The 69,452-nt window shown below is 60.0% G+C and overlaps 1 protein-coding gene across 1 annotated transcript; it reads left to right on the top strand.

Annotated features, from left to right (window-relative positions):
* Positions 1–9,729: 9,729 nt before the first annotated feature.
* On the top strand, positions 9,730–36,542 carry TRIM29 (tripartite motif containing 29). Its single transcript, XM_079788010.1, has 10 exons — positions 9,730–9,864; positions 10,345–11,250; positions 19,220–19,315; positions 19,972–20,205; positions 21,731–21,929; positions 24,652–24,753; positions 27,562–27,654; positions 29,591–29,692; positions 32,865–32,941; positions 35,512–36,542. The coding sequence occupies exons 2-10, from the start codon at positions 10,450–10,452 to the stop codon at positions 35,572–35,574; spliced, it is 1,767 nt and encodes a 588-aa protein (XP_079644136.1). The 5' UTR covers positions 9,730–9,864; positions 10,345–10,449; the 3' UTR covers positions 35,575–36,542.
* The last annotated feature ends 32,910 nt before the right edge of the window (positions 36,543–69,452 follow it).

Genomic DNA, 69,452 nt, shown 5'->3' with positions numbered 1-69,452 from the left:
TTGGCGGGCAGCATCCGGCCCCTCGGCCATTCAGGGTGTTCTGGGTCTGGCTCTGGGTCTGAGTCTGGGTCTGAGTCTGGGTCTGGCTCTGGGTCTGGGTCTGGGTCTGGGTCTGGGTCTGGCTCTGGGTCTGGGTCTGGGTCTGGCTCTGGCTCTGGGTCTGGGTCTGGGTCTGGGTCTGGGTCTGGGTCTGGCTCTGGCTCTGGGTCTGGGTCTGGCTCGGGGTCTGGCTCTGGGTCTGGCTCTGGGTCTGGGTCTGGGTCTGGGTCTGGCTCTGGCTCTGGCTCTGGGTCTGGGTCTGGCTCTGGGTCTGGCTCTGGGTCTGGGTCTGGGTCTGGGTCTGGCTCTGGCTCTGGCTCTGGGTCTGGGTCTGGGTCTGGGTCTGGGTCTGAGTCTGGGTCTGGCTCTGGCTCTGGGTCTGTGTCTGGGTCTGGGTCTGGCTCTGGGTCTGGGTCTGGGTCTGGCTCTGGCTCTGGGTCTGGCTCTGGGTCTGGCTCTGGCTCTGGCTCTGGGTCTGGGTCTGGGTCTGGGTCTGGCTCTGGGTCTGGCTCTGGCTCTGGGTCTGGGTCTGGGTCTGGCTCTGGGTCTGGGTCTGGGTCTGGGTCTGGGTCTGGGTCTGGGTCTGGCTCTGGCTCTGGGTCTGGGTCTGGCTCTGGCTCTGGTTCTGGTTCTGGTTCGGGGTCTGGCTCTGCCTGTGGCTCTGAGTGTGTCTCTGATCCAGGTTTTGGGCTCAGCTGTGCTCCCAGGTGAGACCACACACCTGGGAAGCCGGGGTGGGGGCGGGGGGGTGGCCTTCGCAGCCTCCTCCGGGAGGGCCTCGCCGTCCGCGCTGGGATGGGGTGAGGCAGTCATGGGGGGAGGGGGGATAGGCTGGGATGAAATTCCCAGGATCGAGACGGGAACACATGGAAGCATTTGTAGAGGTCACAAAGGTCACTGTCAGACTATGAAGTCAGCATGCTTGACTCCGAGTTTAAGAAACTAGGAGACTTCGTTTTCCAATTTTTATTTATTTATGTTAAAAATATTTTTTATTGATTTCAGAGATGAAGGGAGAGGGAGACAGAGATAGAAACATCTATGATGAGAGAGAATCATTGACTGGCTGCCTCCTGCACGCCCCCCACGGGGAATGGAGCCTGCAACCCGGGCCTGTGCCCTGACCAGGAATCAAACCATGACCTCCTGCTTCGTAGGTCGACACTCAGCCCCTGAGCCACATCGGCTGGGCTTCTTTAAAAAAAAAACCAACGTATTTATTGAATGATTTTAGAGAGAGTGAGGGGCTGGAGAGAGGAGCCTCGATTTGCTGTTGCACTTTTTTATGCATCCGTTGGTTGCTTCTTGCATGCACCCTGACCAGGGTCGAACCCGCAACCTTGGCGTACTGGGACAACGCTCTCACCGCCGGAATTACCTCCAGGGCTGGAAGGAGACTTCCTGAGTCTGGTTATGTCGCATTCAAAACCCCAGGCGCTGCTTACTAATCATGTGACCTCGGGCCCGCCACGCAGCCTCTGTGCCTCGGGTTCTCCTCGGAAACGCGGGAGCGGAGCACTTGCCTCCTAGGACCTGGAAGGGCGGAGGGGGTCGCCGCGGGCCTGGCAGTGCGGACCGAAGGCACCCTCTGTCCTGTCCCTGCGTTGCGGGCCGAGTGGCTCTTGCCTGCGCCCCTGTGGGGCTTCACAGGGACCTCTTCCTTCCCGGGGGAGCGCTGTGGGAGGAGGAGGCACCCTCTGTCGCTCTCGCTCTCATTTTGGGGACGTGTTGAGACTTGGGAGCGGGTATAGCTGCCTCACTGGCTAGTAGTTGAGTGACTGGGCGTGGTGCCCAATGTAGTCTTCATTTCCTCATCAGTGAGAGGAAAGTGGTGCTACCTCGTGGGTTAGTGGTGCGGCTTGCCCGGCACAGATGGAGCCCCAGGTCTGCTGTGTGGCCTGGGACAGTGGCTTCCCTCTCTGGGCCTCTTGTCCTGTTTGCCCCGCTGTGCATGTTCCGGGAAGAGCTGTGGATTTAGGGGTCAGCTATGTGTGGTGTGGGGCGGAGGCTCTACCCTCAGTGCCAAACAGTGGTTGCTATCCGATAAGGACGGTGATGATGAGGACGGTGATGATGAGGACGGTGTGATGAGGACGGTGTGATGAGGACGGTGTGATGAGGATGGTGTGATGAGGAAGGTGTGATGAGGATGGTGATGATGAGGACGGTGATGGTGAGGACAGTGATGGTGAGGACGGTGATGGTGAGGACGGTGATGGTGAGGACGGTGTGATGAGGACAGTGATGATGAGGACGGTGATGATGAGGACGGTGTGATGAGGACGGTGATGATGAGGACGGTGATGGTGAGGACAGTGATGGTGAGGACGGTGATGGTGAGGACAGTGTGATGAGGACGGTGATGATGAGGACGGTGATGGTGAGGACGGTGTGGTGAGGACGGTGATGGTGAGGACGGTGATGGTGAGGACGGTGTGGTGAGGACAGTGATGGTGAGGATGGTGTGGTGAGGACGGTGATGGTGAGGACGGTGTGATGAGGACGGTGTGGTGAGGACGGTGATGGTGAGGACGGTGATGGTGAGGACGGTGTGATGAGGACGGTGTGGTGAGGACGGTGATGGTGAGGATGGTGATGATGAGGACGGTGTGATGAGGACGGTGATGATGAGGACAGTGATGGTGAGGACAGTGTGATGAGGACGGTGATGGTGAGGACAGTGATGGTGAGGACGGTGATGGTGAGGACGGTGTGGTGAGGACGGTGATGGTGAGGACGGTGTAGTGAGGACAGTGATGGTGAGGACAGTGATGATGAGGACGGTGTGGTGAGGATGGTGATGGTGAGGACGGTGTGGTGAGGACGGTGTGATGAGGACGGTGTGGTGAGGACGGTGATGGTGAGGACGGTGATGGTGAGGACGGTGTGGTGAGGACAGTGATGGTGAGGATGGTGTGATGAGGACGGTGATGGTGAGGATGGTGATGGTGAGGACAGTGATGGTGAGGACGGTGTGGTGAGGACAGTGATGGTGAGAACAGTGATGGTGAGGATGGTGTGGTGAGGACGGTGATGGCGAGGACGGTGATGGTGAGGACGGTGTGGTGAGGACGGTGTGATGAGGACAGTGTGATGAGGACAGTGATGGTGAGGAAGGTGTGATGAGGACGGTGTGGTGAGGACGGTGATGGTGAGGATGGTGATGGTGAGGACGGTGTGATGAGGACAGTGATGGTGAGGACGGTGATGGTGAGGACGGTGTGGTGAGGACGGTGATGGTGAGGACGGTGATGGTGAGGACGGTGTGGTGAGGACAGTGATGGTGAGGATGGTGTGGTGAGGACGGTGATGGTGAGGACGGTGATGGTGAGGACGGTGTGATGAGGACGGTGTGGTGAGGACGGTGATGGTGAGGACAGTGATGGTGACGATGGTGTGGTGAGGACAGTGATGGTGAGGACGGTGATGGTGAGGACGGTGATGGTGAGGACGGTGTGATGAGGACAGTGTGATGAGGACAGTGATGGTGAGGACGGTGATGGTGAGGGTGGTGATGATGAGGACGGTGTGATGAGGACGGTGATGGTGAGGACGGTGTGGTGAGGACAGTGATGGTGAGGACGGTGATGGTGAGGACGGTGATGGTGAGGATGGTGATGATGAGGACGGTGTAATGAGGACGGTGATGGTGAGGACGGTGATCGTGAGGACGGTGTGATGAGGACAGTGTGATGAGGACGGTGTGATGAGGACGGTGTGGTGAGGACAGTGATGGTGAGGATGGTGTGGTGAGGACGGTGATGGTGAGGACGGTGTGGTGAGGACAGTGATGGTGAGGATGGTGTGGTGAGGACGGTGATGGTGAGGACGGTGATGGTGAGGACGGTGTGATGAGGACGGTGTGGTTAGGACGGTGATGGTGAGGACAGTGATGGTGACGATGGTGTGGTGAGGACAGTGATGGTGAGGACGGTGATGGTGAGGACGGTGATGGTGAGGACGGTGTGATGAGGACAGTGTGATGAGGACAGTGATGGTGAGGACGGTGATGGTGAGGGTGGTGATGATGAGGACGGTGTGATGAGGACGGTGATGGTGAGGACAGTGTGGTGAGGACAGTGATGGTGAGGACGGTGATGGTGAGGACGGTGATGGTGAGGATGGTGATGATGAGGACGGTGTGATGAGGACAGTGATGGTGAGGACGGTGATCGTGAGGACGGTGTGATGAGGACAGTGTGATGAGGACGGTGTGATGAGGACGGTGATGGTGAGGACAGTGATGGTGAGGATGGTGTGATGAGGACGGTGATGGTGAGGACGGTGATGGTGAGGACGGTGTGGTGAGGACGGTGTGGTGAGGACGGTGATGGTGAGGACGGTGATGGTGAGGACGGTGTAGTGAGGACAGTGATGGTGAGGACAGTGATGATGAGGACGGTGTGGTGAGGATGGTGATGGTGAGGACGGTGTGGTGAGGACGGTGTGATGAGGACGGTGTGGTGAGGACGGTGATGGTGAGGACGGTGATGGTGAGGACGGTGTGGTGAGGACAGTGATGGTGAGGATGGTGTGATGAGGACGGTGATGGTGAGGATGGTGATGGTGAGGACAGTGATGGTGAGGACGGTGTGGTGAGGACAGTGATGGTGAGAACAGTGATGGTGAGGATGGTGTGGTGAGGACGGTGATGGCGAGGACGGTGATGGTGAGGACGGTGTGGTGAGGACGGTGTGATGAGGACAGTGTGATGAGGACAGTGTGATGAGGACAGTGATGGTGAGGATGGTGTGATGAGGACGGTGTGGTGAGGACGGTGATGGTGAGGATGGTGATGGTGAGGACGGTGTGATGAGGACAGTGATGGTGAGGACGGTGATGGTGAGGACGGTGTGGTGAGGACGGTGATGGTGAGAACAGTGATGGTGAGGATGGTGTGGTGAGGACGGTGATGGCGAGGACGGTGATGGTGAGGACGGTGTGGTGAGGACGGTGTGATGAGGACAGTGTGATGAGGACAGTGTGATGAGGACAGTGATGGTGAGGATGGTGTGATGAGGACGGTGTGGTGAGGACGGTGATGGTGAGGATGGTGATGGTGAGGACGGTGTGATGAGGACAGTGATGGTGAGGACGGTGATGGTGAGGACGGTGTGGTGAGGACGGTGATGGTGAGGACGGTGATGGTGAGGACGGTGTGGTGAGGACAGTGATGGTGAGGATGGTGTGGTGAGGACGGTGATGGTGAGGACGGTGTGATGAGGACGGTGTGGTGAGGACGGTGATGGTGAGGACAGTGATGGTGACGATGGTGTGGTGAGGACAGTGATGGTGAGGACGGTGATGGTGAGGACGGTGATGGTGAGGACGGTGTGATGAGGACAGTGTGATGAGGACAGTGATGGTGAGGACGGTGATGGTGAGGGTGGTGATGATGAGGACGGTGTGATGAGGACGGTGATGGTGAGGACGGTGTGGTGAGGACAGTGATGGTGAGGACGGTGATGGTGAGGACGGTGATGGTGAGGATGGTGATGATGAGGACGGTGTGATGAGGACGGTGATGGTGAGGACGGTGATCGTGAGGACGGTGTGATGAGGACAGTGTGATGAGGACGGTGTGATGAGGACGGTGTGGTGAGGACAGTGATGGTGAGGATGGTGTGGTGAGGACGGTGATGGTGAGGACGGTGTGGTGAGGACAGTGATGGTGAGGATGGTGTGGTGAGGACGGTGATGGTGAGGACGGTGATGGTGAGGACGGTGTGATGAGGACGGTGTGGTTAGGACGGTGATGGTGAGGACAGTGATGGTGACGATGGTGTGGTGAGGACAGTGATGGTGAGGACGGTGATGGTGAGGACGGTGATGGTGAGGACGGTGTGATGAGGACAGTGTGATGAGGACAGTGATGGTGAGGACGGTGATGGTGAGGGTGGTGATGATGAGGACGGTGTGATGAGGATGGTGATGGTGAGGACAGTGTGGTGAGGACAGTGATGGTGAGGACGGTGATGGTGAGGACGGTGATGGTGAGGATGGTGATGATGAGGACGGTGTGATGAGGACGGTGATGGTGAGGACGGTGATCGTGAGGACGGTGTGATGAGGACAGTGTGATGAGGACGGTGTGATGAGGACGGTGATGGTGAGGACAGTGATGGTGAGGATGGTGTGATGAGGACGGTGATGGTGAGGACGGTGATGGTGAGGACGGTGTGGTGAGGACAGTGATGGTGAGGACGGTGATGGTGAGGATGGTGATGATGAGGACGGTGTGATGAGGACGGTGATGGTGAGGACGGTGATCGTGAGGACGGTGATGGTGAGGATGGTGATGATGAGGACGGTGTGATGAGGACGGTGATGGTGAGGACAGTGATGGTGAGGATGGTGATGGTGAGGACAGTGATGGTGAGGACGGTGTGGTGAGGACAGTGATGGTGAGGACGGTGTGGTGAGGACGGTGATGGTGAGGACGGTGATGGTGAGGACGGTATGGTGAGGACAGTGATGGTGAGGACAGTGATGGTGAGAATGGTGATGATGAGGACGGTGTGATGAGGACGGTGATGGTGAGGACGGTGATCGTGAGGACGGTGATGGTGAGGACGGTGATCGTGAGGACGGTGATGGTGAGGACGGTGTGGTGAGGACAGTGATGGTGAGGACGGTGATGGTGAGGATGGTGATGATGAGGATGGTGTGATGAGGACAGTGATGGTGAGGACGGTGATCGTGAGGACGGTGATGGTTAGGATGGTGATGATGAGGACGGTGATGGTGAGGACAGTGATGGTGAGGACGGTGTGATGAGGACGGTGATGGTGAGGACAGTGATGGTGAGGATGGTGTAGTAAGGACGGTGTGGTTAGGACGGTGATGGTGAGGATGGTGATGGTGAGGATGGTGATGATGAGGACGGTGTGATGAGGACAGGAAGCCGGTCAGGAGTCCGAGAGAGATGGGCCCTCTGCCTGTTCCTGGGAGAGAGCTTCCCGCCGCCGCCTCCGGACGTGACGCCATCTTCTTTGTCCTAGCGTCTCCCTGAGCGGCTAGCACTGCCGGATGTGGCCGAGTTCCTGGCCTGTCTGGGTGGGGGGGTGCCTGCCGAGGCTTTAGGAGCAAGGGCTGCTCTCCACAGTGCACCCCCCACCTGCTCCCCGTGGCTCGAGCTGTTTTCGTCGTTGCCAATCCCAAAAATGCCATTGTTCATTAAGTCCAAACAATGGTGGTCGAATTCTAACAACTGATCAACAATGTGAACTTTGATAAGCAGTTCTCGATAATCAGTTCTCAACAATTATTTGTTATTATTAAAGTTTAACATTATAAAACTCATATCCTGGCTAAATAGCCACATGGCCGCCGAAAACCGTATATTCCCTTCCCGTTCTCCCGCCGTTCCCTAGCTTGTCGTGCATTCTTTCCAAAAATCGGGACTTTTTAAAAACGCCGCGGGACGTGGGACAAATTGTTAAAAATTGGGACTGTCCCGCCAAAAGTGGGACATCTGGTCACCTTATTCTTAAAGGACACAGACAAACCCTCCCGGGCAGGTCCTGGGCCACGGCTGTCTGTCTCGGTGAATCTAGGGGTTCCCGTGGGCGCCCCCCCCTCCACGGTGCTGTGGGCTGAGGCTCAGCTCCTCTTGGGCGAGGAAGCTGGGCCCAGCGATGGAGAACTTGCCCCAATTCACACCCAGCAAGTGCCCGCGGCGCCCAAACTCCCCTCGCTGCTCTCACCCGCCCCCAGCGGCCCCGCCTGCCCGGGAGCCCAGAGCCGTGCGGGGCTGTTGGCCCTCCCGGGGTGGGCGGCGGCCCGGGGAGCAGTCAGGGTGCGGAGCAGCGGCCCAGAGGCGGCTGTCACGTCCAGGGTCCACCCCGGAAGCGCTCCTTGGGGGGGCTGGCGCTGGAACTGGGGGGCCGGCTGGGTGGGGGTTCAGGCAGGAGGGGCTGGCACAGTTTGGGGCAGACTTTCCTTTCTCCGGGACAACTCCGTGTTACTCTCCGGGCCTCTCCACGGACCGAAGGCCCAGCCGCCGGGAGGAGGCGCCTCCTTCACTCACCGCCACACCTTCCCCTGGCACCTGCCCGGCCGCCGGTGTGCGTCCATGCTGAGGGGTGAGTGTGTGCATCCATGCTGAGGGGCGGGTGTGTGCGTCCATGCTGAGGGGCGGGTGTGTGCGTCCATGCTGAGGGGCGGGTGTGTGCGTCCATGCTGAGGGGCGGGTGTGTGCGTCCATGCTGAGGGGCAGGTGTGTGCGTCCATGCTGAGGAGCGGGCAGCACCCTGAGCTGACACGGCACCCTCCTCATGGGGCCCGGCCCCGGGTCAGAGCCCTCTGTCAGGGTCAGGGAAGTGCCAACAGGGGACAGGGCTGGGCTGGCTGTGGGTGCCTCTGGGGGAGGCTGTGCTGCCCCCTGGGTGGCTGCCACGCTTGCCAGGCGTGGGACCCTTAGCAAAAGGCGCAGCCCCCAGGCTCAGCCCATTAATGGCGGGTCCATAACCAGAACCCCTTGTGTTTTCTCTTCTTCTTGGCTCCCCTGCTCTTTTCTCCCTGTGGCCTATTCTCACAGGGCTGGGGAGACACTGTCAGAAGATGGGGCTCTCCCTCCACACCTCCGGCGAAAGCCCAGTGGAATGGGGACTGAGTTTTTGAGGAAGGGTTCCCCACCCTCGAAGACCCCGTGAGCTCTTAGCCAACTTCCTAGTAAGTTCAAACAAGAGGTGGCTCCCGTGGGGCCTGAGAACAGAGGGAATTCCCTTTATGGAGCCAGCTCTACACCTCAACACCACCCCACACCTCCCCCCATCCCCCTCCTCCCCCTCCTCCCCTGAGAACAGAGGGAATTCCCTTTATGGAGCCAGCTCTACACCTCAACACCACCCCACACCTCCCCCCATCCTCCTCCTCCCCCTCCTCCCCTGAGAACAGAGGGAATTCCCTTTATGGAGCCAGCTCTGCACCTCAACACCACCCCACACCTCTTAAAACTCCAGCTGGCTTGTGAACCAAGCTCGTCTCGGCTCTTATTCCCAGGGATATTATTGCAAAGGATTAGCTGCTCAGCCTGGTGAGCCAACGGGGCAGGACTCCTGAGCTTGACCTGGATTCAAGGGGGAGGGAGGGAAACCCACTCCCCTGCATACACACCGCCCAGAACATGCCACCCAGCCGCACCCACCCTCTGTTCTGTCCCTCCAGCCCCGCCAGGGAGAGGCACAGTTATGCACTCGCTCGGAGGCTCCCCGGGTCCATGGCAGCGGGTCACAGCCCAGGTGGGGACCAGGTGGCGTATCCGGCGGGTGTTCCTGCGGTGATGGGAGAGGGCCTCTGCCGGGTGGGCTTCCTCACGTTGGCCCAGAGCTCTGTGCGGGGGAGAGTCCCACGGGAACAGCTCCTTCGGAAAGATCCTGGGGTCCACCCTTCACGGCTTCTCCTAGGCGGCCGGGCTCAGAGGGGGGGCAGATGCTTTCTGAGTCACTCAGCACACCTGCTGTGGAGACAGCTGAGAGCTCAGTGTTGGGCCCCAGGACCCAGCCACCTGGCCTGGCAGTGCTTGAATTCTCCTCATTGCTGTGTCTCTGTCTCTTAGAGCCAAGCAAGTCCTGGCCTGCTCTGACAGGAGTGGCCGCCGTCGGTATGCGCCTTGTCAGGGCTGCCGGGCACGGCGTTCCGAGGCCGCCTGACAGGGATGCTCAGGGTCGCTGGGCACTGAGCTGAGGACAGAGCCGAGCATCTCTAGGCCTTGGGTTCAAATGCCAGTTCTCCCAGGTGACGTAGGCCAGTGCCTTCTCGTCCTAGAGCTTCCGTTTTCTCGTCTGTTAAGCGGCATCACTGAGCAGGTTGTTGGATTGTAAGGTACGGAGGACAGTGCCTGGGCCTTGGCAAGGGGAGTTAAATAATTGGTAGCCATTTCATTCCAAACCTAAAATCCCTAGCACCCATCCTTTCCCGTAAGACGAGGAGCAACACCCCCACCCCCACCCCCGCCGCGGGCAGGGAGCCTCCCCTCTGAAACCCAGGCCCGCACATCACTCGGTGCTCGGCTTTGTGACCCAGTTCCCAGCCCTCTGCCCCCGGGGCCGCTCGGCTCAGCAAAGCTGGCCCCCAGTCAGAGAGGCTCCCCTTTAAAAGGTGCGTCGGAACGAAGCAGCCCGACTGGCGCTGAGCTGTAGCAAACAATTACACAGGGGGGGGGGGGGGGGAGAACCCTCCTTTCCGAGATCGGGCGGGTCTGAATGTGCAGGGTGTGGCCTGGGAGATGAGCTGCCCTGCCTGGAGGCAGCCCTGCGTGGGCTCGCCCAGCCCGCCCTCCCCGCCTCCCCCCTCTCCCTCCAGGTGTGTCTCCGGGCTCCGCCGCTGCCGGTCCCACTGCCCAGCAGACGCCGCCGAGAAGCCACCGCCGCAGCCCCTGACCTGAGACAGACCCGCCAAGCGCCTGCCATGGACGCCGACGCCGCCCGGAGCAACGGGGCCAGCCCGGAGGCCAGGGAAGCCCGCAGCCTGCCAGGCCCCGCGGGCAGCCCTGAGACCGGGGCCAAGGTGGACGGTAAAGACGCCAAGACCACCAACGGGCACAGCGGGGAGGCGGCTGAGGGCAGGAGCCCGGGCGGCACCCCAAAGCCAGGGGAGGGGAAGAGCTCGCTGTTCCTGGGGAGCGAGTGGCGGCGGCCCATCATCCAGTTCGTGGAGTCGGCGGACGACAAGGGCCCCAACTACTTCAGCATGGACTCCGGGGACGGCCGGAGGTCCCCCTACGCGGGGCTGCAGCTGGGGGCCGCCAAGAAGCCCCCGGTCACCTTCGCCGAGAAGGGGGAGCTGCGCAAGTCCATCTTCTCGGAGCCCCGCAAGCCCGCCCTGCCCGCCGGGGAGCCCGGGGGCGCCCGGAGGCACAGCTCCCCCCGGGCGGGCCTGGGCAGCCTGCCGCGCGCCAAGCCGGGCGCCGAGGAGGTCCTGTGCGACTCCTGCATCGGCAACAAGCAGAAGGCCGTCAAGTCCTGCCTGGTGTGCCAGGCCTCCTTCTGCGAGCTGCACCTCAAGCCGCACCTGGAGGGCGCCGCCTTCCGCGACCACCCGCTGCTGGAGCCCATCGGCGACTTCGAGGCCCGCAAGTGCCCGCTGCACGGCAAGACCATGGAGCTCTTCTGCCAGACGGACCAGACCTGCATCTGCTACCTGTGCATGTTCCAGGAGCACAAGAGCCACAACACCGTGACCGTGGAGGAGGCCAAGGCCGAGAAGGAGGTAACCGCCCCTGGCCCGGCGCCCTCCCTCACGCAGGCTCTGCCGCCTGCTCTCCTCCACGGGGCCCTAAGCTTTGGGGCTGCCGCCTCCTCGGTCCCCGACTCTCTCCTGCCCCGGCACACCCCCGGCTGAGGGTCGGAAGCAGCCCCGGGCCTTAGGAGACAGGCCTTCCCCTGGAGGAGCAGGCAGAGGCTCAGGGAAGATGGGGGCCTGGCCAAGAGCTCAGGGCCAACCCGCCAGACCCGAGAGTCGGCTCTCAGGCCTGCTCTGAGCCGGGCTGGCCGGTCCTCCTTTTTATTTAAGGGAGAGTCTCCATTCGCTCTGAGCAGGGCCGGCCCCGGGAAAGGGTCAGGGGTGAAGAGGGAATTTGACTTTCAAACGTCCTTCATCTCTGGCTTTAGAGTTTGCATTTAGAGGACAGCGACTCCCGCTCTATCTGACCACCCCCACCAGCCTGACCCCTCTGGCCGCCTTTACCTCTCGGCCGGCCCCGTGTGCTTTGCGTGTGGGTGCGTGCAGAACCTGCCTAGGCCCGTGGGCGGACACTATTAGTAAGGTTGGCATTTGTGTGTGGGTGGGGTATATACATATGTGTGTGTGTTTCTAGGCATGCGGGTGTTTATGTGCACACATGGATGTCTGCATGTGTTTGTATGGTTGGCAGGTACGTGTGTTGCATGAATTCCGTGTATGTGGCCCTGCCTGTGCTGCTGTGGGGAGGAGCAGGGGCGTGTAGACTGGGAACCCTGGAGAAGGTCCTGCTTTAAGGGCTCAGCTTCGGCCGAGGCTCCTTCCACATGGGTGCTGGGCCGGTGCTCCCACGGTGACTTGGCCTCGCCCGGCAGCCCCGGGACCCTGAGGACGGCCATGCCCAGCCCTCCTGACCAGGAGCTGTGGTGGCTCTCTCCCTGGGCAGGGGGGCATGTGGAGATGGGAAAATACCTGGATGCCTCCAGAAGCCTCATTCGGCCCAGGAAGGAGGTGCTCCCAGTTCCCCCCACTTTCCCACTCCAGCCTGGCTCCCACCTTCCTACTGGGCGGCCGAGATGTGGGGGGCACAGAGCCCCTCCCCCAGGAGCTGACTTGGGAAATCACCCAGAATGAGGGGCAATCGTCAGCAGCCACAGCAGCCAGGCCACGGCAGCGCCTCTGCCTGGGCTCCAGGGCCCGCCCGGTCTGTTCCTGGGTGTGACTCTAACCTTTGTGCACCGGGTCTTGGTTTCCCGGTGAAACCGAGGGCTGGACGGATTGGTTCCCACGTTGCCCTCCTGGAACCCGAGGGGCTTTGAAAATGTCGTCAAAGCCTCAGGGACGAGGAGGGAGGACAATGGAGCCAAGAGCCGCCTGGGGCTCCCGCTCTGTGACCGGCAGCAGCCCTCAGTCCGGCTCATAAGGGCTGGGCCAACTTCCTCTGAAACAAGGGTGTGCCCACCTAGGAAAGCGCAGGCGCCCTGAGGTCAGAGGGGCCTGGGCAGCTCTCCCCGAAGGCACAGCTGGTCCGGGGCTGGGCCCGAGGCGCAGGCGCAGGCAGGAGGCAGAGCGCACAGCAGCTCCTCGGGGGGCTCCGCCCGACACCAACCGCAGGTGAACAAGTCACCATGACGGAAGGCCCACGCACGGGGATTGCAGGCTCCTCCCGCCTCACTGCGGCGGGGACAGGCCGGGAGGAGGGCCCGTCCAGCTGCAGGGTCTGAGGGACCGTCTCCCGAGTTCTTGTCCAGCTTTGGGAGCAGCTCAGAACAGCCTTGAAGGGGCAGGACTCAGCGGTGCGCTCTCCGGGCCTCCGGGGAGAGGGTCTGACCCACAGACGTGACTTTGATGGTGGGAGCTTCATGCAGCGTGCGTGCGCCTGTGTGTGTGTGTGTGTGTGTGTGTGTGTGTGTGTGTGCATGCATGTGTGAGCGTGCATCTGTGTATGTGTGTGCGGTGCCAGCAGCGTAGACCAGCCCGGGGAGGAGGGAGAGCAGACAGCCTGCCTGGGCCGGGCTCTGCGGGAGCATCAGCCGTGGCACCAAGCAGAGTGCGTGGGTTAATGGGTCAGAATGAACACGCACATCAATCCGGCACCTTTCTGACGCACCCCCTCAGACCCAGCACCGGCCCACACTCTGCCAGGGAGCTCTGCCCAGACCTGTCGGACAGGCTGGTGGTGAGAGCCGGGTGAGGTCATCGCAGACACGTTGCTTCGCTGCAGGTGCCATGAGCTGAGGGTGTCCGTCTCCCTCCCTCCTCCCCTCCCTCCCTCCTCCCCTCCCTCCCTCCTAGGATCCGAGCAGAGGCAGCGCGGGGGCAGGGCACTCGGTGGCAACATGACGGCCCTTCTGGGGCGGCCGGGGTCAGAACCTTGTCCCTTTCGCTGCGAATGCCACAGGGGTCCCCCAGGTGTCTACCACCTCGGCCTCGGGTGCTCCCCTGGCTGGATCGGCTGACGAGGTAACAAGGAACACACGCACCCCTGTGCCTCACGCCACCCACCCTGCCCCCCTCCTCCGTCTGCCCAGGCCTTCCTGTTGCTGAGCGAGGGCTGCTCCTCCCAGCAAAGGGCCGCTTGCTCCCAGGAGGCGTTCCGCCCCGGGTGCTCCTCTGACTTCAGAGCCCTGCCTCTCCCCTCGGTGCCCGGCTCCCCACGGAGGCCGAGCTGCCGGCTGCGGGGCCGGGCAGTCATGACCCCTCAGCCCTGAACGCTGGGCTGGTGCGCGCAAGAGCTCTGTGGAGAGAGAGCAGGGATGGGCTTAGGAAGAGAAGCCAGCTCAAGGCCTGGCCGTGATCGAGGGGCGGGACCACTTCCCGGAGGTCTGCGGGGAGACCTGCTCTGGGAGCGGGCGGAAAGGAGGTGGGGGGACCTCTGTGGGTGCTGAGGGGGAAGCTGGAGACAGGACGGCAGGAGAGTGACAGGTAAACGGGCAAGAGGCACACCAGGCTTCAGGGGACACACCCCGGCGTTCTGTGGTTACTCCTACAACAGTCTCACCCAGTGGGGCTACTGCACTGACTTGATAGATGAAGAAATAGGCTCGCCATGGCCAGTGTGCTCAGTGGGTAGAGCGGCAGCCTGCACACCAAAAGGTGGCGGGTTTGATTCCAGGCCCAGTTGGGGCGCGTGCAGGAGGCAACCAATCGATGTGTCTCTCACATCTTTCTCCCTCCCTCCTTCCCTTCCTCTCTCCCTTTCACTCTCTCTAAAAATCAATGGGAAAAATATTCTTGGGTGAGGAAGAAAGAGAAAGAAAGAAAGAAAGAAAGAAAGAAAGAAAGAAAGGAAGGAAGGAAGGAAGGAAGGAAGGAAGGAAGGAAGGAAGGAAGGAAGGTTCAAAGATGTCAGAGACCTACCTGAAGTTCATCACGGCCTGGGGAGAGGCAGTACTGGCTCAGCCCTTAGTGGGGCCGCAGCCCAGGCTGTCCTATCTCCCCAGTTGCAGGCTCTCCTTGGACTCCCTGAGTCCAGTGGCTTCCAACAGTCGACCTCTGACCCGATGGCCTGATGAATTGTTAGGACACAGATGCCCGGGGTGTGCCCCCGAGGTCCTGGGTCGAGGGCTCAGAGCCTGGGATCTTTGCTAATGTGCTGCCGGGTTGGGAATCCCAGATCTAGTTCAATGTTACCAGGAGGAAACCGAGGCCCGGAAAGTGGGGTGACTTCCCCAAGGGCCACAGCCGTGGCGCTGGCCTGGTGATGCTCTCCCACCCGTCTTAGCCCCCCCCCCCCCCGCCTGACCCCTGAGGAAGCAGGAGGGGGAGCCGCTGTGGGCACCGAGAGGAAACGGGGAGCTTGAGCGTCTCAGATTGTCATCCAGATAATCACCGCTTGTCGGAGAGTACAAATTTGGCAATTAACTGGTTCGTTTGGGGAATGCGCCAGCCAGTGGCCCGTGTGGTTGATGCGGCCAGAGGGAGATCATGGCCTGATCTCAGTCGCCCCTCCCCGAGGGCAGTGGGAGTGTCCAGGTGCGTGTCCAGGTGTGTCTGCAGCTGGAGGCCTCCCCCAGGTGGGCACATGCTGAGCCGCTCTCTGCTCTCAAGGAGACCTCTGCTCCCCCGGGGCCTCAGAGCAAGAGGCAGCCAGACAAGTGTGGAAGCGGAACAAAGGAGGCGTTTAGGGACAGGCCTGGGCAGGTGAAGAGGATGAACTGGGGAGTAGGAGGAAGTCAGGAGGGAGGGGAACCCCCGTTCCTGAGGCCCCATCAGACATGACTTTCATCACCTTCCAAGGGAGAGGAGGAGAGAGAGCTGGGGCCCAAGGGCAATAAGGAGGGCATGGGGGGCACCAAGAGGAAGGGGTGGGATCACCAAACTGCCCCCTGCGAGGTGGGAAGCCTGTGGGCTGAAGCAGCGCGGGAGCGGGGGTGGCCGGGCAGGTACAGGGACAGCCCAGAGGCCAGGCGGCCGCACGGCAGAACCGAGGGTTGCTGCCTCCTGGTCTCACCACTTTCTAGCTGTGAGGGCTCAGGCGAGCTTGGCCAGATTTCCAGGCCTTGGTTTCTGCATCTTTGTTTATTTTTTTTAAGTTAGAAAACTCATAAACATACATTTATTCAGGAAATACAATTACTCAAGTCCTTGATATTTCAATGACCATTCCACCTTATAAGATAGTCACAACATGTACTCTTTTAAGTCTACACCAAGTCATGCTGCCATTCTTCTCAGGTAAACCAGAGCCATTTCTTCCGTTAAATGCTAAAATATCCATTTAAATTTTAAAACTACTTGAGCCAAACTACATTAAGTACTTGGACAAAATAACTTCCAAACATTTAAAAGACAATAATTAAAAAAAAACAACAACAACACGCTTAGATCTCAAGAACTAAGGCTCCGTAGCCTGGCAGATTGCTATAGGTCGGTGTCCGCGTTAAGACAGCTCGGCGTCCTCAGTGATGTATTTCTCACCTGCCATTTTAAACGTGGTGGTTTCTGATCTTTACAACCCGCACTCCGCAGGGGTACCGGTGAGAGGCGCAATGGCGGGCACACAGTAGGTGCTCAGTGATGCAATCAGTGCCCCTTCTCCCCTCGTGCTGCGCGGTGTCCCGGTGTTCGGTCTGTCCCGCCTTTCCCAGCAGGGGTGTTGACAAGGGGCACCCAGAGGCTGAGTACACCGCTAGGGTCTCCCCCAAACCCTTCACCCAGAGCTGAGAAGGGGCCGTGGTAGCAGCACAGCCTGTGGTCCCGGTTCCCTCCCCAGGCCGCTGAGCTCTGCGGGGCTGGCCTGCGGCTGTGCTGCCGGAGCCGCGCACAGGGGACAGCAGGCGTGTCAGACTCAGGCCGACACGGGCCACTCAACAAGGGGTGAGTGGATGTGGCCGCAAACAAACAAAAGCTTCCATTTTCATAGAAACGGAGGTTTATTTCGGGAGAGACGTGCTGACTACAAAGGGCTGAAATAAATGTCATCATTAACATAAAATAATAGAACATTTTAATAAACATTAATATTTTTTCTTGAACATTAACTTACCAGACACTGAATAACTGCACAAATTAATAAGCGTAACGCAAATAAACCTATTTTTCTTGTTCTCCGAAAGCGAAATATTTCCTGTTGCGCACACCAAACAAGTCAGTCCAAGACTAAGGACGTGGCCATCGGCTGCTAAAATATTCGCTGCTGGTGTTAGCGGAGAGAAATGGCGTGCCTGCGCGGAAGGCGCGGAAGGGAAATGAATGCAGCACGATTGTAGTCGTCAGCCATTAGCGAACGCTGTGGTTCGTTGTTAATAATTATGTACCGTGCTCGCTTCGGCAGCACATCTGCTAAAACTGGAACGATACAGAGAGGGCTGGCATGGCCCCTGTGCAAGGATGACACGCAAATTCGTGAAGCGTTCCATATTTTTAAAAAGAAAAATAATAATAATTATGTATAACAGGATATTGTAAAATGTAAGTTATGAAATTGTTATTCATACCATTATATTGGCTGGGCCGCAAAAACATTCATTGTGGGCCGTGTGTGGCCCGTGGGCCGCGAGTTTGACACACTTGGTGTGCAGCTTCCTCGTGTCCCAGAGAGATGAGACTGGCCTCGCCCAGCTGACCTCCCACCCACGGCTGCGGGCAGCGCATCTCCACTCGGGTCCCTCCCCTCCCGCGGTGCACGGCCAGCCACCCGTTCCTCCTGGGGCTGGCTCCCTTGCCCTTGGCCCAGGCTTTTTTATTATTTTTAAAATAGTTTTTTATTGATTTCAGAGCAGAAGGGAGAGGGAGAGAGAGAAACATCAGTGAGGAGAGACAATCACGGATCGGCTGCCTCCCGCACGCCCCATGCTGGGGTCGAGCCCGCAGCCCAGGCCTGTGCCCTGCCGGGGAATCAAACCCTGACCTCCTGGTTCGTAGGTCGAGGCTCCACCCCTGAGCCACGCGGGCCGGGTGGCCTGGCTGTTGAAACATTTTCTAACCTCATCGGACCCTCTTCCTCTGTGGTCAGAGCCTCTTCCTGCTCTTGGCCAGTGAGTCCACGCTGTCCTTGTCGCGCCCGCAGCCTCGACATGGCCTCGTCCGCTCCCCGCCCCCGAGCCCCGCACCACTGCTCCCTCCAGACACGGGGCTCCTCTGGCCTCCGCCTGCTCTGGTCAAATCGTCCCCCAGTCCCCCCTTTTCCCACCTCCATTCTGGGTGCCCCGTGTCCTCCAAACCTCCGGATCTATTTTGCATCTTTAATCTAAAGCAGCGGTCGCCAACCGGTGGTCCCTGGGCCACGGAGGTCCGCGAGGTCCGAAAGGTTGGCGACCGCTGCTCCAAAGCGCCCTCCCCGGCCTCTCTGCGCACACGTCCCTCTGTGCCCGAGTGTCCGCCTCACAGCGCTCGTGTGCACCACCCAGGCCGTGCTCCCGGCTTCGCCTGCCCGTCTGCCCTCGCTCGCGGTGCCCTGCTGGCCTGCCTGGCACACTGCCGGGGAAGGTGCCCTGTGCCAGGCACCTGCTGAGAGCGTCCCTTTCCTGTCCCAGGGAACCCACAGCTCCTTGGAGGCAGCCCCCTTCCCACCTCCATGAAAGGTGAGGCGTGTGCACAGGGGAGCTGCGAAGGCCCCTGCCCGGAGGGGACAGTACCGGAGTTAAGCCTTCGGATGCCCAGTCCTGTGCTCTGGGCGGGTCCCTCCTGGATGCCCCGGGCCTGAGGTGGGAGCGCACCCTGCACGCACTTTTATTCTCTGCTCTCCCGTCTGCCAGACCTTGTGTGTGTGTGTGTGTGTGGGGGGGGGGGGGGGGGGCGGGGAGAAACTCAAGGCCAGCTCCTCCATTCCTGAGCCAGTGACGGCGCCCAGCCTCCGCCTGCCCCTTCAGCCTGGGACAGGCCCACTGTCCAACCTCATGTCCCTTCCTCCCAGCGCCATCTGCCTACCAGGCCCAGACTCCACGGGCCTCCAGGCCTGGGCTTGGCCGGCTCCACCCCTGCGAGCATGCGGGCTGAGCGGCGTCCACGGCCCGGCCTCTGCGCGCTGCGGGCCAACGTGAGGTCACTCCTGCGCGCTGTCTTCCTGCCCATGTCTGTGGCAGTGGCTTCTCCCCAGCCTTCCTCCAGAGCCCAGGCCAAACCCTGCCCTCACCTCTCCCGAGAGGAACTAGTCTCAGCGGGGAAGCCCGGGGCATGCTTTCCAGACCCCCCCCCCCGCCCCCCGCCCCCCACCATGGGAGCTCTCTTCACCTCGCGCCCCACCCCCACCCCCCGGTCTGCAGTGGTTCCCGCAGCACTGCCCGGCGAGGGGAGCCTCCAGGCCTGGCCTGTGGAGGTCCGTGGCGGCTGCTCAGACTCTAGCGATGGAGACACATTCCCGGCAGTTGTGGATACTTCATGTTCCTCAGGGAGACGCTGCGGAAGGGGGGGCTCTGCATGTAACGCCCAGGGGGCAAGGGGGGGACCTGGTGCACCCCAGGCTCCCAGGTGCCTGTGCCTTCTCCTGTCGGGTGGGGACCACTCCCCACTCCTCCCGCCCCCTGACGCCTCCTCCCCCCCCCGGCCCTCCCCGCAGACAGAGCTGTCCCTGCAGAAGGAGCAGCTGCAGCTCAAGATCATCGAGCTGGAGGACGAAGCCGACAAGTGGCAGAAGGAGAAGGACCGCATCAAGGTGCACAGCCGCCCCTCCCGCAGAGGCTCAGGCCACGTTGACCCCACGCTGGTTTTCTCCCGGTTCTCCCACTCGCGTTGGCGTTCTGGCCAATTCCTCGTCTCCTTCGGGGCCAGGGGTACAAGTGGGATCCTACCCATCCCCGACACTCACGTGACATCATTCCAGGGCAGACAGACTCTAGAACCACCACCTTCCGATGCCCCCATTGTCTGCGCAGGCCACCAGCTGCCAAAGGCTTGCCATTGCTCGCTCCCTGTGCCAGGAGGTTAGGTGTGCGTGTGCCATGGTCTGAGTAATTCAAACCACATCTGACTCGTGGCCCGGCCACATACGCATGCATCGGTTCACTTCCTGGTGGTGTTGGGTCCTGGTTGAGGTTCCAGGGAGCACAGCCGGACTCCCGGGCCCTCTTGGGCCCACAGCGTTGCCCACCGGGGCGGGGAGGTGTGGTGGTGGATAAGGAAGGGCGGGCTGTACACCCCTGGCCACTCCATCAGAGCTGGCTTCTCCGTGATGCCTCGAGTGAGCTTCTTGGCCCACCAGGCTCTGTGGGTGGGAAAGACCCGACGGTGCTGGGAATGTAAAGGCTCGCTGCGGCCGGGAACGCCCAGTGACCGACCCCGCCTCCCTCGGTGCCCTCGCTCCGCACCCAGAGCTTCACCACCAGTGAGAAGGCCGTCTTGGAGCAGAGCTTCCGGGAGCTGGTGCGGGACCTGGAGAAGCAGAAGGAGGAGGTGAGGGCGGCGCTGGAGCAGCGGGAGCAGGACGCCGTGGGCCAGGTGAAGGTGATCGTGGACGCCCTGGACCAGCGGGCCCAGGTGCTGCAGGAGGACAAGCAGACGCGGGAGCAGCTGCACAGCATCAGCGACTCGGTGCTCTTCCTGCAGGTGAGGGCAGCCCCCCCCCCGCCACCCCGCCTTCCAGGCACCACCGTCGCCCACCTTCCATGCACCCATCACTCACCACCCACGCCCCAGCCCACCTCTCCCCTTAATTCTTCTACCCGAGCCATTTCCCTGCCTGATGGAGGATGGCGCCCAGGGCCACTTGGCCCTCAGGCAGTGCTGTCGCCGCGCAGGAGGGAGTCTGTGACGGTCAGTGACGCCTGCTCGGGTGTGGGATTGTGGCCGAGAAGCGTTGCATATATGTTGTCCTGGATCTTTTTTTAAAATTTTTATTATGATATATTTTTTATTGATTTCAGAGAGGAAGGGAGAGAGAGAAACATCAATGATGAGAGAGAATCATGGATCGGCTGCCTCCTGCACACTCCCTACTGGGGATCGTGCCCACAACTCGGGCCTGTGCCCTTGACCGGAATCAAACCCAGGACCCTTTAGTCCACAGACCGACGCTCTATCCACTGAGCCACACCAGCTAGGGCTGTTGTCCTTGATCTTGGCTGTTGGCCTGGTCATCCATCTGTCCTCCTGTCTGCTGGAGGGCTTTGGATACTCCTGCCTGCCTGGTCCTCTCACTAGGGGTCATGGTTTGGTCCCCAAGGAGCTGCATCCAGACAATCGGAGAGCAACGTATATGCATGTGGAAGTCACTGCTCGACCAGGTGGTTCAGGAGGGGGGTCCCGGAGGCCCTGGGAGGGGCGCGCAGGCGGAGGGAGCTGGGGCGGCGTGCGGAGGAGGTGGGACTGAGCCGGGTCTTGCAGGCCCCTTAGGATTTGGAAAGTAAAGGGGTTCTCCGGTGAGAGGGGAGGGAGAGGAGTTCAAAGGTGAGGCGGCGGGACCGAGCGCCTGGACGGAGGTGCTGCCCTGACTGGCAGACGCTCTAAAATTCCGCCTTTTTTAGGGCTCTCACCCCCATCCTGCCAGGGAGCCGCCACCTCACCCCACGGACAGGCGTGGCGCACCGTGTGGCGGTGGGAGCCACGGAGGCCCATGGCTGGCCGCCGTGCTGTCAGGGCATTGGCATCCGTGGGCTTTAGTCAAACTCTTTCCCATTTCATTTCATTTCATTTCATTTCATTTCATTTCATTTCATTTCATTTCATTTCATTAAAAATGTTTTCATCCTCACCCGAGGATATTTTTCCATTGATTTTTAGAGAGAGTGGAAGGGAGAGGGAGAGGCAGAGAAACATCGATGTGAGAGACACAAATCCATGTTGCCTCCCTCATGTGCCCCAACCGGAACTCACAACCCGGGCACATGCCCTTGACGGGAATTGAATCCAGGACTCTTCCATCCACAGGCCGATGCTCTACCCACTGACCCAAACAGGCCAGGGCCAAACGCTTCCATTTTATGGAGAGAAATGGGCTCGTTAACAGCAGAGCTGGGTCTAACCCCGGCTCTTCCGGCTCCAGTGTGGAGACTGCCAACTGCCCGTGACAGCCCCTGCGGACGGTTCCAAGACCACCCCGCCCCAGACTAAGGGCCGCTTTCCCTCCTTGCAGGAATTTGGCGCGCTGATGAGCAATTACTCCCTGCCCCCACCCCTGCCCAGCTACCGAGTGCTGCTGGAGGGGGAGGGCCTGGGGCAGGCGCTGGGCAACTGCCGGGACGACCTGCTGAACGTGTGCATGCGCCACGTGGAGAAGGTGTGCAAGGCTGACCTGAGCCGCAGCTTCATCGAGAGGAGCCCCGCGGAGAACGGTGGGTCCTCGCCGGCGGCCGTGGCCGCGGCACGTTCCTCCCGGTCAGTCCTGGCTGCCCCCACGGCGGGCCCATTGGCCCCGCCACCATCGCACCTGTGGTAGTGGTACTAGGGCTGCTGGGGTGCAGCCCCATTGGACTTGCTGCCAAAGGCAGGCAGCCCTGCAGGGGCCTCGGGCAGGGGCCGCCGGCGCCCACATGTCTCTCTTCTGTGGTCGCCCGTCAGGCTCAGGGGCTGCGTCTGATGCCAGGCCCAGTCCAGCCGCTGGGTGGACGCTGCCACTTCTTTTTAAAAAATATTTTATTGATCAATGATGAGAGGGAATCATGGATCGGCCGCCTCCTGCATATCCCTCACTGGGGATCAAACCCACAACCCGGGCATGAGCCCTGCCTGGAATCGAACCGTGACCTCCTGGTTCATAGGTCCATGCTCACCCCTGAGCCCCGCCGGCCGGGCTGTGTTGCCACGTGTAAGGGCTTTGCAGACCTCGGGAGGTGGGCCTAGGACTGCACCTGGGCTGGAGAGAGAGCTTGCCCGTCACCTGTGCTGAGTCCTCTGAGCTCAGAGCCGGGCCGGCCTGGGGGTCGGGGCGGGGCCGGTGGGACACCTCTGAGCTCAGAGGCCGGCCTGGGGAGCCAGGCCTGTCCTGGTGACTCCCCAGCTCCCCTGAAGGCAGCGTCTCTTCTGAATCCTGCTCCTGCTCCACCCACAGAGGCCACTGAAGAGCCTCACGGAAAGCCTCCGACCCTGGGACCTACCCTGCCCCCGTCCCAGCCCCTTCCGTCCCCAGAGCCCCGCCTGGTCCTGGGCCGGCCCCGGCCGGGGACACCGCCTGACTAACGGCTTCTGGCCCCAGACACCCGAGGAGGCGGGCAGGCGCAGCGTGTGCCGTTTTGGGGTGCAGCAGTGCCAGGCCCCGCGGGGCCCCTGCATGTCTGGGTGGTGGTGGCATCACACGGTGTCTCTGAGGACGGGTCAGCCACGGCAGTGAGACGAGATTTGGCTTCAGCGGCACTTGGCTCCCGAAACCCTCCTGCTAATGACGGTGCGATGACAAAGGGGTGAGGCTGGCAGGCGGAGGCCCCGCCCGCTCTCCGCGCCAGCATCTGAGCTCTCGGCAGCTGTAGCCCGTCTCCCGGGCCAGGGCCGGGGCTCCGAGGAGCAGCTTTTCAGGCACCCGCCCAGCAGGCACCGGCAGCTCTCACGCTCTGCGACCCTCGCCCATCTCATCCCGTCCAAGGGGCGGCTGGCGCCACGCGGAGGGCGGGAGCGTGTGGTGGCCACAGCCCCGGGCGCCCACCTGGGGGAGGTGAGGGCTGGCCAGACCCGTGAGGATGGCCCGACGGGCCCAGGTGGCCTGCCCCACCCCTGGCCATTTCTGGGTCACGGTTGTCGGCCACGGCCTCCGTCAGGTGTGAGGGCGGCGGCCCCGGGAGCAGGGGTGCCTCTGACGTCAGCAGCCCGCACCTGCGCCCGGGGCCCGGCCTCCGTGTTGGTTCTTGTTGCGGCCACAGTGTTGCTGGGAACGTGTTTGGCTGTGGGAACGGGGAGACCCTTGTGACCGTCCTGCCCCCTGAGGCCGGCCGCCCACAGGCCAGGGCCTCATTCTGCCGGCAGAGACCTGCACCAGCCGCCTTCCTCCGGGCGGGGCCAGGAAGGGCTGAGCCACAGCCAGGGCTGTCAGGGATGCCTCCTGCGTGCCAGGGCTGCTGGGCACAGGGACAGGTGCAGCATGAGGGACGAGCCACTCTTCCCTCCCGGGAGGGGCGGGCAGGGCAGGGGAGCAGAGGAGAGGGAAGGAGTGAGGAGAGGGAGTGAGGAGGAGGGCTGGGGGCAGCAGGGAGCCACACTGGGTTTTGAGGAGTGAGGGGCGGGCGGGGGAGGAGTCGTGCCCATTCTGAGAGCTCACTCCTCTGCACACCTCTCAAGCCCAGTCTGGGGGCCAGCCTGGGCATCAGCCCGCCCGAGGGATGCAGCAGTGGGGGGCTGGGCTCACCCCGGGTCCTCGCTGGCCCAGCCACATCGGGCCAGTGGCTTCCTGAGCCCAGGCTCCTCGCCCATGCCCTGGGCTGCGTCTTGGGGGCGCAGGGGCTGCGTGCCTGTCAGATGGGGAGGGGAGTCAGCAGCGCCTGGCAGATGCAGGTCCCCGGTCTGTGCACACGGCTCCCCGGTCTGTGCACACGGCTCCCGGTCTGTGCACACGGCTCCCCTGTCTGTGCACACGGCTCCCGGTCTGTGCACACGGCTCCCGGTCTGTGCACACGGCTCCCGGTCTGTGCACACCGCTCCCCGGTCTGTGCACACAGCTCCCCGGTCTGTGCACACGGCTCCCCTGTCTGTGCACACGGCTCCCGGTCTGTGCACACAGCTCCCCGGTCTGTGCACACGGCTCCCCGGTCTGTGCACACGGCTCCCGGTCTGTGCACACAGCTCCCCGGTCTGTGCACACAGCTCCCCGGTCTGTGCACACGGCTCCCCTGTCTGTGCACACCGCTCCCCAGTCTGTGCACACAGCTCCCGGTCTGTGCAGGGCGGGCAGAGCCCCCTGCGCCCCGGGGCCCCAAGCAGAGGGGGTGCGGCCGGTGTTGCCTTCTCTGAGGCTGGGAGCCGTGCCTCTCCGGAAACAGCGGGTGGGGCACTGCCTCAGCGAAGCCGGGGTGCCCCGGGGCAGCTGCTCCCCTCAGCCCCTCCGCTGACCGCCTGGCTCCTTCCTCCCAGGGGGTGACCATCGCTACATGAGCAACTACACTAGCAGCTACGCCAGCGACTGGGGTGCGCCCGACACCATGAAGAGATATTCCATGTACCTCACGCCCAAGGGTAAGGGCCCTGCTTCGCGGAAAGACTCGCCAGGCGCCCTGGGTGGGCGAGGGCGCTGTCCTGTTCGCCTGGGACCATCTCAGCATGTGCCTGTTCGGATGACCTATGACCTGGCACCCTGCTCCTCAGGGGCTTCCCTCCTCACGACCCAGGGGTCCCCACCTTCCCTCGCCTCCAGCCCCACCCTTCCTTCCCACTCCTCCCGCCCGGCCCCGCTGGGTCTGGCTGCCGCCTCGGTGTTCGCATCGGGCGGCTCTCCCTCCGCTGTGGGCCGCCTTCCCCGCCCGAGAGGGTGCCGCGGGGTGGGGTGCAGGCCAGCGCCTGCCTGTCCTGCCTGTGGGAGCCTGTCCCATTCTTTGGCACCACAACAATGCCCCTTACGTAAGGCGGGTGTGGCCCGCCAGCCGCAGGGGGAGGGGTGCAGGCATGTGTGGGGAGGGTGCAGGCATGTGGGGGGAGGGGTGCAGGCATTGTGGGGAGGGTGCAGGCATGTGGGGGGAGGGGTGCAGGCATTGTGGGGAGGGGTGCAGGCATTGTGGGGAGGGTGCAAGCATGTGTGGGGAGGGTGCAGGCATGTGGGGGGAGGGGTGCAGGCATTGTGGGGAGGGTGCAGGCATTGTGGGGAGGGTGCAGGCATGTGTGGGGAGGGTGCAGGCATGTGTGGGGAGGGGTGCAGGCATTGTGGGGAGGGGTGCAAGCATGTGTGGGGAGGGGTGCAGGCATGTGTGGGGGAGGGGTGCAGGCATGTGTGGGGAGAGGGGTGCAGGCATGTGTGGGGGAGTGTGTGCAGGCATGTGGGGGGAGGTGTGCAGGCATGTGTGGGGGAGGGGTGCAGGCATGTGTGGGGGAGGGGTGCAGGCACGTTTGGGGGGAGAATACGTGCGGGGAGAGGCGAGGGAAGGTGGGGACCCCTGGGTCGCGTGGAGGAGGCCTCAGTCCTGCACTGACTCACCCGGGACACACAGTGGGTGGGGTGCAGGGGTGGGAGGGATGAGCTCAGTTCGGAGGAGCTGCCCCACCCAATGAGAAAACAGCACCTGGACTTCAGGTGGAGGCCTGGCGAGGCGGCAGCACCTGCCCCCGCCCCACAGTCCCGGTGTGGACGGCGAGTCCTGCCCTTCGGACGCAGTTCTGGGAGATCCCAGCTCCCCACCAGGCCCTCTCTCCTCGCTCCCCAGGCCTCTGGGCCAGACCCTGCTGGGCATCAAGCCCCGAGTTGCCCCTGCTCTGCCCCCCATTCTGAGGACAGTGGTGGGGAGGGCAGCTCCCCTGCAGGCTGTGAGGTGGAGGGCAGGGGTGGGGAGGGCAGAGCACCCCACCGTGGCCCCTGAGAGCCGGCCTGTCACGGCCCCTCTGTCCCTGTCTGAGAAGAGGATGCCCTGTACGTGAGGCTGGGCATCTGCAGGGGAGACGCAGGGCCCCCCGACCCCGTGCCCCGGCCCCGCCTGCCCTGGAGCAGGAGGAGATGTGCCCTCTGGGGGCTCCTGGGCTGGAGGCAGAGACCAGCGAAGGCTAAGGAGGTCAGAGACTCAGGAAGCGAGGCCCCTGGAGGGCCGGCCGCTGGGGTCTGGGGCTCCGGGCAGCGGGCTGGTCAGCCAGGCTCCCAGGAGGGCCCGGCAAGAGACAGCGACTCAATGCAGAGGGCCCTGGGGAGGGTGCGAGCACTGCGGGGGAGGGGCGGGGGGAGGGCGGAGGGAGGGCGGAGGGCCCTGGGGAGGGTGCGAGCACTGCGGGGGAGGGGCGGGGGGAGGGGCGGAGGGCCCTGGGGAGGGTGCGAGCACTGCGGGGGGAGGGGCGGGGGGAGGGCGGAGGGCCCTGGGGAGGGTGCGAGCACTGCGGGGGGAGGGGCGGGGGGAGGGGCGGAGGGCCCTGGGGAGGGTGCGAGCACTGCGGGGGGAGGGGCGGGGGGAGGGGCGGAGGGCCCTGGGGAGGGTGCGAGCACTGCGGGGGGGTGGGGCGGGGGGAGGGGCGGAGGGAGGACCAGCAGGTGCCGGGCAGGGGCTGGGGCGGACGGGGCTGGCTCTGCGGAGGGAGGGGCCCACAGAAGGACCTGAGTGTGCTTTCTTTTTTAAAAATATGTTCTATTGATCTCCGAGAGGAAGGGGGAGAGAGAAACATTAGTGATGAGAGAGAATCACTGATCGGCTGCCTCCTGCACGCCCCACACTGGGGATGGAGCCCACAGCCCAGGCGTGTGCCCTGACCGGGAATCGAACCCTGACCTCCTGGTTCCTAGGCCGACAGTCAACCCCCAAGCCACGCCGTCTAGTGCAGGAGTGTGTTTTCTCGTCTATAAAGGGGGGTGTATCCCAGTCCGTCGCCATCTCAAGACTGATGTCAGAGGCCACACTGGGATGGTGGGCGGGGCGGGGGGGGGCGAGGACCCTCTCCCGGGGAAGCACCTGCCAAGTCCATGGGCTCCTCAGCCCTTCAGGGCCCAGGGCCTCCATCCAGCACCTCACGGTCCCCGTGGCCACCCGCCCTCACAGGAGCCCGTGTCCCGGCCGCGGGGGTGCAGCCACAGGGCTCTGGCCGCTCCAGCCTCTGGTGACCCACAGTGTCGAGCAGGGGACCAGACGCCTCCGTGCCCAGGCTGTCCAAGCCACACCTGGTGCTCTTGGCTGGAACAGAATGTGTCCCGATGGGGACTTGGGGGTAAATGAAACGGTCGCCTTACTCCAGACCCCAGTGAGCTGTCGTAGTGGCCTCTGGGCCTTGGGACAGGCACTGGGCCTTCAGGTCCCGGGCGCCGGCCCCGAGCAAGCCAGCCACCTTCTGTGATGACAGCCCTCCCCCTTTGCTTCCCAGTGGGGGCCAGGACGTCGTACCAGCCCGTGTCCCCCAGCCGCCTCCCCAAGGACATCAACCAGAAGAACTTCAACAATCTCTATGGCACCAAAGGTAGGGGGGGCTCAGGGCGAGGGGGGCGGGGCTCAGGGGGAGCGGGGAGGGCCGTGGGCGGGGCTTCCAATCCTAGGTGAAGGGGGCTTTGGAGGGGTTGTGAGCTCAGAAGTGGACGGAAGGGCCCTGCTGAGTGTAAAGGGCGAGTGTGCCTGTGTGTGCGGGTGTGAGCCACTGCCTCAGGCCGCGGGAGCAGGGCCTCCTGGGAGCCTGAGTCTGGGGACCTTCTGCTTGGGGACAAGCAGGGGAACTGGGGCCTGGGTGGATTTGGGGGCGCCCCTCAGCATGTGTCGGGGCAGGAGGGACCTTGCAGATTTGCGTGCTTACACCTTGCAAAGCCGACAGCGGTGAAGCCAGACTCCTGTTGCCGTAAGGGGCAGGGTGGCATGGTGAGGATGGGCCCGCCCTGGGCGTCAGGGGGGTGCCCTGCCATGAGAGGGGAGGGTGACATGCCCTTGGGCCCAGGAGAGATGAGATGGGAACAGAGCCCTGGCCTCCCGGGGACGGCCAGGTGCCCAGCCTCTGCCAGGTGCCGCGGTGGACCTCACGCCGAGGGCAGGCGGTGGGCTTGGGGAGCCCAGCTGGGGGCCTGGCCCCTCCCGGGGCCCCTGGTGCTGCCCAGCCCCGTGCAGAGGGAGGCGGGGAGACTGAGCCAGCTCCCAGCCCCCCTGGCACAGAGCCAGTCTGCAGAGGCCAGTCTGGGCCTCTTCAGAGGAAACGAAGTCCTGGAGATCTGGAGGCAGGACCCCCTGGACGGGGCAGCGCCCGGCCTCATGTCCAGGACTGGACTGTGCACCATCACGGGCACGGCAGACTGTGAGGGCCAAGCTGGGTCTGTCCTCACATCCGCCACCTCGGGCTCGAAGGGACTCAGGAGACACTTGTTAAAGGGAGAGAGAGAGAGAGAGAGAGAGAGAGAGAGAGAGAAAGAACAGACGAATGAGGGAATGACAGGGCCAGGCCCATGGCCCATGGACGTGCTGGCTGAGGTCCCGGCTGCAGAGACTTCCTGGGGACCCTGTGGGCGGGCTCACCTGCAGCAGGTGGACAACCAGCCCTCTGACTGCTGAGCCCAGACCGCCCTCCAGGCAGCGGTGGGAGGTCTCAGGACTGGGACCCTGCGGCTGGACGGACAGGAGGCGTCAGAGGAGGGGCCCTGAGGACCCCCACTGTCCTGTATGCCCCCCCCCCCGCCAGCTGCCTCCTTCCCTGCAGGCCACAGGGACATGCTTGCAAATGGACACGTGTCAGCTGCCCCGCCCGGTGAGCACAGTGCCAGGAGGTGTCGCAGCTGCCCTGTCGAACGTTTAGCCCATGTTTGCGTTTATTTGTTCATTTGCTCACTCGTCCATCTGTCAGCCATCCGAGGACCCCCTTCTGGGCCGGGCTCTGTGCCGGGCACGGGTGCCTGCTGCCCTCGGAGCCCAGCAGGGAGACAGACAGCTGAACACGCACCTGCACCGCGGGGGCAGGCGTGTGGTGAGGGGGGTGGTGAGCTCACACAGATTTGGGGAGGTGACGTGGATGCTGACACTGAAGACCAACACATGGATTTGCTGAGAGTGGGGGTGCACAGGGAGTACCCCAGGCCTGGTCTGTGCAAAAAGCCTGGGCAGGAGGGAGCCTGCGGTGTGCGAGGAACCCCAAGTGCAGTGATGGAGAGGGCACGAGGGGGAGCCGGGGGGGGGGGAGGCTGTGGGGAGAGGCGGGCCGTGCGGTGTGGGCTTTGAGCCTTCATGGACGGCCGTGGGCCTGCGGGGCGGGCAGGGCGCAGCACTTCCTAGTTCGGAAGGACAGCTTTGATTGGCAGGAGGTGAGTGGGCCCAGCGTCCTCCTGGCTTGAGACCCGGTGAGGACCGGACAGTCCCAGGAATGGCCTCGTCCTGGCTCTGGCCTCTGGCCGGCGCTGTGGCCTGACCCTCTCCTCCGCCCGCAGGTAACTACACGTCGCGCGTCTGGGAGTACTCCTCCACCGTGCAGGGCCCCGAGGACCTGGCCCCGCCCGGGGTCCCAGGCAGCTCCTCCTTCTCCCTGAAAGGTGAGCTCTGAGCCCGCTCCCACCGCCCTGCACCTGGCCCTGCACCTGGCCTGCTCCTCACTCGCCAGGCCCTGGCCTCCCAGGGCCTGAGCCCTGGGCTGGGAGCCGGGAGCCACGCTCCCTCCCCAGGGCGGCAGCGGCGGGCAGCAGCGTTCTTGGGACTGTTGAATCGCACTGTCCCCTGTGGGCGCCGGGGCACGGCCACACCCTCTACACCCCCTCCTCCCCACATCCCCAGGTGTTGGGGGCTGAGCCCCGAGTCTCCCCACTGCAGAGAGCTCCCTTCCCTGTGCTCACCCCGTCGCCCTGCTGGGTGAGCTGAACCCTGTGGCCAGGTGGCACCTGTCAGCGGCCCGCAGAGCCAAAGCCCTCCAGCTGCTTTGGGGAAAGGGGCGCCAGGACCTCCAGGGCCTCCACGTCTGATCCACTCCCAGGCTCTACGTGGCTGAATAGTCAGCCCTCGGGCCCTGGAGGGGGGTCGCTTTGAGGGGAGGCTCGCGCCAAACCCCTCACAGGGGGTCCCAGGCCCTCACGTCTCTTTGGAGATGTCCAGGCTTGGTGAGCCATGGGGCAGGGAGCCCGCCCGTGTTCCGGCACCGAAGATGCCTGGCCTGGAAGACAGGATGGCGGATGGGGGAGGGGGAGGCTCCGGGGGAGGGCAGGGCTCGCAGGGCGGGCTTTCCAGAGCGGCCCCGTCATCAGAGGTGCCGCCTGTCAGAGCTTCGGCCGCCTGTCTGCACGGGCACAGGCTCAGTGGAGAGGAGACCCAGAGCTCCGTGTGCTGATCTCAGCCTACGCTGTTGGCATTTTTTAGCCAGTACATTCTGGTAGCAACCTGCCTGCGGCCTCTGAAGGTGGCTTCATCCTCAGCCCCCTCTTCCCGGCTGGGACCCAGCCTGTGCCCAGGGCAGAGGTTTGGAACGATCAGCCAGGTGAAGAGGGTGCCCTCGGGCAGGAGCTAGGGAACGGGGTCCCCGTGGCCTGTCTGGCTTCTAACGGATCCCTCAACGGATCCCTCCCTGCTCTGCGGTCAGGCCCAGGCAAAGGCCGCCCGGCAGGGGTGAGGCGGGGGTGCCTGCTCCCTGTGTCCTCACCTGGCCTTAGGCGGGCCCCCTCCACGCACCACGTCCTCCAGGAATAGCTGGGACACCTGTGGCCACCCCCACAGACCAGCTCACCAGCCCCGGGGAAGGCCCTGGAGGGAGGCAGGGCCGGTGCAGCCAGGAGACGCCCCAGGACCAGCCCCGCCCCGTGCCCGCCCGCAGCTCAGGAGGCGGAGAGCACGCTCCCAGCACGGGGGGCAGGGGGGCGGGGCTGAGCCTGGCTGCGGGACGGCAGCCCCCGAACTCCCTCCGCTAACGCCTTTCTCTCCCAGCAGGCCCTGGGAGGCCCCCCGACCACTTCCCCCCCTGGGGACAGGCCACCACAGAGTTTTCCAGGCCCTTGGACACCCATGAGCTGTTTAAAATTAGCCCTGGTACCTGTCTGTCCCCGCCCCTTTCTCTCCCACACGGGACGGTGGCAGCTTGTGGGCTCTCGCCACTTCTACGTCCTGGTCCCTCCTCCGGGAGAGGGTGGGTCCCACTGTCACCCTGGCTGCCCTACCCCTCCTGCGGCCCCACCCCCTCTCCGGCTGGTGTGGGGTTTTCTTCCTGGACACGGAGAAGTGGGACTCTCGGCTCCCGTCGGGGGCAGTGGGCCTCTTTCCAAGGCCCCCGGTGCAGGCAGAGCCGGGCTCTCTGCGTGTCTCCGCCCCGCCCAGCGCCCGGGGAGGCCGGCGGCGGCACCCTGCCGGCCGGTGCTGCTGGCTTCTGGGTCTGAGCAGCCTTGGTCCCCAAGGGCTCTCGCTGGCCCTCGCCAGGGACAAACCTGTTGATTTTTTTAAAATTTTTAATGTTTTGTGTTTTTTATTGATTTCAGAGAGGAAGGGAGAGGGAGAGAGAGAGACATCAATGATGAGAATATTGATCAGCTGCCTCCTGCACGCCCCACACTGGGGATCAAGCCGGCAACCGGGCGTGTGCCCTGAGGGGGAATCAAACCCTGACCTCCTGGTTCATAGGTCGACGCTCAACCACTGAGCCACACCGGCCGGGCTTTCTTTCTTTTTTAATTGTTTGACCTCATGAATCCCACACTATAAACATCATGCAAAGATATGTTTATTGATTTTTAGAGAGAAGGGGAGAGAGAGCAAGAAGAGAAACGTCGATGTGAGAGAAACATTGGTCAGCTGCCTGCCACACATGCCCTGACCAGGGGTGGAACCTGCAGCCTAGGCGTGCGCCCCAACGAGGAACCGAACCCGCAACCCTGTGGTGCACGGGACGAGGCTCCAACCTGCTGAGCACCGGCCAGGGCAGGGCCTGCTGACTTCCCGAGTCCCTCTGCTTCCGGGCCTTTCCCGGGCTCCGCTCCTGCCCAGAGGGTCTAGCCTGGCTGGCACTGAGGGCCTCTCCCAGTCCTGTGGCCACAGCTCTCCCAGACTCCCAGGGGACCCCCAGGACCCCTGCTGCAGGCCCCGGCCTGGGCTCAACCCTGGACCACAGCACAGGGCGATAGCTGCCCCTCCAGGGCCGTCCTCCTGCTTCGACGCAGGAGGGGCTGCAGAGCCCGAGGGCGGGGCTGGTGTCCAGCAAACCTGGGTTTGCATCGGCCCGGCTCGTTCGCTGCGGTGCTGGGCGGCCGCGGGGCTCGCAGAGATGGGGCGGGGCTCCGGGAGACACGCAGAGTCCCAGCGGGAGCCCCCGAGTGGGCCGGCAGGGAGGGCACAGCGTGCAGCAGGGCGCGGGGCCTCCTGGCGGAGCGGCAGGCTGTGCTGTGAAGAGGCTTTCCTGGGCTCTGGGAGGGGTGAGGCTTCAGGAGGGGGTGGGGCGGTTGTGGGGGACAGGGAGGAAATTTCCAGAGTGGAGTGACCCTGACCTGGATTGGGGGACACGCCCCTGCTGCTGGCCCAGCCCGTCTGGCCCGTTCCTCCTCTCTGTCTGCCTCGGCTTCTCCCTCTGGCTAGCCTCCCAGGTTTCCCCCGTGGGACCCTGGGGGCTGCACACGTCCTCGGGGGCTCTCCTTGGGAACGGGCTGGATGGAGCTTGGCGGTCACTTTGGAGATGGGTCCGCGCCCTGGGGGCTCCCTGCGCCCAGGCCTCCTCTGACCACAGCTCTGTCTCCCCAGGCTACCCCTCCCTCATGCGGAGCCAGAGCCCCAAGGTCCAGCCCCAGACTTGGAAATCTGGCAAGCAGACTTTGCTGGTGAGTGCGGAGCCGTGCGAGAGTCTGCCCAGGCCAGGCGTGGCCAGACGGGCGCTAAATGGGGCTCCCCAGTGACAGCCGTCACTTGCCCGGGGCCTGTGGGGGACGGTGACATCTGTGGGCCATGCACACAGCTAAGGGCAGTAGGAACCCAGGGCTCACAGGCAGGGGGCGTAAGTCAGCAGGGACTTTCTGAGCCTCAGTGTTCTCATCTGTAAGCGGGCGGCCTGGGCTGTGATTGGCCGGTGGCTGCTGGGCACCTGTGCTTGCTGAATGACGGCTCTGCTGCAGCTGGGCGGGCGACACGCTCAGCCGGGGGCCGGCACCCGGGGCAGCATGGGGGAGGCGGTGGGAGTAGTGAGGCCGCGGCTGCCAACAGGAGCAGACGTGTTTAGGTTTCAGTAGCTGACATGCGGGCCCTGCACAGACCTCAGCCCTCAGGGCTCCCTCAGATGCTGTACCACAGTCTCCGCAGGCTCTCCCACGGAGGCCAGGCCCGGCCCTGCAGGGGTCAGCCCGCTGCCCAGGGAGGGGGCTCATGGCCACCTCGAGGTGCTGGCCGGGCATGGTGCCTGCCGCCGCGCCCAGAGCCTGGAGAAGAGGCGGGTGATTCTATGCCAGGGGGCTGGGCGGCCTGGGGGCTGCGCCCCAGGCCTCTCACCAACTTGCCATGTGACCTCATGGGAGCCATTCTTCCTCGGTGCCTTAGTTTCCCCATGTATAACATGAGTCCGACGGCTGGGATGATTTCATAGCTCTTCCAACCCTCACAGCGGTGACTGTGACCCACAGAGGGCCGGGGGGGCGGGGGGGCCTGCTCAGGTGCCCTGGGCTCTGTGTCTCTGCCCGCCCACCGCTCGGGGCCTAAAAGGCAGCACGGCTCACTTGTTGCAGAAGACGGGAGAAAACCAAGCCACGCTTTAGAGAAAAGGAGTGACACAGTTTATTACGCCGGCGGACTCAGCAGATCACTTCCCAAGTCTGAGCAAAGTAACATGCAGGGGCCTCTCTTTTATATCTTTCCGGTGTCTTTGTCCCGCAAATATGGATTATGCTTCGGGTCCTTTCCCGGGCTTTGCAAAAAGGGCCCAGGTGTTGGGGGTCTTGAGACCATATCTGATGGTCTGGCCTGGTACCAGCGCTAATAACCCCCCCTCCCTCCCCGCCAGGCTGTTCATCGTTTTTGCCTCTGTATTTAGGTAACAGGTCTTGCAAGGCCAGTTTCTGGGAAAGAGGCAGTGAGTTAATTATAGGTTATCAAGAGTGCACACTGGGCTTGCTGGCACAGATTCAGATTGCTAGCCCCCCAAATACCAGGGTTACATTGGAATTAGCCTTTCAGCCTTCTCACACCGACCTGCGGCCCATCTCACTGACCCGCCTCCCTGAAAGCAAGGTGCAGCCACGGCCAGGCCGTCCCCTTTGCTGTATTGAAGGCTTGGGGTCCAGCGGGCACGTGGGGTCCGGAGACCTGGTCCAGACGCTGCGGCTAAGTGGCTGTGTGCCTCGCCTGTCATTCTCTCCCTGGCCTCCATCTCTTCCCTTGCTTATAGGTGGGGTCCCTGAGGCATGAGCTGAGGCCTCAGCCCCACATTCCCCAGGCCCCAGGCCTGCTGGGGACTGGGCTCAGCAAGGAGTCCTAGGAAATATAGGGTCTAAGCTGGCAAGGCCAAGGGCAGGGCTGGAGGCGCCTGGTGTCTCCTGGGTCAGGGTCAGGAGGTCAGGGGGTCAGGGGGTGCTGCTGGGCTCCGCCTCTGACCAGCTCAGGGACGAGGCCACAGTGCTCGCCAGGGGCCTAGGAAGCGAGGGGAGCGCGGAGTCTGGACGTCGCTGCTCAATGTCACACAGACCCGAGGGGCGGCGGCGCTGGCTCTGTCCTGAGAGGCTTCCTGAGTCCCGAGGAGGAGCCAGGATGGAAGAGGAGACTGAGACGGGCCGTGGTCCCTGCTGGGCCGGGGCGGGCGCAGGCCTCTCCGCCGCCTCTGTCAGGAGGTTCAGGCAAAGGGAGCAGCGAGCACCAAAGCCCTCGAGACCCAGAAGTGGTTTGGAGAATGGGTGGGGATGGTGGATGGACGTGGACCCGGCTGCTGGGCCTGGCGTTCGGCTCCTCTACTTACCAGCTGAGTGGCCGGGGGGCAGATTGCTGAGCCTCTCGCGCCTCGGCTTGCTCCTCTGTAAAGGGGTCTGCGAGCAGGAGCCGGGAACTGGGTGGCTGCGGCAACCCCACCGTGAGCAGTGCCCTGGGGCTCTGCCGAGCAGAGAGCCCTGCAGAGCGAGAGCGGCAGTGCTGGGCGGCCCGGGCCGTGGCGGGAACTGGATGAGGGCCTGAGGGTCAAGCTCACCAACCAATGGCGGGAAATGGACTCTAATTAGGATTTGAACCTGGAAACTCTGTAGCATGGGGGCCCAGTCCTGATCACAGGATAGATCGAGCTTGCAGGTTAGTTAGGCCACAGCTCGTAGAATTGTTGGGGTTCAGACCACTGCTGCTTCCCGGGGGGTTAGGGTGGGGTGGGTCCGGCTAGTGGGATCCCCGCCATCCGCACCGCTAACTGCTCTTGTTCCCGCAGTCTCACCACCGGCCGTTCTACGTCAACAAAGGCAGCGGGATTGGCTCCAACGAGGCCCCGTGAGCTCCAGAGGGAATGAGGCGCCCCCTCCCGCTGACCCCGCTGCTCTCCTACTGTCCTCAGGGCTGCAGGAAGGCCGGTCCTGTGCCCGCCGTCCCCAGCCCTCTGCCCGCCCCCAATCGCCGTCCTGGCCAGCCCCACCTTCCCCATTGGCACACCCTACCCAGGCCGCTCTCCCGCGTTAGGCTTCTAACGGTCCCGGTCTTCGTTGTGCTCAGAAGCCAAGCATCACGGGGTGGGAGACAAGTGGGCTTCTTGCCCCGACCCCCACCTTTCTCTTCAGTGGGACTAGCGGTGGGTGCCACATGGTGCCAGCCTGCCTCCCTGCCCAGGCCCGGCTGCCTCAGGCCTGTGGCCCTGCCTCCAAGCCCTGGCCCCATGCAGCGAGCCGTGGCGCCTGACCCAGCCCTCACCTCCCACCCGCGTGGGCCCGTCCAGGGGAGACTGTTGCTTGTGCCCTGCCCTGGCCCTTCCTGCCCATGCCCAGCCCGGCAGACCTTCAGCCGTGGCCACGACAGAGGGAGGCTGCTCGGGGTCTGGGCATCACCCTGGGGCTCCCCACCCCCTTTGGATGTGCGGTCCCTCAGGCGGGCGGCACGCCCGGCTGGTGCGACTTCAGCCCGAACGGGCCTCTCTCTGAGATAAGCAGCTCCCTGGACAGTGGAGCCCCGGCCCAGCTGCCCTGCGGGACTGTCACTGACCTGCAGGGCCCCCAGCTCTGTAACCGAATCCCCTGGCCATGGGCGGTGGGCACCGCTCCCAACGGCCACGCTCCTCAATGAGGTGCCTCCCCGCTGCCCGCAGCCCACGCCCCTCCCCCCGCCCAGCGCAGTCTCCCTCTCCCCCGCTGCCCGCAGAGAGACCAAACCGTGCAGCTAACGGGGCCATTCTTCTCACTCCCCTCCCTCCTCGGCCGGGAGGCTGGGCCGCTTGCAGGAGGAGGGCGGGCAGACATTCAGCTCAGGCCGCCCCTCAATAAACCACTGATGGCTGCTTCTTCCGTGTTGTGTTGAACAAGCGCATCCCTCAAGAGGAAGACAGAGGACCGGGCAGGAGCGCAGGGGAAGGTGAAGGGGCCTGACCCTTGGAGGGCCCTGTGGCACCTGGAAGGAGCGGGCACAGTAGGGCTGGGTGCTTTGCCCTCCGGCCTCCGGGCTCCGCACCCAGCAGCCCATCTCCCTGGGCCGCCCTGCAGGCCTGTGGCCCTGACGGTGAGGGGCCGCGCTCCTGGCCTCCGGGACGCCCGGGTTCTCAGAGACAGGTCCTGGCTGCCACGCCCTGGGTCCTTCCCCGAGCCCTGCAGCCCCAGAGGAGGGGAGTGGACGGGGACCCAGGTCTGTCTGAGTTCCCGGGCTGACAGCCAGGGGGCAGCTGGGTCCCTGCCTGTCCCGGGCCTGGGCCTCACCTGGAGGGTGAAGGCCTGGAGGTGAGAAGACGAAACAGCCACGTCGGCGGGACCCCCCCAAGCATCGATCCCCCTTCATCCCTACCGGCTCCATCCATGCTGGAGCTGTGGCGATACAGCAATCAGGGGAGGGGAGGTGGGGCGAGGGGCATCTCCCCCGGATCGGGAGGCACGGAGAACAGACCCACTTCCATCCTCCTTCCTCAGGCCCAGCAAGTCCTGTCCATGCTGACCTGGGCCATGCCCCCCCCCCTCCCTGGCGGGCGTGGGCGCTCCCCTCCTGGCTGGTCACTTGAGCTGGGCAGGCTGCCTGCCCTCTCTGGCTTGCCCTTCCCCACGCACAACACGAGGCGCTTACGCTGGGTCATCACTAGGCCCCTCCCGGCTCGAATAGACTACAGTGAGGGTGGTTGGAAGGGACTGGAAAACTGAACATGGTCCCAGGCTGGGGCACCCTGATCAGGACGGGGTGACCGCCAGATGGATGGGAGTCCCAAATCCCCAGGGTCCCACTGCCAGCCCACTGCCTCCCCTGCCTTCAGACCGGCCAGGGCTCGGCCCATCCAGCTCTGCTCCCGCGCCGGGGCTGACACCGACCCTGAGCGACGGGTGAATGATGACTGACACACGTTCTGAGACAGAGGGCTCAGGGCCGCCGGCTACAGAAACCGGGCAGCCCCGTTCGCCCGCCTCCTCAGGCTTTTATCGTAGCAACAGCGTGAACTAAAACTAACCGCTAGCCCAGGCGTCCTCACACCACGGCCCGCGGGCCACATGCGGGTGTTTCTGCCGTTTTGTTTTTTTGCTTCAAAATAAGATATGTGCAGTGTGCATAGGAATTTGTTCATAGTTTTTTTAAAACTGCAGTCCGGCCCTCCCACGGTCTGAGGGACAGTGAACTGGCCCCGTTTAAACAGTTTGAGGACCCTGCTCTAGAGGCTATCAGCAGGGCAAGCACCTTGAGGAGACACATGTGTCCTTTAAGCTAGGGCGCTTTGGAGTCTAAATTTAAAGATTCTAGTAAAACACGGGGGGGGGGGGGGGGGGGGGCGGGGCGCTCAGATTTGATTGGAAAAGTCAAGGCAGGGGCTGCCGCCTTCGGAAGGTCCCCCAGAGCCCCCGACCCTTCGGAGAGTCCTCCTTACTGACCTTCCCACCAGGTCCCGGGCTTCCCACACGCGGGGCCTGGTCTTCCAGGCCCGCCCACCACCAGACGCCTGTGTGGTAGTGGGGCTCCTGGGTCCAGTTTTCTTGGAATAGTGCAGGGATGTGGGCGGGGCTCCTCGCCTCCACTTGGGGAAAGATGGTGGAGTGGAGGGTGAAGCAGACAAAAGGGGACGTGGGGAGACGCCCGCCAGGGGCATCAGGGCATCTCGTCATGTGGGCTTTGGGGCGGGAGCGGCGTTTGGAGCTGGGTGGCCTGAGTCAGAGCCCAATGGGGGCGCTCACCAGTGTGACCTTGGGCTCACCAGCGGCGTGACCTTGGGCCTAACAGCATCTAAAAGGATCTGGGAAAAGACCACACAGTGTGTGACGCCCGGCATGGGAAGCACTCCCAGCTGAGACACGACAATATTATTACGGTTGTTGAATCATCATCAGCAACAACGACAACATCTCCACCTGGGGCCACGCGTGGTTTTTAACCTTCTGCACCTGGACACGGGGTCCAACCAGACAAACAACGGGTCTGTGCCTGTCACCACCTGAGCCAATTCGGCAGAGACGGGCGAATCATACGAGCCTGCACTCCAATCCTGCCGCAGCGTGGGAGAGCAGCGGGGCACCCACAGAACTCTGCTCCCCGCCATAAGCCGCTGCTATATGGGTAGAAGGACGGAGGTTACAGGGGAAGGAGGCAAAGGGTGTGCCAGATGGGCCGTTTGTATCGGTAAATTACACATTTCCCCGGAAGGTTATCCTATGCCAAGGGCTGGGGTCTTCAGAGGGCTGCTGCTGGCTCCTGCCACAGGCTGTTCATCTTCCCGTGACAACCTGCAGCCTGTCCTCTTAATCAGAGCAAGACACCCGGTTCCCAGGCAGGCTTCGTACATCTTACATCCTAGCTGGTCCCCACCTTCTATTCCGCCCGTCGGGACTGACCCATTCACTCGTGCGCTCACCCAGGGGCATTGCCGAGGCCGCCGCAGATGGGGACCAGGGCCCGCAGGGCGGGCTGGCTCTCCTCTGGAGCCTGCAGTCCAGCCGGGGAGACACTGCCTCCCTGTGAGCACGTGTGGAGGGCTGCTTGGGGAGAGGACATAAAGGACACAGCCGAGTGCGTGGCTCAGCGTGGAGGTGCCTGTGCACAGGTGTGCGTTATTGTTACTATTAATACAGGCCCAGAAATGGAAGCGGGAAACACCTCTTTCTTTGGTGAAGTGATGCCCGGAAGAGGCTCTACACAGCATCACAGCCTTTAGTTGGCGAAGCGTCCATCCAGCCAAGTCCACACAGTCTCTAACAACTGCCTTTCCCCGTTGGTGGGACCAGATGGTGACTGAACCACCTGGCTGCTCTCACCGGAGGAACCCGTTTACTGACTGACATGTTGTCTGATGGCCTCACCCAAGACTGGTCACGATCTGTCCGTGGTCCAGGTGCTGTCTCCTTCACAACGAGCCTCTGGCCTGGTTCCACCTTCATTTTATGACAGTTAAACACGGGTGACGGAGCAGTGAACACACACACACACACACACACACACACGCACGCATGCACACACACACACACACACTCATGCGCACACACACATGCAGAAGCCAAGCCAAGTCAGGATTATCTTTGCTGAGTTGGGACTGAGAGCCCAGACTTTGCATTTTGCCAACAGCTTTTACTTCTTCTCAGCCAATTAGTTTTTTTCCCAGAGCAGCAGCCAAAGAGCCGAATGGCACAGTCTGAGTTGGTCACTTGCCTGCCAGCCACCAGGCAGGGCCCTGGCTGTGGGCACACAGCTCAGCTGACCACGGTGAGGAGCACCAGCCACCTGGCCTGGAAGGTGCTGGCACTGCCCGGCCTGTGGGTGCTCCCAGGAGGAGGCAGCGGGTTCTGGGTGCGGGGAGCTTTACTGTCCAGACAGAATTGTGAGGAAGAACCTGCCCAGCAAGGCCAGTCTGCTCGTTGGCGCTGCCACGGAACACATTTCCTTCTCGGCGGAGCACGTGGCACATCTCAGGGCAAATGTTAAAAAAATCTATTTGTATTGACTTCAGAGAGGAAGGGAGAGGGGGAGAGACAGAACATCAGTGATGAGAGAGAATCACTGATCCGCTGCCTCCTGCATGCCCCACGCAGGGGATGGAGCCCGCAACCCGGACATGTGTCCTGACTGGGAATTGAACTGTGACCTCCTGGTTCAGAGGTCGATTCTCAGCTACTGAGCCCCGCCTACCGGGCTCAGAGGCAAATTCATGAGAAGTGGGGTGAGGAGAAGCCCTGCATGATGATGACCCCATCATCTGGGGGTTCCTTCCATCCCTTCTGCCTGCTGTGTGTGTGGGAACCACAGCTCCTGAGTGCTCGCTGCAGGCACAGTAATGCCACGTCGGGCTGTTGGCACCTGTAAGCTGGGCAAGTCCTGAGGGTTCTCTTCAGCTCTGTGAGCCTTGTCTCCCGCTTCCCCAAGCCCTGAGGAAGGCCCGGGCCTCTGGTTTCATCGTCTGAGACAGACTGCTGAGCCGGCACCTGTCCCATGGACCCTGACAGGTGGCCTAACTTCCTGGGGATCCGTTTGACAGGGGCAGAGATAGAATGTGGGGCCAGCTGTGACTGTACGGAACGGGAGTCCTGCTCTGTGGCCGGATCGCTTTGTTCTGATCACAGAAGGCGCAGGCTAACCTGGTGGGAGCTGCAGTGGGACCTGGGAGCTCACCTGGAAATGCAGCCCATCCTCCCCCTCTGGGAGCTCCTGTGATCATGGAGATTAGCAACCTCGCTGCAGAGACCAGAGCCGCCAGCCCTTTGGAGGCCCCCAGCCTTTGCTTACCCACAGGCCTTTGCAAATCCAGCCCCATTACCTGTGACCGGCCCATCTGGCACACCCTTTGCCTCCTTCCCCATGTAATCTTTGTCCTTCTACCCAACATAGTAGCTGGCTGGGGGGTGGGGGGGGGCAATCAGAGTTCTGTGGGTGACCTGCTGCTCTCCCATGCTGCCGGCAGGATTGGAATACATGCTCATGTGATTCACCCCTGTCTCTGCCAAACAGGTGGCCCGGACCCACTGGCTGTCCGGTTACAAATGCACAGCCCCTGTGGCATGCCACCCACCCCCACCTCTGCTGGCCTCAGACCCAGAGCCCAAACTCCAACCACACCCGCAGAGTGAGCACCAGGAAAGAGTAGCATATGCCCCAGGCCTCACTGCAGCCTTAAACAACACTTGCTGTTATTTGTATGTAATAGCAGCTTCCAAAAAAGTTGCAAATCCTAGGGCACGGCAAACATGTAAATGATAACTGATTGTTATTCCTCCAGAAACTTAGAATTCAAAAGTTTAATCATCCTTATTAGCCTGATTTGGCGACCTCAGTCCATAACTTTGCCTTGGAGTTGATGATGTATGGTGTCCTGAACAGAAGCCAAAAATTAACTTGGATTTAACGTCACAATTCCAACCCCAATATAATTCATCATGCAGATACATTTGTCAAAAATAAATCCGTGAGCACACGATATACAGATGATGGATTATAGGGTTGTACAGCTGAAACCTGTATAATTTTATTAACCAATGTCACCCCAATAAAGTCAATAAATACTTTTTTTAAAAATGAAAATAAATAAAGCAGGCTCATCTCAGAACAGACACCCAAGGAAGAAACACAGAGTCCCTGGTCTCGGGTTTCTGTTGTTAATTTAAAAACCATTGAAACCTGTAAAGAATTTTGTGAGTTTATTTGAGCCTATTATCAAAACAAACTGTTTATTTCCCTCTGGTTTCTGCATGCGTTTTTCACTGCATGCTCCGGAGATTGGCAGGTTACATCTGTATTTATACATTGCCATCAAAGGCAAGGGACGGAGGTGGGTACATGAAATCCATTGGTGATAGACTAGAGAGGCGGGAGAAAGCAAAGCGGGAAACCCCTGTGATTGGATAAAAAGTAAAATGATGGACACATACTTAGGTGGGTGCAGGGACAATTAACATGATAACAATGAAGGAATTTGTGGTCTCTGTCCTGGCGCCCACCACATTTGGTTGTGCCCCAAGGGGTCCGGAAAAAGAGAAGTTACAAGCTACCCAGACATTTCAAGGGTGTGTTACCATAGACGCAAAAAGACAGGTGGGCTCAGTTCAGGTAAAGGTTGACCTTGTCAGTGCAGATACCGGCCTAGGAGGTGACCACCATCACTGCTTTAGTTAAAGTTTAATTTCACTTTAGTTAAAGTTTAATTTCTTTGTGGTGACTTTAGGTCTCTGAGTCTGCAAGACCGCCATGCAGGCCTCCCCTGAGCTGTCAGGTCAGCACGTGGCCTCTTACGTCCACACTGTGGTTGGTCCCACTCTCCCTTCTTCTCAAGTTGCCACCCACCAGGGGACGACTGGCTGTGGAGCAGGCCAAGCGTGAGTGTCCGTGTGCAGGAGAGAGTGGGTCCCCCCAGCGCGGACCTCTTGCTTTTCCTGAGGGTTTTATCCAGGGAGGAGGGGAGTGTGGACGTAGTCGCAGGGAGCAGCCTGGCGGAGGGCACAGCCCAGCGCCTGGCGGTGCTAGCGGTTCCTCGACTTTGTTTTCACCTGCAGGACTGCACTCAGTCCTCACCTCGGTAGGTGGGGCCATTGGAAACATGGAACCGGAATCCAGGGGTCCGGGCCGCCTGTCACCACCTGAGCCAATTCGGCAGAGACGGGTGAATCACATGAGCGTGTATTCCAATCCTGCCGCAGCGTGGGAGAGCAGCGGGTCACCCACAGAAATCTGCCCCCCCCCCCCATAAGCCGCTGCTATGTTGGGTAGAAGGACGAAGATTACAGGGGAAGGGTGTGCCAGATGGGCCGGTCACAGGTAATGGGGCTGGATTTGCAAAGGCCTGTGGGTAAGCAAAGGCTGGGGGCCTCAAAGGGCTGGCGGCTCTGGTCTCTGCAGCGAGGTTGCTAATCTGTCCATGATCACAGGAGCTCCCAGAGGGGGAGGATGGGCTGCATTTCCAGGTGAGCTCCCAGGTCCCACTGCAGCTCCCACCAGGTTAGCCTGCGCCTTCTGTGATCAGAACAAAGCGATCCGGCCACAGAGCAGGACTCCCGTTCCGCACAGTCACAGCTGGCCCCACATTCTATCTCTGCCCCTGTCACATTTGCATTTGCCCTGTAAATGCAAACAGATTTTCAAGTTCTAACAAAGACAATCAGTTTTGGTCTGACCCCTGTGGTGAATGCCAGGAAGCCCTGCTGAGCTTAGAGGTATATGTCTCCCGCTCCCCCAGCAATGATTTCTCAGGCATTTGGGTCAGGATTGGGTACCAGATCGTCACCTTTTCTGCTGCAAGCTCGGGGGGCTGAGTCCCTTGCGCTCCATCTCTGTGCTTTGCTGTCCCTCCACAGGCTCAGACCCTTTACCGCTGCCACTTGATCCCCTAGCTTAGCTCAAGAAGGGAAAGACCCAGCGGGTTTCCAGCTCTGTGGCCATGGATGAAAAAGGGCCACATGCCAACTGACTAACTCAGAAAGGCCTGGTGGTGGCCTTGCACACTCAGAGGCCTAAGCATCCCAAAGGGTGGTCTAAAATTAAAACCTTTCGTTACAAAGCAGCCCGGACAGCATGGCCAGGAGGTCCTGGGCACATGCCCAGGGTTGCAGGCTCAATCCCCAGTAGGGTTTGCAGGAGGCAGCCAATAGATGATTCTCTATCATCATTGATGTTTCTATCTCTCCCTCCCTCTCCCATCCTCTCTGGAATCAATAAAAATGTATTTTTTAAAAAAGCAGCTTTTAGTGGGTAGTCATGTCCTAGGCCAGTATCTTCAAGATCAGCTTTGATCTTTACTGAGCCTTTTTGCATCTAAGATAACATCCCTGTGGAATGTTTGGGAAACTTATAACTTCCCCTTTTCTGGACCCCTTTGGGCACAACAAATTGGGCCCGGGGCTGACCACAGCTTCCCTGCTAGTCATAGTTACCATGGTGATTGCTGACTGTTCACTGCCCTGCACCCACCTCAGTAAAAGAAGTATTGTTACAGAAGACCAGCGAGAAACCAAGCAACGCTTAGAGAAATGGAGTTACACTTTATTATCATTACATCGGTGGGCTCAGAGGAAAATGTCTCAAATTCTCGGCAAAAACATGGAGGAACTTTCCCTATTTATGTTTTTACCTTCTTTGCTTCCCAAATAAGGGTGTTTCCGGCCCCCTTTGCAAGTTCTTAAAGACCCATGTGCTGGGGCCTTGAGACCTTCCTCCGGGGAAGGTTTAATGGCCTCTCTAAGATGGGAGTAACCAGGTCTTGCAGGACCAGACAATTAAAGGGGCAGAGACTAGACTATAGGCTAATAAGGATGTGTATTAGGTTAATGGCACAGATTCAGATTGCTAGACCCCAGAAATGTCTCCTTTTCCCCATCAGTATGTGTCCATCATTTTACTTTTTATCCAATCCCAGGGGTTTCCCGCTTTGCTTTCTCCCGCCTCTCTAGTCTATCAATGGATTTCATGTACCCACCTCCGTCCCTCCTTTGATGGCAATGTATAAATACAGATGTAACCCGCCATTCTCCGGAGCATGATCCCTTGAGGTTCTGCTTCCTGGCAATTGTCAACAGTTTGGCTCAAATAAACTCACAAACATTCTTTCCAGGTTGGAATGTGTGTTTTTATGTGAACAGCTCCACGGTTAGCCACCTGTTATCAAAGCCGCCGAGGGCTGAACTGTACTCCCTGATCTGCGTGAGGCCCAGGCCGCCGTGCTGCTGGCTGAGTGGCTGCTGTCTATCCCAGTTTCACTTTCATTGTCATGACAACCCACACACGGCTTTGTCCAAGCCACTGCCATGGTAATGGTGTGTGAGGAGCAGGCGGTCCTGGCTCACCTGCCTGACAGGCGGGGACACATCCCTGCTCCCTGTGCGCAGGGGCTCTTAGTCTCTCCACCCCGTAGCCAGAAGTTGCCTCTGAAAAGGGTCTCCTTTCAGCGGATGTGGCCCAGGGTGACTGGGAGCATTGTGCAGCCAGGACTCGCTTCCCGGTCCGGTCGGCATTCCTGCAGCCTCCTCACACAGGCGGGTTCTAGACCTGTCTGACTCCTGGCAGTCGATGGGGCTGGAGGCGGGGTGGGTGCTTTTTATGCTTCTGTTAACATAAAACCATTGAAACCTGTAAAGAATTTTGTGAGTTTATTTGAGCCAAACTGTTGACATATGCCAGGAAGCAGAACCTCAACGGATTGAGGTAATGCTCCGGAGAATGGCGGGTTACATTTGTATTTATACACTAGTAGCCTGTTTGCACGAAGATTCGTGCAATAGACCTTCATTCACCTGGCTGCCTGCACCAGTTTTCTGCCAGCACCGGGGACCCAGGCCTTGGCTGTGGCCACCGCCTTCTGCCTTTTTCAGGGTCGGGGCTTGGCCCGGGCGGTGGCCTTGGGCTCGGCGGCACCCAACATCCTTGCTAAGGATCGCAGGAGCCGACCCCCAGTGGTTTCCTGCCATCCTTGCAGGCTCCCCGCTGGTGCCCAAGGCCGGGAAAGCCTCCGCCCCAGGCTTTCCTGGCCTTGGGCTCGCCGCACCCAGCGTCCCTGCTACCGATCACAGGAGCCGACCCCCAGTGGTTTCCTGCGATGGTGCAGGCTCCCCGCTGGTGCCCAAGGCCCGGAAAGCCTCGGCCCCTGGGACCCCCGGGAGCGGCGGGAGGGGCAGGGCCACGCCCCCCCAGTTGGCCGATCAACCCCGGGACCCCCGGGAGGGGCGGGAGGGGCCCGGACATGCCCCCCCAGGTGGCCGATCGACCCCCGGACCCCCGGGAGGGGCGGGAGGGGCCCGGGCACGCCCCCCTAGGTGGCCGATCGCCCCAGGCACCCCGGGGAGCGCTGAATGGGCCCGGCTACGCCCCCCCCGGGGTGCCAATCGCCCCAGGCACCCCCGGGAGCGGCAGTATGGGTCCGGCCACGCCCCCCAGGTGCCGATGGGCCTGGCCACGCCCCCCTGGGGTGCCGATCGCCCCAGGCACCCCCGGGAGCGGCGGCATGGGCCCGGCCACTGGGCACCGCCATCTTGATCTTCTCAACGGCGGATATGCCACCCGGAGTCCCGCCCCCAGCCTCCTGCCGGCCCAATCGTGGGCATAGCGAGGTGCGGTCAATTTGCATGTTTCTCTATTATAAGGTAAGATTGCAATCAAAGGAGGGACGTAGGTGGGTTACATGAAATCCATTGATAGACTAGAGAGACGGGAGAAAGCAAAGCGGTGGGAAACCCCTGGGATTGGATAAAAAGTAAAATGATGGACACATACTTATGTGGGTGCTGGAACAATTAACATGATAATGAAGGAATTTGTGGTCTCTGTCCTGGCGCCCACCACATTAGGTTGTGCCCCAAGGGGTCCGGAAAAAGGGAAGTTACAAGCTACCCAGACATTTCAAGGGTGTGTTATCATAGATGCAAAAAGACAGGCGGGCTCAGTTCAGGTAAAGGTTGACCTTGTCAGTGCAGATACCGGCCTAGGAGGTGACTGCCCACCATCACTGCTTTAGTTAAAGTTCCATTTCAGACCATCCTTTGTGGTGACTTTAGGTCTCTGAGTCTGCAAGACCGCCATGCAGGCCTCCCCTGAGCTGTCAGGTCAGCATGTGGCCCCTTCCGTCCACACTTCACACTCCACACCCTGAGCGAGGCCCCTTGGAAGTCCTGCTCCCACGGCGGGTGTGTTTTTTAGAATCACAATTCTTTATTTCTTTACAAAGGTGATTGTATTCATTTCCTAGCCGTAACGTAGTGCCACAAACTAGGTGCTTATGACAGAAATGCGTTCTCTCACAGACCCCGGGACCAGAAACCCACAGGCAGGCGTCAGCAGGACCACGCCCCCCAGGCTCTAGCAGGGAGCCTCCCTGAGCTCCTGCTGTTTGTGGGGGCCCTGCTGTTGAGGACTTACCAGGCGACTGGAAAACACACTGAGTTCCCGGAGATACAGGAAAAACCATTCATTTCCAGGTGCACTAGCGCCGTGACTCTGGGGAGCCTGTGTCCAAACCCTGAGCCCCAATATGGAGGAAGCTCTCCCCTCATCCCCTTTGGTTTCTTTGTCCCCAAATAAGGATCAGATTCCCGGACCTTTGGCGGGCTCTGCACAAAGCCCCGCGTGCTGGGATGGGGCCGTGAGACCACACCTCAAGGCCCGGCCTGGCGCCGGCGCTGACAGCCCCTCGGGGCCTGTGTGCGGTTCATGGGTTAGGCCTCTGTGAAAGGGAGCATTTAGGTAAACAGGTCTTGCAGGAGCAGATAGCTAAGGAAGGGGCAGTGACTGGACCATGGGCTAACAGGTGTGTGCATTAGGGGTACAGAGTCAGGCTGCTGGTCTCCCCCAAAAATGTCTTAGTTTCCTCATCACTGCTTTCCCTGACTCAGAGCGAGGACCCCAGCTCTGCCTCCTTCCCCACGTCTCTCCGTGGCACTTGCCATTGAATTTGGGGCCCTCCCTCCCAGATAATCGAGGGTGATTTTGCTCGAGATCCCTCAGCTTCATTCTTTCTCCAGACGAGGCCCCATCCCAGGCGCTGGTCTCCAGGACACAGACTGGCCCTTCGACGCACCTGCTCAGACCCACCGCCATCCCACGGAAACCCGCCATGCTCCTCGGGGTCTGAAACAGCCAACAGCCAAGCATCGCCCCCTGTCCTCCCCCCCAACCTCCTCCCCCCGCCCGTCACAGGGCCCTCCGAGGAAGATGCCCAGACCCCCTGCCACTGCCCGTGTGGCTGCACCCCATCTGCCGCCTCGCTCTCCACACAGCTCCTAAAGCCCCCAAAAGGCCGCTCACTGCTGCCTCCTGGCACTGGCCACGACAGCTCCTGAGCTGGTTGGCATCTGCCCCTGAACCCCGTGTTGCTAAAGGAACCCCGTCCGGATGGCACACTCCCAGCCCTGCTTGCACCTGCCTCCTCACAGCAGGGGTGTGGGGAGAGGGAGGGTGGGGGTGCAGCACGCAGTCTGGTGCTCTGAGTTGCTCTGAGTCTGGGCAGAGCTTGGCAGGGGGTCCTGGGAGATGGAGGAGACAGAGGAGCTGTGGGTGTGTAAGGACGAGTCCTTATTGCAGACGCCAGTGGCCACATGGCCATCAGACAACGCAGTCCTCACAGGCAAACCCCTCCCCGATAGCCTCGTGCTGCCAGTTTACCACGAGGAAGAGGAGGCTGGGGGCACCGGGCACAGCGGGGGGCGAGGACGCAGCATTCCGCGGGCGTCCTGCGGGCTGCACGCTCCGCGTGCCTGGGAGCGGGAGTGCGAGGCTGAGCGTGAGGCCCGGCTGGTGGGTGTGCAGGGCGGGGCAGGCTGGGGCACCAGGCAACGCTCTCCTCTGGGGGGGGCGGCCAGGCTCCGCCCAGGGCCACGCCCGCTAAGGCCCAGACCCTCCGTCCACGTGGGCAGGAAGCTCGGAGCCCCCACCTGGGGTGACAAGTCTCCTCCCGGCTATGCTTCCCCGCCCCCCCCCCCCCCAGCCCCCAGCAACACTGGGCTCACCTCACCTCGCACCCACCTCTCCTTCCAGCCCGCTCCTTCCCAGTCCAGATCCAATCACTCGTTTTTCTCTTTCTGTTTAGGTTTTGGGGTGTTTTGTGTGTGTGTGTTTTCATTTGTTTGTTTTTGTTTTGCAAATAATGTGTCTTTACTGGGGTGATAGCATTATACTCATGTCAGGACAAAAAGGTGCTTTGTAAAAAAGTCAACGTCATTGGTATGATTTACACAAAACAACACGCACTCGTTGCATTTTAGGTGATGAGTTTTGACAGACAGACACCTGTGTAACCACCACCCACATGTTCCCCTCATATTCCTGTTCCGTCAGCCCCCACACTCCTCCCCACCTCCCACTGAGCAATCTGGTTTCTAGCTGCAGAAATTTCTAGAATTTCATACAAACCCACACAGTACACGCTCTTCAGCACTGGCTTCTTTCACTCAGCGCAGTGTTTTCAGAGTTCACCCCATGCCTGGGTGCGCCGTGCGCGAAGCACACGTGCGGCCCCGGAGCGTGCTCCTGTGAGCGCCCCCGGGACCCCGCCCCGGCTGCTCCGCGGCTGCTCGCCCAGCCCCCGGTGCTGGGCATCGGGGGTGTTTCCAGTCGGGGCTGTTATCCATAAAGCTACCATGAACATTTCATACACACTGGTCTGGATACGCAAATGTCTAGTCCTTTGGGGGAAATGTGGCGATTGATAGAATTGCTAGATAAAGTAAGGACATGGCATGTTTACCGCCAAAAGAAACTGCAAAACTGGTCGTGAGCATGAATTGGAAATTCTTTAGCCTGACCCTCCCCCGAGGCCCTGGCTCCTTTCGTCTCAGCCCACGGCCGGCCAGCCACACGCTGCTGCTGGGCCTTTCAAGGGCCCCGCTTCGGACCACCGGACCTACCAGGTGCTGGCTCCTCTCCCTGGAACGCTCTCCCCACTTTTCTGTCCTACAGCTCTCATCTTTTTTTTTTTTTTTTTTACTTTTTTTTTTTTTCAGAGCAAGGAAGAAAGAGAAATATCAATCAGCTGCCTCCTGCACACCCGCTACTGGGGATCGAGCCCGCAACCTGGGCATCAGCCCTGACCGGGAATCGAACCGCAACCTTTAAGTGCATGGGATGACGCTCAGCCAACTGAGCCACACCCGCTGAGCTTCAGGTCTCATGGAATATTTACTCCTCAGGGGCTTCCCAACCACCCATTACCCCAACCTCTATGTGGCCTTTCTCATGCCTCCTCCAAGCTTCCTATACATTTTCTTTAAAACACACAGCACAGTGTTGCTTGCATATGGTCACGTGTCTGTCATATAGTTTTGTGTCTCATATTCCCCTCCTCCTGTGAGGGCAGGAGTCATCCCTGTGTGCCCAGCCCCTGCCCGTGTGCCCAGCCCGTGCCTGTGTGCCCAGCCCGTGCCCATGTGCCCAGCCCGTGCCTGACTCTCAGGAGAGCCCCTGAAGGAGGCGGCTCCACAGCCCTCGGTGGGGCTTGCAGATCCTGCTGAGGAACCGGGAGCCCAACTCCAGAGGCCACACCAGCCCCAGCGGAGGGCCAGGTGAGAAAGGGAGGGAGGGACAGCGAAGGCAGGGAGGCGAGAGAACGACTCACAGAGCGGAAAGTGCAAGTCAGAGCCTCTTGACCTTCCTGGTGCGGAGACAAACGCCAGCCCCGAAAAACACTCGCCTGGGCCTGTGAGCAATAAGCAGCAGAGACTTCTCACGTTTGGAGAGAAGGCAGGCGGCCCTTCCCTTCCTGCCCAGCCTCTGCCACTGCCCCTCGCCCCAGCTCCCCAGCAGTGGCTGCCTCCCCCGACCCCCGCACCCAGAGGCTGTGTAGCTTGGAGGCTGGGGGAGAACACCCTGGAAAGAGAGTGGTTTCTCTCCCAGAAAGACCTTCCTTTTCAACAGGCAAAGGGGCTGCATGGCCAGGTCAGGGGCCATGGACTCACTGGCTCAAGCCCCAAGAGCCAGGGTGAGGCTGGGGGCACCAGCAGCACCTTGGACCTGTGAACACTGAGGAGGAAAAATAAAAAAGACCCTGCCCTGGCCGTTGTGGCCCTGCGGTTGGGGCGCTGTCCCGTGTGCTGAAAGGTTGCCAGTTGCATTCCCGTTCAGCCACATGCTGAGGTGCAGGTCCCATCCCTGGTCAGGGCCGCAGGAGGCAGCCAAGGGATGGTTCCCTCTCACGTCGCTGCTTCTCTCTCCTTCTCCCTTCCTCTCTAACAGCAGTAAAACCTTCTTTAATTAGAGCACACACTCGGAAGAGCTCCTGGTGGCTAACTGGACCCAAACTTTAAAAAGCAGAGCCTAGGTCCCTTTTCCACAAGGGGCCTCTCACCCAAACCACACTTCACAGAGTAGCCCGCCTGCTCTGGCTTCCCACCCTCCTAGCCAGTCCTTACAAAGCAGCTCCCAGAATCCTATTTCAACCAATAGGACTGAGGCTTTCCTCATCCAATCAGAGCTGCACACCTCTGGCCAATCAGAACAGCTCTATTCTAACCAATCAGGACAGTGGCTTTGGACCAATCAAACTTAGAGAATTTGGAGTCCTCATTTGCTTAAGGACAGACCAATCAGGGACCAGGGGCGGGGACTTCTCTCTCTATAAGTCAGCTCCTCCCTGGCTCTCGGTGCTGCTCTGGGAGGGTGGTTGCTGGTCTTCCAGGCTGAGCAGCAGCAGCAAAGGCGACCCCAGCCCCGCTCAGCCCAGCCTCCTGAAGATTTGGGAGTGCGGCCTGGGGGATCTCACTCTGCCTTCCCAGTGTTGAGGGTCAAGGGTCCTGGAGACTAGATGCAGCAATGCCCACACCTTGATGGCCACCACATAGGTCTGCCATGTGCCCACCTGGGGGCGCTATAGGCTCCACCCTTGGTGTGGGTCCTGCTCTCTGGGTGAGAGGACAGGGTGCCTGCAGGGCAGCCAGAGGCAGGCGGGGACCCACATGTCCTGTCACTGGGCAGCAGGTGGGCTCAGCCTGGCCTGTGGGGAGGGAGCAGGGCACTCCCCCGCATGGCAGGGCTAATGGCTGGTGGCTGATGGCCAGTAGCTGATGGCCGATGGCCACCTCCGAGAGAGAGGACGCTGAGAAAGCGCACTAAGTAATGCAGAGACAATGGAAGGGAACGCGAGGGGGCTGCCTGCTCCTTGTGGGAGCGGGGGTTCCCTATTTAATGTCAGAGACAGAGACCTTCCAGAAAGTGAAGAGGGGGCTCAGACTGGCCACAAGCCCAGGGACAAGGCCAGCAGCTGGGAAGGGGGAGGGAGACAGGGCACAGCGCTTGCTCTAAAGCTCTGGAGACCAGGCCCGGGCCCAGACACAGCTAATTAACATGCCAGGAATTAAAGACAGAGAGCCCTAAAGGCAGCAAGAGAAAGGAAACTGCTACCTACAAAGGAGCTCCCATAGGCTGTCACGTGACTTCATCAGAAATACAGGCCGGAAGGGAGTGGGCAGCAAGGATCGGAGACCAAGGCCACTGTGTCCAGCAGGCTGTCCTTCCAGACAGACGGTCGGAGAGCGGCTCCCCACAACGAGCTCCCGGGGTCCCTCACCACCGAGCCACCGTTTTGAGGCCTGGAGAGCAGGTGCGCTCACAGACAGCAGGCCAGGCCTCGCTGGGGTGACGCCTGTGGTGACACAGCCTTCTAGAAAAGGCGTCTGGCAAAGGCGGGAAAGACTCAGACCACGAGGCCGCGGGGAGGGGTGTGAGCAGGCCTTGTTCTCGGCACCCACCCCTCCGCGTCCTCTCCCCGCCAGAGGCCCAGGGCACACTGTGGGCCAGGAGCTCCCGAGTGGAGAGACGCCATCCACACGGCCAACACGAGCACCCAGACCCTGCAAAGACCTGGACAGGCTGGGGCCAGAGGTCACCCCACAGGAGCAGGTGGAGGGAAGGGAAGGGGCGGGTCTGTTCGCAGAGTTCGGCTGCACGAGCACAGGGTGGGGAGAAGCCACGTCTCAGCAGCCTGTGGAAAACAGACCCAGGGTTTAGCTAAAGCCCTGCTTGAAATGTGACCAGAAGGTGGCGCCCGGCCGGCCTGGCTCAGGGCTGAGCATCGACCCATGAACCAGGAGGTCACGGTTCAATTCCCAGTCAGGGCACATGCCGGGTTGTGAGCTCGATCCCCAGTGTGGGGCATGCAGGAGTCAGCTGATCCATGCTTCTCTCTCATCGTTGATGTTTCTCTCTCTCTCTCCCTCTCCCTTCCTCTCTGAAATCAATAAAAATATATTTTAAAAAATGAGAGCTTCTGCCCGGGCCGGTTTGGCTCAGTGGATAGAGCGTCGGCCTGCAGACTGAAGGGTCCCAGGTTCGATTCCGGTCTAGGGCATGTACCTCGGTTGCGGGCACATCCCCAGTAGGGGGCGTGCAGGAGGCAGCTGATCGGTGTTTCTCTCTCTTGGATGTTTCTGACTCTCTATCCCTCTCCCTTCCTCTCTGTGAAAAATCAATAAAATACATTTTTTTTAAAAAATGAGAGCTTCTATATCTGGGACAGCCTGTGACGGTGTGTGAGAGGAGGGAAAGTGATGCAGAGTGGACCGTGGGGCCATGCCGGCAGCGAGCTTCGCAAAGGAAACATAGCGCCTTCTATTTGTGGGCAGCCTGCGATAGCGGGTGGGAGCCTCTGTGCTCCTGACAGGAAGCTGGAATGAGCCCGCGTTTCACAGGAGCAGGCGGGGGAGACAGAACCCGCCCCAGATGCAGTCAGAGCGAGGGTGGGAGGGAGGGAGGGGGCAGGACCCACGGCTCTGGCTCTCGGGCTCTCCCACCTGCTGACACTGGAGAGAAGGGAGAAGGCCGGCGCGATGCGCTGTGTGCCCCCAGGGACCGGGCGCAGCACCAGACGCCGCTTAATGTGCTGTGTCCTGCCCCCCCCCCCCCCCCCCCCGCCCCACAGGGCCCGCCGGGCACGGGCATGCCTTCTGTGGGAGGAGATGGGCTCAAAACACACCGTGGAGTTTTGAAAAGAAGAATGTGAAATACTTCATTCATATTTTTAAACATGCTAACATAATGCTGTTGGATCACATAAAATATATTAGTCATTTGTTTAACTTTTTAAATGATGACATCCCACTATGGACCCAAGACAAACATATGTTAAATGCAAAATCCTTGCCAGTGTGAGGGGGAGGAGCGGTGACGGGCGGAGAATGTAGGTGGCGTGGGGAGAACTGGGGCCTGTGCGTGTAGAGAGCGTGTGGCCGGTGAGGTAAGTGTCAGCGATGGGTGAGGTGGGGCCTTGGGAAACGCACGGAGGGACGGAATAGAGGTGAGAAAGCAGCAAGAGAAAGGGGCACCGGGTGTAGAGCAGTGGGTGCCCAGAACACTGAGGTGGGGGGGGGGGGCATGAACAGGGCCGGGAAGCCGCGGTTCGCAGCGAGCTCCCCCTCGCCTTCCCCCTGTGACCTTCCTCAAAGTTCCATCAAGAATTAATCATCAGCTGGGCTGGCGGGGCTCAGGGGCTGAGCATCGACCTATGAACCAGGAGGTCACAGTTTGATTCCCGGACAGGGCACATACCTGGGTTGTGAGCTCGCTCTCCAGTGGGGGGCGTGCAGGAGGCAGCCGATCAATTATTCTCATCATGGACGTTTCTATCTCTCTCTTCCTCTCTGAAATCAATTTTTTTTTTTTAAAAAAAGGCACCTACCCCATGCCAGTCACTCTGTCATCTGCCAGGGCACAGCTGTGAACAGATGTGCTCTGTGCCTGGCCTCTGGGCACGCAGTGCTGGGCCGTCACCTGGCGGGACGTGACCATGCCGCTCGCTGGCCTCCTCCAGCTCAGCTCCAGCGACCGCAGTCCCGGCAGCAAGCCCTCCTCCTCCCGGACAGACAACCCAGCCCATGCCCCCGGGCCAGCCGGCCAGCCCTAGGCCTCTCCCAAGAGGCCGGTCATGCGAGCCCAGCCCACCCACCAGCGTGGGGCAGACAGGCCTGGTGGGGCGCCTAAAAGCAAGCAGAGCCCTCCTGCTGGTGCAGCCCTGGCTGGCCCTGTCCGTGGTGCTGAACACGGAGCGGCCTGGCCTCCCCAAAAGGAGTGCCAACCGGACGCTCCTTAAGAAAATGCCAAAACCACAAAACAGAAGAACAAGCACAGTGCCCGTGGCTTTAGCCATGTCCCCAAGCCTCCAGGGAGGAGTGCTCAGTCCTGTCTCCAGGACCTAGTTTCTCCCTCAGCCAAGTTCACCCAAGGACCGAGCTGCAGGAAGCAGGACGATGAAAGGGGCCAGCAGCCAGGAAGAGCAGCCTCGGTCCTCCTCGCCACCCCGGTGTAGTCCCGGCCGCCCTCACACACCGGAGGCTGAGGACCCGTCACACAAACCCGAACCTCAGCCCACAGCTCTGTGTGCCTCGCTAAGTGAAGTCAGTCAGTCAGAGAAAGACAAGTATCACGTGATCTCACTCATATGAGGAATCTAAGTAACAAAATAAACTGACGAACGGAGTGGACCCAGAGCCATGGGAGCATGGAGCAGAGTGCGGAGTCTTGGAGGGGAGATGGGGGAGGGTGAGTGGGTGGGAGGTGATCAACCAAAGACCCCGTGTGCATCTATGCATAACCCATGGACACAGACAGTGGGGGGTGAGGGCCTGGGGCGGGGTGGGGCGGGCTGGAAGGGGTCAATGGGGAAAAAGGGAAGGGGACATATGTAATTCCTTCAACAATAAAGGCCTATTTTTTAAAAATCCTGTAACCTATTGGTATGAATATATATAAAAAAATAAAAAGAAAGAAAAGGAAAAAGTTCTGCATGCCTCACCATCTGCAGTGCCCTCCCCCCCCCCCCCCGCACACACACAGACACACAGACAGACACACACACAGACACACACACAGACAGAATGAAAAGAACGAGGGACACGGTCCACCGTGTGAGCTCCCTGTGCAGGCGGCTGTCCGTCCACTCCAGTCGCTAGGAAACAGGAAGGAGCTGGGCAGCTCTCCGAGGCGGGCGTTGGGAGAGGCCCCGAGCCGGAAGCTCCGTCACGAAGGAGGCTGCCCTTCCCTCCCCTGCACCTGCAGCTGCGAGCCCCTCACTGGCAGGTCCCCGGCTCCCGGGGAGGATAGAAGCGCGGCCGCGGGGATGGGAACTGGATGGGAGAACAAACTCCAATGGAACCGGGAGACCTCTTTCATGTGACCGTGAGCGAGTCTTTCCCTCTGGTCTCCCTCGCACCCTTCAGGGAGGAGTGATGGCTCAGGCACCGACAGCCTGGACAGGGACGGCTCCGGTTCACACGGCTTGTCCTCTGGCGCCGGGCACGCTGACCCACACAGAGCGGAGCCACCATGCGCAGCATGTGGCCCAAGGACGGCATCTTGTGAGGCAGCATCCTGATCGTGATGGGGGCCGCTGCCGGGCAGGGACAGTCCAGGCAGGATGTGGTTGCATGGGGGGCGGAGGCCGAGTTCTGCTTCAGGATTGCATCTCAGTTGGATACACACACGCACATGCACGCACACATGCACACACACGCATACACACATGCACGCACACATGCACACGCACACATGCACGCACATGCACATGCGTGTGTGCAGGAACATTGCTACTCTGCCGGCTGCAGAGCCCCCTCCGCCTGCTGCCACCCCATCTGTGCTCAGGCTACAGCCCCCTTGTCTGCTCCCCACGGCCAAGCAGGACAAAGGAGGCAACTGCGGCCCCACCGGCTTGGCTCAGGGGTTAAGCATTGACCTCTGAACCAGGAGGTCACGGTTCAAATCCAGGTCAGGGGACATGTCCGGGTTGTGGGCTCGATCCCCAGTGTGGGTGTGCAGGGGGCTCTCTCATCATGGATGTTTCTCTCTCTCTCCCGCTCCCTTCCTCTCTGGAGTCAATTTAGAAAACATAAAAAGGCAACTGCGACGTCATATCTCACACACCGCCAGCCTCAAAGCCACGTCCCAGTGTCAGGGGGAACCGGTAGAGGGGCGTGCATGGGGTGGCCGGGACTCGCCTGCCCCTCCCGCCCCGCGCAGGACCCCGGCCCAATGGGTCGGCCTTGCCAGTTCCTGGTGAGCCTGGCCACCGTGAGACTGGCTCGTGACCTCACACGGCGCCGCCTCCTCTCGAGGCCTCTGTTCGTCGTTTGTCGTCTGGGCAATGACTCCTGGACTCACATGACCCCCAAAGCCTGCACTGGCTCCCACCGCCTGCGGCTCTTGGGCTGAGGAGGGAGAAGCCATGTGCAGGTCCCAGCAGGTGGCCGCAGCCACGGCATTGGCTGGGCTGTCCCCCTCCCACCCCCCCCCCCCGCCCCGTCAGAAAGGAGCACAGCAAACGCTCTTTGGTTCCTCTCCCGAAACAGTCACTGCTCAACGTGAAGATGCTGAATTAACCCTTTCATCATCAGCCAGAAAGGGGAGCAGAGCAGAGGGGATTACAGGAGGGCTTTTAAAACTCTTGTTCTGTACTCACCAATCCCTCTTATCAAATCTCTCCCCCTCTCCTTCTTCTTCCTCTCTCTCTCCCTCCCCCCCTCTCTCCCTCCTTCTCTCTCTCCCCCTCCCCCCCTCTCCCTCCTTCTCTCTCTCTCCCTCCCCCTCTCTTTGAAATACTGTGATGGGCAGAAGTCTATGACAGTCCCTAAATTCTTGCCTCCTTGTCTGTACAACCTGCCCCCTTCTCCCTACAGTGTGGGAAGACTCCTGCATAGGATGGGGCGAGGCAATGAAGGTCCCCAGTCAGTTGATGTGAATTAATGAAAAGGAAGACCATCTTGGTGGGCCTGACGTAATCAGGCAAAATCCCATAAAAGAGGGGCTGGCCCTTGCTGGGAAAGGGAGATTCTTCCGGCGACTTTAGGGGAGTGAGTGAGCATCCGGCGGGGGCTCAGTTGGTTGGAGCATCGTCCCGTGCACCAAAAGGTTGCAGGTTTGGTTCCTGGTCGGGGCACACATCTAGGTTGTGGTTTGATCCCTGTCAGGAACATGCAGAAATCAACCAATCCACGTTTCTCTCTTTCTCTCCCTTCCTCTCTAAACTCAATAAAAACACATATTCAGGTGAGAATTAGAAGAAGAAGAAGAAGAAGAAGAAGAAGAAGAAGAAGAAGAAGAAGAAGAAGAAGAAGAAGAAGAAAGCGAGCCGATAAGAGTGCTATAGGGCAAGGCCCTGCGCAGCTCCTGGAAGCCAAGAGGGCCCTGGAGTGAAAACCCCAAAGAGAACGGGACTTCAGTCCCACCACCGCAAGGACCTGCATTCTGCCAGGAATCATGGGAGCTCAGACGAGGATTCCATGCTCCCAAAAGGAACACAGGCCAGCCCACAGCCAGATGTCACTGTATGTGACCCTGAGCAAGAGCCCACGGGGCTGGCTGGGCGGGGCTGAGCGCGCTCACCGGAACCAAGGAGAACAGAGTGATGTGTTTCAAGCTGGTCCGTTTGTGGTGCTTGGTTGCCCAGCAATAGAAAAGGAACAGGAGAGCGGCACCAGATGAAATATCACCCAATAGCACCTCTGAGGAGGATTTTGCCGGTACGCCATGCTAATGCCAGCTCGGTGGCCTGCCTTCTTCATTCACTGGGAACTGACCGAGACCCTCCCCCGACCGGGCCACTGAGACGGGCCATAAAGACAAACAGCCCCTCCACCTTCTCCTGCATGAAGGCGATGACGTCACCCAGCCCCGTGCCAACCGAGGATGCAGAGACCACCGGGACAAGTGCCCTCTGTTCCTCCCAGCCAATCGGGTAAGGGCATGCCAACAACTCTATTAGCTTCCAGGCCGCTCGACAGCCACGCTGTGCGTGATGCAAAGGCCTCCGGAGGGAATCCTGGGCCCTGAGTGCAGAAGCCGGCCCTCTGCCCTTCCTCCTCCGTGTGCCCTCTGCCCTCCAGCCTCTGCCTGCCACATGGGCCTGCTGCCACGGAGCCTCGTGCAAGGTGGCCCGGGCAGGAGGACAGGGAGGCAGCCAGGGCTTTGGAATGTGCCATGCCAAGGCCCGGAGATGAGGGCGGAGCCTGGGCCCTGCCCCCTATCCCAGGACCCCTCCCACCTCCTCTCACCCCCCACATGTGCCCCAGGCCTCCTTTCTTTCTTTTTCGAATCTCTATGGGCACTTTATTCAGATGGCGGTGACCTGAGAAGAGGACGGGTTAGGTGCCGTAAAGACCATCTTGCATCTCATCTTAAGCTGACTTTTTAAAATATTTGTATCGATTTCAGAGAGGATGGGAGAGGGAGAGAGAGAGAGAAACATCAATGATGAGAGTCATGGATCGGCTGCCTCCAGCACACTCCCCACTGGGGATGGAGGCCACACCCGGGCCTGTGCCCTGACCGGGAACCGAAGCCTGACCTCCTGGCTCATAGGTCCACGCTCAACCCCTGGGCTGTGCCAGCCGGGCAAGCTGACCTTTTCAATGAGAAGAAAAGTGTAGCTAACGGGTTTGGGATTCTGGGAAAAGTGAGGGGTTGGAATTTGGGGAACAGGTGGATCCGATAAGCCTGCGGCCCCGCGGCTTTCTCAGCGTCCCTGCATCTGCCGGCGGGTTCTTTCTGTGGCCCGGCGGGCGTTCTCTCCCTGAGCGCCATAGTCTGATACCATCTTAATCGCCTCCGCTTCTCCCGGGGCTCAAGGGTCCACGTGCTTGTGGGTCTCCTGGGTCAGGGCAGGTCCGGCCATACGTTTCCGTTCCTGGACAACAGCTTTCTATCCACATTAGCTCCCAGCAGTCTCTGCGTCTCCACTTTCTGTCCTGTTATCAGGGTTCTCTCCCGAGAGTGTCCCGCTGATTATTCAGGATGTTTTTCTGTATTTTAGTTGTTCCTCCAGTGTGTTCCTGGGAGCGTGTCCAGGCAGCACCCTCTCACTCCGCGGGGAGGTGGGTGTTAGGAGGAGATGGAAGGACCCAGGGGCTCTTTCTCTGCGCTGAGGGAGTAGCCGTCAGTCTTCAGGGGTCAGTGTGCACCAGGGCCAAGATGAGAACAAGAGGGACTGGAGAAGAGGGTGCAGAGGGCAGCAGGGGGAGCTATGAAGGGCTGGAGCGGGGAAGTCACGGTGGGCGTGCAGGGCGTCAGCAGCCTGTGGGGAGGCTGCAGGCAGGTGGGGCAGAGGGAGACTAGAGGGTCTGGTGAGCAGAGAGGAGGGGTGGGGGCTGCAGCCGGGAAGGCTCAGGCCAGGCACCGGGGGGGGGGGGGGAGGAGGAGCGTGAGGTCGGACTGGGGTGTGTGGGCAGGGGAGGGACGGCACAGCGGAGCCCTATGCTCAGGGCTCAGTTCTATGCCCCCCCATTCCTCGGGCTGGGTGCCCCACAGAAGTATGTGCTCCCCCAGGAAACACTTCTGCAGTGTAGACAGGCCCCCTTCCCATGACCTTGCTCCCCACCCCACCAGCTTTGACCAGTTGATGGCTCCCAGGGAAGGGGGAGCTACAGAGACAAAACTGCGGATGACCAGGGCAGGAGGGTGCATGCTGAGGGCTGGGGGCGACTAGTCTCCCTGCCCACCCAACAGGGGGAGCCAGGCCTGACATTCTCCTCCTTTGCAGTCTGCTCTTGCATCCAGTCCCTGCTGGGCAGCCCGCCCCCGAGCTGAGCATCACCCACAGAGGAAGACTGATGGGCCCTCAAACCAGGGAACAGGAGCCTCCCCTGGAAGGCCAGACGGGCCTGTTGGGGTCAGAGCTCTCTGTCCCCAGCTGAACCCTGAGCTCCGAGGAAGAGGCCCTCCCAAAGGCTGGCACCCAGGAGAGCCAAGCTGCATCCCCAGGCTCAGGACGCCCCCAGCATGGCACCATCAGGCGGAAGGAGCGGGGGCAGCTGGTGCCATGCAGTGCACTGTGACACCAGGCCGCGTGGCAGCATGACGTTCCCGTCACAGTAACGAACCCGACACTTCTTCCTTGGCACCCTGCCGTGCCCTTTCCCCAGCCCCCCACCCCCACACCCAGGGGTCAGGGCCAGGGGAGGAGGGGCCCGTACCCCACTGTCATCACAGCCGATTTCCACTCGGAAGCAGCCCAGGAGGGGAGAGAGGAGGAGGTTCGGGCCAGGGCAAAGGGAAGGGCAGGGCAAGAGTGGAGGGGCGGGGAGAGGACAGAGTCTGTGGTACAACGGAGGCAGGTGGAGAAAGACCATCGTGTGACAGGGAGAGCCCTGGGAGTCAGGAACCCAGAGCTCACCCAGGCGGGGCACGCTCTTTGGACAAGTCACTTAACGTCCCTGAGCCAGTATCTTTATCTACAAACTAGAGGCCCGGCGCACGAAATTCATGCACGGGCAGGCTCCCTAGGTCTGGCCAGTGATCAGGGACAATCAGGGCCTTCCTTCTCCCGGCTGCCAGCTGCCAGCCAGGGCCTTTCTTCATTCTGCACCGCCCCCTGGTGGACAGCACACGTCATAGCGAGCGGTCAAACTCCCAGTTGGTTGAACTCCCAAGGGGACAATTTGCATATTAGCCTTTTATTCTATAGGATGAGGGCAACTCATATCCTGACAGCATAGGGTTCTTGTGGAAAACAAACTGGATGGACATGGGAAGATTCACTGAAAAGAAAGTGCTAAACAAAGATCAGTCAAGGGCATGAAGAGATGAGGCCAGAGCTGTGGTGGTGGAGGGGGTGGGAGGGATAGGTAGTGTGAACCCTGAGAAGAAGAAAAAAAAGACATTTAAGAACGGCTCCTGGTGGCTAGAAGCCTGCGCTGAGCCAGCCCCCTACACTGAACAGCCTGCCTGCACTGTGTTCCTGCCCCTGAGCCAGCCCTTACAAAGGTTTCCTGGAATCCTAGCTCAACCAATAGGATTGAGGCTTTCCCCATCCAATCGGAATTGTGCAGCTCCAACCAATCAAAGTGGCTCTATTCTGACCAATCAGGACAGGGCCCTTTGGAGCGAACAAACTGCGATTGTTTGGAGTCCTCATTTGCATGAGCACGGACCAGTCCGCTGGGGTGGGAATTCTGTCCATATCAGCCAGCTCCCTCCCTGCTCTGACCGTGCCTTCCCTTTCCACCTGGCTGCGCTGGACACAGGTGATGTCCCGTCTGAGCGGCCCCACAGCCCTTGTACTGCACCCCAAATTGGGGATTCCTGTTGGTGTTAAACTGGCGCCAACAGCCATTGGTTGAAAGCAGTGAAGCCAAATTCTCCCTTCCAGGGAGCGGGGGAACCCTGGGCCTGCTGTGTGGGTCTGGCTCCAGCGCTGGCCTGGGGGACGCTTGGGAATCAAGACTCTGGGATTTCGCCTTCCCCAGCCTCGACTCTTCCTTCCCATCATGTTCTAGTTCCTTCCCACAGTCCATCCCCCCTCACGACTGAGGAGCCGGCAGAGACCAGTCCTGATTGGTCAGAATAGAGCCACTCTGATTGGTTGGAGCTGCCCCGGGCCACAGACACCCCATCACAGAGCCCACTCGCCCTGTGCCTCTCTGATGGGCAGCTTGAGAATCTACTTTGATCTTCGAGAACCAAACTATTCTAAGGAAACCCATCCTATGAGGTAAAGTGTATCAAGTAGCCCTAGCTGGTTTTGCTCAGTGGATAGAGCCCTGGCCTGCAGACTGAAAGGTCCTGGGTTCCATTCTGGCCCGGGGTTGTGGTCTCCATCCTCAGTGGGGGCATGCAGGAGGCAGGCGATCCATGATTCTCTCTCGTCATTGATATTTCTCTCTCTCTCCTTCTCCCTTCCTGCCTGGGGAAAAAAAAAATGTATCCAGTAGAACTAGCAAAGCTGAGTCCCCATAACGTGCAGGAATGATGGCAACAACTGCTGCTAGCACTTGGGCCTGGGAGCGTTCACAGGCTCCTCGTTTAAGTCTCCTTTAGCTCTCACTGCACCCCAGGAAACAGGAGCTAAATTATCCCCCTTCCAGGGAGGAAACTGCGGCTCAGAGTTCAGCTGCTTTCTGAAGCTCACCCAGCTCCTCCTGTCCAACCACAGCACCGGCTGGGCCCTGCCTGGGACTGCGGGAGGCACGGCATGAGTCACTCGGACCCTTGGCCAGAGACACAGACAACAGGATGCAGAACCCTTCGTCCCACATGGAAGAGTGGGGCGTCTACCTCTGACTGCGCGTTTCCCAGGCAGAGAGCAGGTGCGGCAGCGGCTCCTGTCCGGGCTCAGCAAACGCTTTCTGTAAAACACCAGAAAATGCATACTTTAGGCTGTGAAGCCACCTGGGTCTCTGCACGCTAGTAGTCTGAGTTTTGTTTTATTGCTTTTTTCTTACAACAAGCCCTTTAAAAACGTAGAAGCCACTCTTAGCATGGGGTCTGCACGGAGCAGGCTGGCTGCGGTTGGCCAGCAGGGGGAGGGCAGAGCAGGCCTACAGTGGCCCGCATACAAAACACGCAGGTGTGGCCATTGCAGCAGCTCGATTGGCTTTGTTTCATGCGCCCACAACTGTAAGCCTACTTCCCCTCCCCTAGCATTTGGAATGAACGAATGGAATGAGTGGGTGATGGTAACTATGGCACTACAGCTCTGGGAGCGAGGGTGAGACCTACCCTGGCAACTGGGAGGAGCTGAAGGTTTATTCCTGGGTCCGCAGTTGTTGAACAAAGTGGGCTGATTGAGCCTGGAAGTGCCACCCCTGACCCAGGAGCCTCCTCCTCTCCCTGGCCCTCTGTATCGCAGCCCCGCCCTCAGCTGACTCAGCAGCCGCTGATCACACCGCAGGTGAGATGCTTAATTAAGCCCCAGTTCCCCACAGCTTCCTAGCAGAAGAAAAGGACAGGGCTCCAGCCACAGGTCAGGCTGGAGGGGCCTGGGCCAGTGAGGCATTCCCTGGGAACCCGCAGTAGAAATGGTAACAATAATAATAACAAACCCTGGCTGGTGTGGCTCACTGGATAGAGCATCAGCCCTTGGACTGAAGGGTCCCAGGTTTGACTCCGGTCAAGGGCACGTACCTCGATTAAAGACTCCTCCCATCCTGGGCCCTGGTTGGGGCATGTGCAGGAGGCAACCAATCGATGTGTTTCACTCATAACAATGTTTCTCTCTGTCATTCCCTCTCTCTTCCACTCTCCCTAAAAATCAATGGGAAAATATCCTCGGGTGAGGATTAACAATAACAACAACAAAGAAATAGCAATCCTATATAATAAAGAGGGAATATGCAAATTGACCATCACTCCGCCACAAAGATGGCGGCACCCACAGTGGAGGGGAATTTTCTATAACACAAGATGGCTGTGCCTACAGCGGAGGCCAAGTTCCCGTAATGAGCCTTAATGAGCAATCAGCAGGGACCTAAGGCTTCGCCCTCCCCTCCCCCCTGCCCCGTGGGGCTTGACAGGGACCTCAGGCCGTGCCCCCTGCCCCAGCGAAGCTTGACAGGGGACCTCAAGGTGCACCCCCTGCCCCGGTGGTGTTATAGTAATAATGATAAGAATAATATAGAATAAGTATCAAAGTGTGGAATTACAGTGTGATATTAAAGTATGATGTTAAAAAGTATTGAATGTAATGTAAACAGGTTGATTAAACACCCCTGAGTGGCCTGTATGTAGAAAATAGATAAAGTGATCTGCTCCCCATATGTAAAACCAGATATGCAAGGCTCCTGGGACCCGCTGATAAGACACACACTGAAGACGCCCATCTAGGCACATAAAAAGAGGAAGCACCAGAGGAAGATCAGAGAGGCCTGCTCTGCTCCTCCACAGACGGTCACTCTCCACCCCCCTTCCTGCATCTGCCCAAGCTCTGCCGTGGACCATGAGTCCAAACAGTGAGCCGGAAACTGAGGCCTCAAACAAGACGCCGAGCCGCAGCTGCAATGTCCAGCGTCCAGTGTGTGTGTCTGTCGGTGTGGATCCCCGGGTGGCCTGCCGAGGTCTGGAAACCACCAGGACTCTGTAAATAAACCGTGTGTGATTCGTGCATTGCATGTCTGTCTCCTGTGTAATTTATGCTCGGTCAATATTAAGTAAGTACCTTGGGTCGTACGTGTCAGTGTCTGTTTAGAGACTGGCTGAGGCACCCTTGGTCACCTGTGCTTACGTCCCTGAAGGAGAAATTGGGACAGGTGGTTGGCCAGGGGACCTCAGACTGCTCCCCCTGCCCCGGCGCCAGGCTAGGGAACCTCAGGCTGCGGCCCCTGCCTGGCGGGGCTTGACGGGGGACCTTAGGCCATGCCCCCCACCTGGCGGGGCTTGACAAGGGTGGGACCAGCCAGGTCTGGATCTAGCCCAATGCGTGGGGGGGGGGGGGGGGGCTGGCCAGGTTTGGGTCTCACACAATTTTGAGGCAAATGTGGGTGGGCGGGGACTTGACTCTGGGTCCTATGGTGCACCCCAGACTCTGACAGGAGGAAGATTTTCATATACATTTTACTAATTTTCTTTCATCTCTGATACTTCTATTATAGAGAAAGGGCAAATGCAATATTAAAATATTTCCTCTAATTAATCCCCTTTTAATGTGCATGAACTTCATGCACCGGGCCACTAGTCTATATATATAAAAGCCTAAGCAACCCTTACGACCGGTCAACTGAACAACTGGTTGCTATGATGCGCACTGACCACTAGGGGGCAGACACTCAACGCAGAAGCTGCCCCCTTGTGGTCAGTACACTCCCACAGTCAACCTACCTCCCACGGTCCCTCCCCCCCAACAGCCGGCTGGCCCCAATCAGCCCCAATTGGGACTGGGTGAGATGGCCCTGATCGGCCCCGATGGCCGGCCAGGCTGAGGGACCCCACCCATGCATGAATTCGTGCGCTGGGCCTCTAGTAATAACATAAATGACAGCAGTCATAACTCAGATCCACAGGCACCTGCTTTAAGGCAGGCGTGGCCCTCACTTTCTGTGTATGAACGGAAACCTCCTCAGAGAGTGACACAGGTACCGTTGTTATCTCCATGTTACAGGTGAGGAAAGCAGGGCTTGGAGGGCTACAGGACTTGCTCAAGGTCACACAGCCAGTCAGGAACAGGCCTGAAAGGACCCCCCCGGGTCCCACGGCCGCGGGGAGGGGTGATCAGGGGAGAGGAGGGGAGCCATGTCCAGAGCTCGGGCCACACTACCCTGGGGTCTGGGTGCCTCCGGGTGGCAAGGCCATCTCGACTCACACACAGGATGCAATTCCACTCTCCACTCACCCACGTGGCCACACACCTGCTGTGCCAGGCCCGGGACCTGTTTTCAGAGCTTCCGTGTGGAGCACGGAGACCAGCGCGAGCCAGCGCACCCCCTGCAGCAGCAGCAGCAGCGAGTGCCCAGCCGGCACCGCTGGGCAGCGAGTCGCATGTATGTATGTATGTATGTATGTATTTATTTATTTATTTTTATTTTAAATCCTCACCCGAGGATATTTTCCCATTGATTTTTAGAGAGAGTGGAAGAAAGAGGGAGAGACAGAGAGAAACATCAATGTGAGAGAAACACATCGATTGGTTGCCTCCTGCACGCGCCCCAATCAGGGCCCCCAGTGAGGAACCTGCAACTGAGGTACGTGCCCTTGACCAGAATCGAACCTGGGACCCTTCGGTCTGCAGGCTGACGCTCTATACACTGAGCCACACCGGCCAGGGTGGAAGTCAAATTTATTAAATACCTACTAGTGCCAGGCACCAAGGATGTCACACCTTACTTTCCCTCATCCTCTCTAATAAAATGGTAATATGCAAATTAACCATCACTCCGCCACATAAGCCACGCCCACCAGCCACGCCCACCAGCCAATCAGGGCGAGTATGCAAATTAACCCCAATCCAAGATGGCTACAGCCACAGTGAGCAAGGTTTCCCAGGTAACAGAGCAAGCCAAGCTTTCCATAGCGGTTGCAGGCCTAAGCCTCCACTCAAGCTACAAAGTTTCCATTATAGAAGGTAAACAAATTCAAACAAATGGCGGCAGAATGGAGCTTGAGAGAGCAAGCCAGGGTTGCCGGCGGCAACAGGGGAAGCAAAGCTTTCCGCACACCCTGGCCGGGCTCACCCGCTTAAGGCTACAAAGTTTCAATTGTAGAAGGTGAATTAACTGCCACAGAGATGGCTGCCGCCCCAGAGGGAGCAGCAGGCTTGGCTCCGCTCCAGGCTACAAAGTTTCAATTGTAGAAGGAAAATAAATTCCAGATACCAGGGCCTCCCCTTGGGTTGCCAAGGGGCGTGGCCGGCCTGCAAACCACCACAGGCCCCTCTCTCAGGCTGCTCCATGCCCCAAGGGAACCCCACCCTGATCCGGGACACCCTTCAGGGCAAACCAGCTGGCCCCCACCCGTGCACCAGGCCTCTATCCTATCTAAGAAAAGAGTAATATGCAGATCGATCATCACTGCAACACACAATATAGCTGCCCCCATGTGTTTAAAGATCCTGCCCCCATGTGGACACAAGATGGCCACTACAAGATGGCCAGCAGGGGAGGGCAGTTGGGAGGCACCCGGCCTGCAAGGGAGGGCAGTTGAGAGGGACCAGGCTTGCAAGGGAGGGCAGTTGGGAGGCACCCGGCCTGCAAGGGAGGGCAGTTGGAGGTGATCAACCCTGCAGGAGAGGGCAGTTAGGGGTGACCAGGCCGGCAGAGGAGGGAAGTTGGGGGCAAACAGGCTGGCAGGGGAGCAGTTAAGCATCAACCAGGCTGGCAGCGGAGTGGTTAGGGGGTGATCAGGCTGGCAGGCAGAAGCGGTTAGGGGCAATCAGGAAGGCAGGCAGGCAAGCAGTTTGGGAGCCAGCAGTCCTGGATTGTGAGAGGGATGTCCGACTGCCCATTTAAATGGGCAGTCGGACATCCCTCCAGGAGTCCCAGATTGGAGAGGGTACAGGCTGGGCTGAGGGACAATCCCCCACCGTGCACGAATTTCGTGCACCGGGCTTCTAGTAGTCTATAATCAAGTATTTGTTCGTGTGTTCCTTTATTGCTACAGTCACCAGTGTGCTTGATTCTTTTACACTAGACCACATACTGCATGACACGGAAACAAGTACCCCGCCTCTGCAGGGAGTGTGGCATAAAGTTAGTGCTCAGTGAGCAATTTTTTTTTCATCTTTACAACCCCCAAACTTTATTTTTATTTTTTATAATAAATCTTTATTGTTCAGTTTATTACAGGTGTTCCTCTTCCCCCCCCCCCATAGCTCCCCTACACCTGATTCCCCACCCCACCCCATACCCTTACCCCCCTGCCACTGTCCTCATCCATAGGTATAAGATTTTTGTCCAGTCTCTTCCTGCACCCCTCAGACCCCCTTCCCCCTGAGAATTGTCTGTCGCCTCCCTTTCTATGTCCCTGATTCTATTATATTCACCAGTCCATTCTGTTCTTCAGATTTTTTTATTCACTTGATTTTTAGATTCACTTGTTGGTAGGTATGTATTTGATGTCTTTTTGTTGTTCATAATTTTTACCTTTACCTTTTTTTTTTTCTTCTTCCTCTTCTTAAAGAATACCCTTCAGCATTTCATGTAATCCTGGTTTGGTGGTGATGAACTCCTTTAGCTTTTTCTTGTCTGTGAAGCTCTTTATCTGACCTTCAATTCTGAATGATAGCTTTGCTGGGTAGAGTAGTCTTGGTTGTAGGTTCTTGCTGTTCATCACTTTGAATATTTATTGCCACTCCCATCTGGCCTGCATAGTTTCTGTTGAGAAATCAGCTGACAGTCGTATGGGTACTCCCTTGTAGGTAACTAACTGTTTTTCTCTTGCTGCTTTCAAGATTCTCTCTTTGTCTTTTGCTCTTGACATTTTAATTATGATGTGTCTTGGTGTGGTCCTCTTTAGATTCCTTTTGTTTGGGGTTCTGTGCGCTTCCTGGACTTGTAAGTCTATTTCTTTCACCAGGTGGGGGAAGTTTTCTGTCATTATTTCTTCAACTAGGTTTTCAGTATCTTGCTCTCTCTCTTCTGGCACCCCAAAAATTCGGATGTTGGTATGCTTAAAGCCGTCCCAGAGGCTCCTCACACTTTTGGATTCTTCTTACTTTCTGCCTCTCTGGTTGGGTGTTTTTTGCTTCCTCATGTTCCAGATCTTTGGTTTGACTCTTGTGGTACGGTGATCTACAGTTGAGTTTCTGTATATTCTTTATTTCAGACAGTGTATGCATAATTTCTGACTGGTCCTTTTCCATTTTTTTGGTATTCTCATTAAGGTCCTTGAAGGTCTCTTCAAGTTTCTCAGCAGTTTTTAGAAGATTCTTGAGTAACCTTATAAATGTGGTTCTGAACACTGTGTTGTCCGTTAGTTTACTTTCCTCCATCTCTTCTATTCGTGACCTGCTTTGGTGTCTCCACATTTTGGCTGCCTCCCTGTGTTGATGGAGTGGCTTTGTGTGGTCAGTGACCTATAGGGGCCGGTAGCTCAGCTTCCCCAATCTCCCTAGGTGGTCGCTCTTGGTACCCCCCCTTTCTCAGTGAGCAATTTAAAACAAATGCATAAAGCATGGTTCCTGCCCTTGAGGACTGCAGGTTCAGGTGGGGGGTAGAGACATCAGCAGTGGTTGCACAGAGTGTGAGGGTGGAAGCAGACAGAGGGCGTGGGGATCCGGGAGGGGTCCCAGAACAGAGCTGGCCACAGCATCTCAGAGAGGGAGGTGCAATCCCAGGTGCTGGAGAAAGAACAGGAGCTTCCAGCGAGAGGAGCCTGTGGGGAGGGGGAGCTCGCAGCGGAGGGCACAGCCCTGGGGAAGCGGAGGCAGCCGCCAGCTGGTCCCAGCTGGTCGAAGGAGCTCCAAGGGCCTCCTGCTGCTGGCTGATGGGTGAGGTGTGAGTGTGGAGTGTTATGGTCGTCAAAGAAGGAACACATGAAGCCAAAAGTGGTAAGAAATTATAAGTGTGTTAGGTAAAAATTAGTTGGGCTGAGCCCCAGAATGGCTCCAGCACCCGGGGGGAGGTGGGG

The sequence above is a fragment of the Cnephaeus nilssonii genome (assembly GCF_951640355.1).
Source record: "Cnephaeus nilssonii genome assembly, chromosome: 13".
NCBI classification, from domain to species: domain Eukaryota; kingdom Metazoa; phylum Chordata; class Mammalia; order Chiroptera; family Vespertilionidae; genus Cnephaeus; species Cnephaeus nilssonii.
This window is presented reverse-complemented; position numbering and strand designations above follow the sequence as displayed.

Bases quoted from the DNA above. Each gene is read 5' to 3' on its own strand.
- TRIM29 (XM_079788010.1), top strand. From the start codon at position 10,450: ATGGACGCCGACGCCGCCCGGAGCAACGGGGCCAGCCCGGAGGCCAGG. The intron at 20,206-21,730 runs GTGAGGGCAGCC...CCCTCCTTGCAG, and splicing joins ACTCGGTGCTCTTCCTGCAG to GAATTTGGCGCGCTGATGAG. The intron at 27,655-29,590 runs GTAGGGGGGGCT...CTCCGCCCGCAG, and splicing joins CAATCTCTATGGCACCAAAG to GTAACTACACGTCGCGCGTC.